The following is a 60,948-nucleotide window of genomic DNA, read 5'->3' as shown; positions in this document are numbered from 1 at the left end:
GTCAGCTTTCCTGCTCTTCTGATGTTGCTTGGCCTGCTGTGTTTGTCCAGCTCTACACCTTGTTATCTGTAGTAGTTGGGGTTTGGGTATTGGAGTGCAGTGGAGAAAAGATGTTGGCAGTTCAGATTAAGTGATTGGAATGTGCAAATGGCAGAACATGGTATGTCTACCTGCTAGATATGAAAGGACAGACAGTCTCACTAGTGTTGGGGGGAGGATGGAAAAGACATGGTGACGGAGAATGTAACAAGTAAAACTAAAAGAAAATGAAGGAATGGGAGTGGTTTCACAATTTGAAGGTGAAAACCAAAAGAATTGCTTATGGTGTAAATCAGAAACAAAAGCAGAAGTTGCTGGAAAAGCTGCACAGGTCTGGCAGCATCTGTGAAAAGAAATAATTATCTCCATGGAAAGAAATCAGGATTAACAAAGTGTGGAGCTGGATGAACACAGCAGGCCAAGCAGCATCTCAGGAGCACAAAAGCTGACGTTTCGGGCCGAGACCCTTCCCTGAAACATCAGCTTTATTGCTCCTTAAATGCTGCTTGGCCTGCTGTGTTTATCCAGCCCCACACTTTGTTATCTCAGATTCTCCAGTATCTGCAGTTCCCATTATCTTTCATGTTTCGGGTTCTGTTCTGAGAAAGGGTCACGAGGCCTGAAATGTTAACTCTGTGCACAATTTGAAGATATTGAACTCAATATTAAGCCCAGAAGGTTGTAATGAGAAACATTAGCTTGCTCTCTCTCCATGGCGACTGCCTGGCCCACTGTGATCTCCAGCATTTGTTGTTTTCAGTCAAACCAAAAACATTACTAGAGTGAGTTAATAGCGCATGTTGAAGAAATGGGAATTTATTGCAGCTAATCATCAGAATTGACATTAACCTAAAATACTTTGGACCTTTTTGTGAAGAATTTATAAAGATGTGAATGTATTTCCCAAGCAGATCAGAAAAAAAAAGCTAAAAGAAAGATGATTTGGAAAAGGAGCTTGCTCACTATAGTTAAGGAAAATGTTTTCTTTTCAAATTGCAAGATGATGCAAAAGTGATGCAGGGTTGTTTTGGGGAATGTTTTGTTCTTCCCCTCAGAGAATCAATTGAATAGAAACTATTTTTTTCTGCTGACAGGTTGCAATTTCACTGTCTCTGTCAATGACACATTCTGCCTCGAGCAGAATTAACCTTTTAACTCATTTCACTCAGGGGTATAACAAAATACTCTGCAATTTTAAAGAAATATAGCAAAAACTAAATCGCCGGAGGCCAGTGACCAGCAGTGTGTTGGATCGGTGCTGGGTCCACTGCGTCTCGTCATTAACATAAATGATTTGGATGCGAACATTGGAGGTCTGGTTAGTAAATTTACAGGTGACACCAAAATTGGAGGTGTAGTGGACAGCAAAGAAGGTTGCCTCAGAGTACAAAAGGACCTTGATCAGATGGGCCAATGGGCCGAGGAGCGGCAGATGAAGTTTAACATAGATAAATGTGAGGTGCTGCATTTTGGAAAGGAAAATCACAGCAAGACTAATACACTTAATGGGAAGGTCCTAGGGGGTGTTCCTGAATAAAGAGACCTTAAAGTGCAGGTTTATTGGCCCTTGAAATCATGTAGACAAGGTAGTGAAGAAGGCATTTGGTATGCTTGCGTTTATTGGTCAGTGCATTGAGTATCGGAGTTGGAGGTCACGTTGTGGCTTTACAGCACATAGGTTGGGCGACTTTGGAATACTGTGCTCAGTTCCGGTCTCCCTGCTATAGGAAAGACATTGTGAAACTTGGATGGGTTCAGAAGATTTACAAGAATGTTGCTAGGGTTGGAGGGTTTGAGCTGTAGGGAGAGGCTGAAAAGTCCGAGCCTATTTTCCCTAGCGCATTGGAGTCTGAGGGCTGACCTTATAGATGTGTATAAAAACATAAAGGGCATGGAGAGGGTGAATAGACAAGGTCTTTTCCCTTGGGTGAGAGAATTCAAAACCAGACAACATAGGTCTAAGATGAGGGGGAAAGATTTAAAAGGGACCTTAGGGGCAACTTTTTCATGGAGAAGACAATGGTTGCATGGAACAAGCTGCCAGAGGAAGTGGTGGAGGCTGGTACAATAGCAACATTTAAAAGGCATCCGGATGGCTAAGTGAATAGGAAGTGTTGAGAGGGATATGGGCCAAATGTTGGTAAATTGGACTAGATTAGTTTAGGATATCTGGTTAGCGTGGACGAATTGGACTGAAGGGTCAGTTTCCATGCTGCTCCATGATTCTATAACCCTAAATAAGGAATTCACACTGATTAACTAAGTTAAAATCACTTCAGTTTAAAAAGGTTTTATGGAAACAATAAAAAAGATGCCACACAGTCCTGAGGGGTTCAGCAGATATTGAAATAGAAAATAAAGTTCCTTTTGAAGTGTAACAAGTTAAACACTAAGGAATGCAACGGCTGTTACTTATATTATCAAACAAAATAATTTTGTCAAAATTCAAAGAAGGAATGTAAAAATAAAATGTGCAAATGCCTGGAACCTCAGGAAGTATTTGGTTTCTTTTTAGAAATTATTTTTCTGGTGGGCAATAAACTTTCTCCAGTACTCCTGACTTGAATAGAATTGTAATTAACAGGAATCCCCACTTAATATGAGGATTAAGACAATCTTCAGTGAAGTTCAATTGAATTTATCAACTTGGTCTTGATGTAAAAGTCACTACAGTCCTAGTTGACCAAAGGGTTTCTCCTTCAATAGAGAGAGACGACTAGTGGTGGTCTAACCGAAGGGCCTCTACACCTCAAACAAGGAGTGAGGCTGAGAAGGAGAGTCCCTCTTGCTGTGGGAAAAGCTGTTGGCGTTACTCTGCATTGTAAACCAGCTGTCTAATCAGCTGGGATCCAAAGCTGCACACAGTACTCCAGCTGTAGCTTAACCAATGTCCAACACAACTCCATTATAACCTCCCAACTCTTCTTAACAATGCACCACTTAATAAAGGCCAGAATCCCACATGCCTTCTTGACCACCCTGTACGCATATTATGTTGCCTTCAAGGACCAGTGTACCTACACACCAAGATCCCGCTGATTCTCAGCACTACCCTTGCTTTGCTAGTTCAACCCCAAATGCATAATTTGATGTATGGGTCATGTATGGTTCCTGGTTGATGGAACAAGCATGTGAAAATATGAGGCACATTGAAGGGTATGTGTTCTTGTGGGTTTTTAAGTTTGGAAACATTGACTTATAATTGTAAAGACCACTGTTAGATCAACCCTCAGCCTTCTTCCTTCAAGACAGGAGACCCACCCTTGTCAATCTTTTCCTGATACATTTTCTAGGATGCACTAACCCTTATGTTCAGAGCAGCTCCATAAGATGTTTACCCAGAAGCAGTGTTTCTACCTTCAGTCTAGACTTGCAGGAGATAGTAGGAACTGCTGATGCTGGAGTCTGAGATAACAAAGTGTGGAGGTGGATGAACACAGCAGGCCAAGCAGCATCAAAGTAGCAGGAAGGCTGAAGAAGGGTCTAGGCCCGAAATGTCAGCTTTCCTGCTCCTCCGATGCTGCTTGGCCTGCTGTGTTCATCCAGCTCTACACCTTGTTACCTCAGGAAAGCTGATGTTTCAGATCTGGACCCCACTTCAGAAGTGACCCAGAATGTCAGCTTTCCTGTTCCTCTGATGCTGCCTGACCAGACTTTCAGGAGATTGTGTGCCTGAGACAGTCATTTCCTGTCCTCTTTTGTGCTGAATTTATTATGGCAGTTTTAAGAGCAGCATGCAAAATTGCCTGCAGAGTTGATCAGCATCTTGATGGCTGGACAAAACAAAATGAAATGGCAGTCCATTTTACACCCAAACAGTTTCTTTTCCATTGATGACCAGACTGAGAGTAAAATGAACCAACTACTTACTACACTCCGTTCCCAAAGCTTTCATACCCTACAACATGATTATGGATGACAGAAGCTATTTGATCAAACTACAAAGATAAAAAAGACCTTTACTTTGTGGACTAAGGGTTAACTGTGCCTTTACTATATTAATAATAGGGGTGGCATGGTGGCTCTGTGATTAGCACTGCTGCCTTACAGTGCCAGGGACCTGGGTTCGATTCCACCCTCGGACGAATGTCTCCCCATGCCGGTGTGGGTTTCCACCAGTTTCCACTCACGGCCCAAAGATTTGCGGGTTAGGTGGTTTGGCCATGCTAAGTTGCCCATAGCACCCAGGGATGTTTAGGTTAGGTGGGTTAGATTAGGGGAATGGGTCTGGGTGGGATGCTCTTCAGAGGGCAATGTGGACTTGTTGGGCCAAATGGCCTGTTTTCGCACTATAGAGATTCTATTCTATGAATAACCGCTCGCTATTGGTAAAAGGAGCTATATCATCATGACGTCAGATTCCATGGTGTGTGTATGTAAGAGCTCCAATGAGAGCTGGATGAACACAGCAGGCCAAGCAGCATCCGAGGACCTATCCACAAACCTGACTGCCCTGGTTGACCCATTGTCTCCACCTGCTCCTGCCCCACCGAACTTATCTCCACTTATAAGCCTTCCTGTTCCTCTGATGCTGCTTGGCCTGCTGTGTTCATCCAGTTCTACATTTTGTTGTCTCAGATTCTCCAGCATCTGCAGTTCCTATTATCTCAGAAACAATTTTTACCCCTCTCTGTTACTGGTTTGAGGAATTCTCACTTCCCCTGCAATCAATGCAGGTAAAGCTACTAAACAGAAAGAGTAGTAAGGACATTATGGGAAACCACAGCACAGGCGGGACTGTCAGAGTTTTTGACAAGCTGCTTGCAATTTTGCCAGTTGGCGTTAGCGGGGCTAAGTTTTCAATTTGCCAAAGTGGGGAAAAATAACCCCAGTGTAGAAACCATTCCATCTTCTTTCTCACTGTTTAGGACCAGGTGGCAAACTGAAAACACAATGTTTACAATGGACAACCAAGAGTATGGACAATAAAATGTAACATCTGGACCCATTAAATTAAGGCCAAAAATTGCAATTTACCCAAGTTGATTGGCTGAAGGAGCTGTTATTTTCACTGGCATTTAACACAGTCCACATTTAATGCAGAAACCATGCTACGATTAATGAAGCATACTTAGATAATGCCTCACCAAGACATAAAGTAGCATCAAACACACGAGACACACAGAGAATTAGGGTTGACCACTTGTTCGATACAGGTAAACAGAGGTCAAACGTTTTTTTATGAGAAAATTCATTTTGTATTTAAGAGATGTGAAATGAATATCCATAAATGTCAGCAGTTTAGATTATAAGCAATATTTATTTAACAATACTGCTTACAAAAAATACATTATATCAGAAAAATATCTCTTTTTAGTTGCATGTTTGTTTTCAATAAAGCATGTTATAATTACTTCTCTGAATTATCGGTATTACATTAAAAAATGGCACATTTTCATCACTCTTAATAGTGCTTCAAACAGTAAGAATAAGTGAAAGTCACCACAAATATATTTTCCTTCAGAGCTGATCCCTTTGTAAAAAGCCTTTTTTTTTGCATTGCTTTCTCTGTAAATTTCATTCATGTTAATAGAGGAATGCTAGTTAGTCAATAGTTCACATATTAAAATGTTTAGTCTGATTTAGTCCAGGCTTGTAAAAAAGCAGTAGATGTTGTGACAATGCAATATCGTCACAATTTATTGCAGATCACATTACTTTTCTCAAAATTCTAAGGAGGTACACATTCACAAAGGTCTTTTCATACTGCTGCGGCGTTTGCCTCCCAAAGAAGCAGATTGGACCACTGTGCTCCGATCTAGATTTTATCAGTGGCTAGATTTCTGAGGACAAGCACTACTGATGACAGTATGACAAGGGTTGCGTGTTTGGAAGTTGTCAAGCAGATGTCCCACCGAACATGAGCTACACTCAGCAAAGTTAATTCTAGCTGGCTGTTTCCAGTTCAACTGGTTTTCAACTGCTGTGACCAATTTTATTGAGACTGGGAGGGGAGTCGTTTTGCTAAAGTTCAGAGTTTGTGCAACTGAAATCATTACTGAGTCTCAAATATCTCAGTCACCAAACCTACTTGAATTTTGTCAATGTGTATACCAGAAGATGAGGACTTAATGTGAATTTTGTAACCAGAAACAAGTAGTGTTTTCCAGAAATACATGCAAGCTTAGATTTCCAGGACAGCCCTGAGTACACAGATTTCAAATGAAGACAGCTTTCCATGATCAATACATGTAATGAATTGGAATGACATACCCTGTCTGATCTGAAACACATTTCCACTGATACCTATATGCCCATTTCCCACATCAAAATTAACATTCTCATCCCTGAATGGCCACTGGTCTTGATAGTTTTACAGTGGCTCAAAAATAATACATACAAATACAAACAAAAAAAAAATTCTTAAATATCAAAGACAGGAAGTAAGTACAAAACACAATGCAATCTGCCTTAGACTTTGGAACATCCTTTTGTTGCAAAGTGACAGCACTGAACATTGAGTGTGCCTCATATCATTGGCATACACATGTGGAACACTGGGGTCTCGCAGCTGAAATGGAGCTCAGCGATTGACTGAAGTTCTGAGTTTCATGGTTAAAGCAACTGACGGCCGCACAGAGAAGACAATCCCAGATGTGTGCGTTCAGCATCTCAATCCCTGATTTCTTCACAACAATGGCTGATGCTACACATCGGGCCAGGAGGCATTTTTGTAAATAATTCTCAGGCCTCTCCACCCCATCGACCCTGCTCACTGAAAAGTTACAATAAAACCTGTGACGTTGCATGTAAAGGTTGGCTGTCTTCACAAGTATCTAAGCAGAGTGCAGGGAAAAATGAGCACATTCTTTGGGACTGTCACAGCCATGATCACCAAATCCACCTCTTCACAAAAGTCTTGGCTCAAACAATCTCTCTGAGGGAGGCCATTTCTGGTGCTTTAGCTTTCTACTGTGTGCCTTGTGGTAATTAAATAAAAATGCCTGGGTACATTGGGATAACATAACAGCAGTGTCATGTGCAAATATACATTTTCAGAGTATTAGGGTTGGTTTACACTTCATCTGTCCTTTTGCTGAAATTGTGTTGGGAGGATACAGGGTAACCTGTGACACAGAGCCACTCATTTTTCAGTGAAAGCGTGGATCTTTTTATTCCTAACACTCCCAAAGACCGCAGTTTGGAAATCATCTGCAAATGAGGGAGGGCTGTACCTCTCATGGACACCCACACACTCAACGTCCTCATTGCATATTGGTGCTTGTAACTACAAGCCATAGATTTATCTTCTACTGCTGTACTCTTCCCATTAGCACCTTAAACTCAGCCAGTGAGCCACCCAGCACATTACTCATTGGCCTCCAGTGACTTTGTTACAGTGCTACACAAAAAGGAACTCTTTATAAATACAACTTCACCGAGTGAGAGTTACCTTTACCTATATTAATAACATAACAGCTGAGGTGAATTAAAGCCTCACAAATACAAAGTCAGGCTTCTGTTTACACTGACTCCACTTTTGGCCACAGAAACACAAAGGAGGTAATTATTCACTAAGAGGGAGGAGTGGGGATAGTGGGTGGAGGGGGAACCTTAAAGAACAAACTCACATTTTAATATTCAAGACAAAACTACCAACACGAAGAGATATCGAATTGGCAGGCTCTGCTCATACATCCTCATAAAACATATGCTTTCCACCACTTGTGGTGAAGGTGTTCACTGATAACCTGAGAAACCACCTACTTCGAGAAGGCAGTCATTTTAAGGGTAATTCAGGAGCAGCACAAGGGTTTGGCAGTTCATGTGTGGCATTAATTTGGGCAAGTCCGTGAGATAATCATTGTTATCGACAGCCTTCATATGTGTTCTTCATTATCCATGCCTGTTAACTTCTCTCGACGCAAAGTTCATGTTGTTTCTCTCCTTGATATCCCATCGTCATTGGAAGGTGTACGATTGACCCTAACGTGAGACAAATGAATCTATGTTACAACCCATGTGCAGTTCTGGTTTCCACTTTCTATCAGAGGACACAGTCGCGCTGGAGAGGGCACAGCGGATGCTGCCCGGGATGAGAAGTCTCAGTTATGCTGGGATAGGCTGGGTTCATTTTCCCTGGAGCACAGGAGGCTGAGGGTGGATCCAATTGAGCAACACAGATCGCGAGAATCTTTTCCCCATGTAAGACCAGAGGTCTGACATTTTAAGGCAGGGTGTGAATGGTTTAAAAGAAATGTCTTTTTTACCCAGAGGGTGGCAAAAATGTGAGAGGTACCACCTGAGACGGTGGTAAAAGCAGGCATAGGCGCAATGTTTACGAATTGTCCAGATGAGCACTACAATGCCAGGGCATCATAGGCAATGGACCAACTGCAAGTAAATGGGACTATCGTTATTTACTGTTTGTTGCCCAGCACACACATGGTGGGCTGAAGAGCCTGTTTCTGTGGTGTATGACTCTACATTGAAGTCATAAGCTACAGATTGGCAGTCAACAGTTTCTCCACACATTAGTAGGATCGATCTAGACAGCTGAGAGAGACCAAGTTCATTCTGAAGGCAAGGAGACGGGGCCAGAGGTTACTAATGCCCCCCACTTTTGGTTATAACTGGGGTGGAGGATTGATATCTACAAGCATGCCCTCTATCACAGAAACTTTCAACACAGGAGGCCATTCAACCTGTCCTGCCTATGCTAGTTTTTTGACGGTGAAATCTACTCCCCTGCTCTTTTGCTGTTATCCTGTAATTTTATCTCTGTCAAGTATTTCAAAAGTTATGATCAAGTCTGCTTCTACCCCCCAACCAAGTGACTTTCACAGACTGAGTTTGTATTTTCTTTCATTCATCGATAAATATTCCCAAAATGTGTGCGCAATCTCTTTGCTGCATGGCCCCAACAATATGGACTGGAATTGAGTTCAAACATCATTTTAATCAATAAGTTTTTGGAAAGCATTGATGCTTAAAGCTGAGCAACAGATGGGATTCCCCAAGTTGGCTCCCATCTACACAATAGGAAGCAGCAATCCTTACAGAAAAATTCGCAATCCCGCCTTAAGGCATAACCAGAAGGTTTGAGCTAGAGTTGACACTTACACCAAACATTGGAAGTTTCATATCCAAATCATCAGGCGCTTCCAGTCTGAATGCATTTGCCACTTTGGAACAAAATCCAGTCTTAACAAACTATAAGAGACAAATAGAAGACTTGGTCAAATCTGATGCTCTTCACTGTAGTAGCTGCCATGATAACTACTTGCATCTTGAGATCAATGGCCTGAGAAAACGATTTTATGGACTTACCAGAACAATGAGGAATGGGATTGCAATGATAGCCAACAGGCACATAACAATGATTGCAATAGCAAATCCTGGGAATGGTCTATCAGCAGGTGGCTGGTTCGCTGTGGGGGTGGTGGTCGATGCTGACGTGGTAGTGGGTGCAGTGGTGATGGAAGCTGTGAACAGAAAGAGTTACATTCAATACACCTGAGAGGTGTGACAGATTCTGATCTCTCAGATTCATGCATGCAGCTTCTAACGGTACAAGTAGTACTGGCTGCTTTGCAAATTCCCTCAAAAAGCCATTTAAAGCATGTCACCAAGATGCCTCCAAATAAGCTGCTTCCCCTTTTAGCAATAACTGAGGCTTATTCATTAACAATTCAAGGGATAGACAGCAACTATCATATTCTTCAGTCTGAATGTCTGCCAATAATTGGTTAGGAGATAGGAAACAGTGGGTTGGCACAGATGGGCGTTTTTCAGCTGAATTGGCTTCTGATTAAACAATTTCTTGAGTTTAGAATTCTCATCTTGTTTACAAATCCCTTCATTGCTTCACTGTTTCCAAAGTCTGGGATTCTCTCATGATTTAGCACCTCTCTCTCTCTCTCTCTCACTTTCCTCCTTTAGGAGAAAAGGAACAGGAGTAGGCCATTCAGCCCATCCATCTAGATCATGGCTGGTCAACTTCTCCATGTCATATTTCCACTGTATCTCAAAATCTACCAGCTTCTGCTCATCATACCACTACAGGTAACTTGGTGTCATTTTTGCTTTATATTGCTCCTTTCAGACACATTCACTAATGTTAAAGGCGCTATACAAATACAATTCCTTTTCTGACATATTCTACAACAGGCTTAACATGTTCAAGACCATTGGCCTGACCCACTTCTCAGGCTTTCTCCTGTTGCAAACAGAATGAAAGCAAAATTGCCTGGATCATGAGAGAGAAACAAACTGACCCTAGTACCGGGTTTGACCAAGGCACGGGGCGCAGTCTGCCTTGAGCGTACACCTTCAACTCATTGAGGGCCTGCCCCACGCCATGGATCTGCGAGTGCCTATACACGTGCGCACCCAAACATGTCCCTGGTATTTCTGCCCCGTAAACAGCATGAGAGAAGGCAGTTAATCCCTGTTTTCTGACCGCAAAGATTACCAGTTAAATGCTAGTTACAAAGAGAAGAAGATGGCATCTTCACAGGTAACCTACCGAGAAGGAGATCGGTGTCCAAGGCTAAACCAGAATTGTTGAATAATGCTGCATTATTGACAAGACTCTGGACAATTTCAGACCTCTGAGTTGAATTAGCTCTGAATGTCATTTCTGTCTCAGCCACAACAGATCCATTTCTACATAGTCATAAAGAGAAAGAAAACTGTTAACAGTGTGGTGAAACACAAGATACAAGATAAACAGTTAGATGCAAAACACTGTTTTGCTCCCTTTAATCTGCTTGCTCGGCTTTCTCATAGAACCCTTACAATTTGGAAGCAGGCCATTTGGCCCATAGAGTCCATGCCAACTCAGACCCACACACCCACCCTATCACCCTGCAGGCCCCATGGCAAATCCATCTTGCCTGCGCAACTTAAGGCCATGGGAGCAAACTGGAGCGAACCCCATTCAGACACAAAGTGTGCTGACTCCACACAGACAGTCACCTGAGGGTGGCATCAAACCCTGTGAGGCAGCAGGTACTAATTACCGAGCCACAGTGCTATCTCTTGGCCAAGAGTGAAAACACACAAACTTCCTTCATCTGTGCAATGGCTGAGAAAAGTAATAACATCAATAGTGTCGTTTTAGCCTGAAAATGCAGATGGATCAAATCCATTGAATGCACCAGTTGGTTCTGGCAGATGCAGATAATATCAACAACAAGAAGAGGACCTTATCCTCTTCCAAATCACAGAGATATATTCAGCATTTTCTTTCTTTACAAGTGATTGGTACATACCTAAATCTATTGACTCTAACTTTGATGAAGTTCAGATCATTTCTAAACGTACTGTTCACCTAAAGCACAAGAAAACAGGATTAAGTATGTTTAAAGGGGGCAATGCAGATGTCTGTACAGGTCTCTGTGTCAGACTCTAGGGACATGAATCCCTCCCTGCATACCCAATGAAATCTATCGTTCCAGATGGACAGCTCTGGAAGAGGGGAGAGCACATTAGCAGTAGGAATCATGATACTTGCTGAGTGAATTTCACTGATAGTAAACACACACAGGGCTCACAGTGGAACGTGCCAACTCTTGTGAAGGAATTCAGAAGCACATCAAGAACTCCAGCCTCCATGGTGCCCACTTAATCCCATTCCAGTGATCCATTCCCACATGATCCATGAATGAAGAAACCAGAACACTGCTCACACTGGGCAGAGGACATCAGGCCTGGCTGCTGTAATCCTGAGCTTTGTACGTGCCCCGGCCTGAATTGCTGGTGTGTGCCCCTGCTGCTTCAAGCTTTACACGGAGAAACCTCGCATAGCTGAACTCATGGAGTGGAGTTGGGTGGCGGGGGGGGGGGGGGGGGGGGGGGGGGGCGGAGCTGCTGTTGGCAGAGGGGGTGGGGGGGGGGTGGCTGCTATCTCTCTGTTGAGCCAGAAGCTGGTGTCACCACACTTACAGGCCATGATAAGAGAGTGCAGTGTTGTCCCTGTCGACACTGATGAAGTCACATTGCCTCCCCCACTATTTTCGACCTTGTTGGAAACGGCAAGGTGCATGTTCAGAATGCCTGATGGTTGCTTTTGGTGTTGTGGATCCAATGGGAGGAGGCAACTGGCTCTTAACAGGTCAAGTTGCAATTGCAGTTTTTAAAATGCAGTGTGAGCAAACAACAAATTACATGTGAACAGTGTAATACATAAAAATCCTGACTATCTCAACACAGTGCCTGGTTGAGGACTAAATGTAAACCAGCTTTCGGATCGCATTTGTCAATCAACAAATCTTTCCTTTGTCCATGTATATCTGGGAGGGTAACAGGAAAAGGCTAGTGATTAGCACTCAAGCAGGGCTAGTTAATAAAGTCAGTGGAGGCACCATAATAATTCTCTGACTGTGCAACACTGTAATAAACTGACATAATTAATCTCTATGCCAAAACATAGCTAGAAAAGCGTCAAAATTATTACTGTTCAATACCAAATAACTTTTGAAACTCCATTTCATCTTCATAGCATCCTGGTCTGAAGTGATAACTTACCGCACGTTTCACCTGGTTGGAGAGCATTATGAACTGAGGACTTGATCTGTTGGTCAGAGCAGCTGTGAAGTCTTGGTTTATAAACCGAAGCTCCACTAGGAAAGTTTCAATTGGAATCGCCTGACCTGATGAAAGGAAGATTACAGTACATCAAGCTGACCAACATACTTCCAAGTCAACCTCTTTCCAGAGAAAAATGGTCTTTAATATTTGCAAAATTCGATTGTTTAACGCAAACAGGAAAAGTGTTTCAGTGTATGGAAATCATCATGACAGAAGGACGATGATTAACCATTCACATTCCGCAAAGAAGGGTTAAATGGGTGCAGAAACACTATGTTCTGTTCTACACTACTCCGAAAGGGGACTATGAACCTGTAACTAACTCGCCTGTCTTCTGCAAATTAAATCATCTTATACAGGCTGGTAAATAATCTGTAATATGTTTTCAGAAAGTATGATGGACAGAGGTACATAAGAGAATATTCAGAGACATACGCCCCGGCACTACCTTAAGACCAGAAACTGCACCCCTACATCTTGACTATTGACACGGCAGATCGACTAGGCCTTGTTGATACAGCAATCTACATTGGTAGGACATTAACAGAAAAACGCAACCAAAGACTGGGACAAGACAAAGTGTGTAAAGGAAATGCATGCTAGTTTTAATATATCTTCACATTGATCTTGTTCGAATCAAAGCTTCATTTTTTCGTGTTAAAAGGTTACTTGGGTGACAATTGTGCAGTAAGATGTCAGTTCAAAGGTTGAATATGTCTGTGTGAATTTGAATGGGCTATATTTTATTGGGGAAGGCAACACACTCAGTATAAAGGAGTTTCATTGGAATATAGCAATCACATGTAAGTAATCTCATCTACCATGATTCCACCACAATCTTGGTTCCTTCTGAAAGGCCATTAATTGGGCATGCAATCTCAAAGGGCTATTAACAATATGCTGCAATTTCCTATATTACAAAATCAGCCACACTTCAAAACAGCTTAATTGGCTGTTTAATTCTTTAAAACAACCCAGGGTTATTAAAGATGCTGTTTAAGTGCAAGTTTAGTTTTCTTTCACAACATCCAGAAATTTAAGCAGTGAACAATTTTCTTTTTGACAGAAAATGATTTAGAGAATGGGAATGTGTTTTGCACATGATTTCTATGAAATCACAAATATAAAAACTGTCACACACCACTCCAATTTCTTCCTTTTACTCACCTGAAGTCGATGCTTGTGTTGTATTGGCAACTGTAGTCGATGCTTGTGTTGTATTGGCAACTGTAGTCAATGCTTGTGTTGCATTGGCAACTGTAGTCGATGCTTGTGTTGTATTGGCAACTGTAGTCGATGCTTGTGTTGTATTGGCAACTGTCGTCGATGCTTGTGTTGCATTGGCAACTGTAGTCGATGCTTGTGTTGTATTGGCAACTGTAGTTGATGCTTGTGTTACATTGGCTGTAGTTGGTGCTTGTGTTACATTGGCTGTTGTAGCTAATGCTTGTGTTACATTGGCTGTAGTCGATGCTTGTGTTACATTGGCCGTTGTAGCTAATGCTTGTGTTGCATTGGCTGTAGTTGTCGATGCTTGTGTTACATTGGCTGTAGTTGTCGATGCTTGTGTTACATTGGCTGTAGTTGGTGCTTGTGTTACATTGGCTGTAGTTGATGTTTGTGTTACATTGGCTGTAGTTGATTCTTGTGTTACATTGGCCGTTGTTGTTGGTGCTTGTGTTACATTGGCTGTTGTAGCTAATGCTTGTGTTACATTGGCTGTAGTCGATGCTTGTGTTACATTGGCCGTTGTAGCTAATGCTTGTGTTGCATTGGCTGTAGTTGTCGATGCTTGTGTTACATTGGCTGTAGTTGGTGCTTGTGTTACATTGGCTGTGGTTGATGCTTGTGTTACATTGGCCGTTGTAGCTAATGCTTGTGTTACATTGGCCGTTGTAGCTAATGCTTGTGTTACATTGGCTGTAGTTGTCGATGCTTGTGTTACATTGGTTGTAGTTGATGCTTGTGTTACATTGGCTGTGGTTGATGCTTGTGTTACATTGGCCGTTGTAGCTAATGCTTGTGTTACATTGGCCGTTGTAGCTAATGCTTGTGTTACATTGGCTTTAGTTGTCGATGCTTGTGTTCCATTGGCTGTAGTCGATGCTTGTGTTACATTGGCCGTTGTAGCTAATGCTTGTGTTGCATTGGCTGTAGTTGTCGATGCTTGTGTTACATTGGCTGTAGTTGGTGCTTGTGTTACATTGGCTGTGGTCGATGCTTGTGTTACATTGGCTGTAGTTGTCGATGCTTGTGTTGCATTGGCCGTTGTAGCTAATGCTTGTGTTGCATTGGCCGTTGTTGTCGATGCTTGTGTTACATTGGCCGTTGTTGTTGGTGCTTGTGTTACATTGGCTGTTGTAGCTAATGCTTGTGTTACATTGGCTGTAGTCGATGCTTGTGTTACATTGGCCGTTGTAGCTAATACTTGTGTTGCATTGGCTGTAGTTGTCGATGCTTGTGTTACATTGGCTGTAGTTGGTGCTTGTGTTACATTGGCTGTAGTTGATGCTTGTGTTACATTGGCTGTAGTTGATGCTTGTGTTAAATTGGCTGTAGTTGGTGCTTGTGTTACATTGGCTGTAGTTGATGCTTGTGTTAAATTGGCTGTGGTTGATGCTTGTGTTACATTGGCCGTTGTAGCTAATGCTTGTGTTACATTGGCTGTAGTTGATGCTTGTGTTACATTGGCTGTAGTTGGTGCTTGTGTTACATTGGCTGTAGTTGATGCTTGTGTTACATTGGCTGTAGTTGATGCTTGTGTTACATTGGCTGTAGTTGATGCTTGTGTTACATTGGCTGTAGTTGGTGCTTGTGTTACATTGGCTGTAGTTGGTGCTTGTGTTACATTGGCTGTAGTTGATGCTTGTGTTACATTGGCTGTAGTTGGTGCTTGTGTTACATTGGCTGTAGTTGATGCTTGTGTTACATTGGCTGTAGTTGATGCTTGTGTTACATTGGCTGTAGTTGGTGCTTGTGTTACATTGGCTGTAGTTGATGCTTGTGTTACATTGGCCGTTGTTGTTGATTCAGATGTAGATGACACTGTGGTTACGGCTGTGGGTGTTGACATTCTAGTGGTGGTCATGGCAGGGGTTGTGGTCGCTGAAAATGGAAAGCAAAATGTTCATTTTCCTAAGCAATTTTAATTTTTTCAGTTCTCTCAGACTAATAGAGTTGAGATCTGATAGCTCAGAAAAATATATTAACAATTGTGCATTTTCCACAAATTTGATTTAAAATATGTGACTAGGATGTCACAGAGTCAGTTGCATTCACCTTTTAATGAAGTCTGAGGCCCATTCACTGTCCATTTGATGAACATGCTATAACATGCAAAACAGCCAACCTGAACGTGAGGCTTTAAATGAATAGGGTAATTATTCCTCTGTGCCATTAAATTGAACAAAGTAACGTGAATTATTTTATTATCTAAAGTGTGCAGTGCTCTTTATGCAGAAACAGTAAAAGATACATTGTATGTCGTAACATGCAATATTTTGATAATGTTGCCAATATTCTGACCACCCTTCTGGTCCAAAGCACTGAGAACATCTGATTTCAAATGTTCATATGTGAATTATGGAATTAAAACAAAAATCTCAGAATGGTAGAGAAGTTGAAGATACCAAGGAGAAATGCAGGATTGTCACATTTCTGACCACGCCTGGCACCACCAGCTGAAATAATGTACACATTATTATGATAATGGAATTATTTTACAGAGACCCTTAACTTTGTCTAGCTTAATTAACATTAAGCTTAGCTAAGCTCCTGTCTATCTCTTCAGATGGAAGATCAGGCAGCATTACTTTGAAGGACACTGGGATAGTTTTCAATGACAGTTCTGGCCAATATTCATCCTTCAACCAACACCTGAAGTGAATTATTCAGCTATAAATCTCCTCGTTTGTATCGTTCAGTATCACAGTTATGGCTCATTGACCAAATGGTGCACAGTTAATCAACCCTTTTGCTTTGGAATTCTCGCCCTCATTTTCGAATCCAATCAGGGTTCCCCTTCCCCACGGACACAGACCCTTCAGTATTTCTTGTCCATACCGACCAGATATCCCAAATTAACCTAGTCCCATTTGCCACCATTTGGTCTATATCCCTTTAAATTCTTCCTATCCATGTGCCCATCCAGATGCCTTTTAAATGTTGTAATTGTATCAGCCGCCGCCACTTCTTCTGGCAGCTTATTCCATACACACACCACCCTCTGCGTGAAAAAGCTGCCCCTCAAGTTCCTTTTAAATCTTTCCCCTCTCACCTTAAACCTATGCCCCTCTAGTTTTGGACCCCCTACCCAGGGGGAAGGACCTTGGAAATTCACCCTTTCCATGCCCCTCATGATGTTATAAACCTCATAAGGTCCCCTGTCAGCCTTTGACGCTCTGGGGAAAATAGCCCCAGCCTATTCAGCCTCTCCCTATAACTCAAGCCTGCCAACTCTGACAACATCTCTTGTAATTCTTCTCTGAATCCCTTAAAATGTCACAATATCCTTCCTACAGCAGGGAGACCAGAATTGCATGCAATATTCCAAAAGTGGCCTCACGACTGTACTGTTGCAACATTACCTCCCAACGCCCGTACTTAATGAACTGACCAATAAAGGCAAGCATACCAAACACCTTCTTCACTATTCTATCTACCTGTGACTCCACTTTCAAGAAACTATGAACTTGGACTCCAAGGTCTTTTTGCTCAGCAACACTCCCAAGAGCCTTATCACATCAAGAAACTGCAGGTGCAAGGTTGTGTGTGTGTGCGTGTGTGCGTATGTGTGTGTGGGTGCGTGCGTGCATGTGTGTTTGTGTGTGTATGTTTTGTGTGTGTTTGCATGTGTGTCTGCTTGTGTGTACGTGTGCGTATATGTGTATTTGTGTGTGTGTGTGTGTGTTTGTGTGTGTGTGCCTGTGTAAGTGTGTGTTTGTGTGTGTATGTGTGTGTGTTTGTGTGTGTGTATGTGTGTTTGTGTGTGTGTGCACGTGTGCATGTGTAATTGTGTATGTGTGTGCATGTGTGTTTGTGTGTATGTACGCGTGTGTGCATTTGTGTGTGTGAGAGGGAACATGTGTGTGTGAGAGAGTGTGAATGTATGTGTGTGTGTGTGTGTGTGTGTGTGTGTGTGTGTGTGTGCACGCGCGCGCGTGTGGGGTGGGGGGTGTGTGTGTGTGTTTGCATGTGTGCCTGCTTGTGTGTGCGTGTGCATGTATGTGTATGTTTGCATGTGTGTTTGTGTGTGCACGTGTGTGTGTGCACGTGTGTGCGCGTGCGCGCACGCATGTGTGTAAGGCTGGTGCATGGGTGAAAGGTTAACAAGCTGTACCCACCATCTTGGCTGAAGATGGCTGTGACTTCAAGAGCAGTTTGTTTATTCACCATAAAGATTCACTGTTAAGCACTACACACAAAGAGGTGTAACATTTATGGATAACATACTTGCGCCTGTAAGGAAGTTGATGTCCAAACTGAAATCGGCATTTGTGAATGTGTCATTGTTATTGACGATGGTTTGGATAACAGTCGATTTGTTTGTTGTTCCATTACTGAATACCGCTGTTACATCGCCAATAACAGATCCATTCCTAGGTGTTATAGAAAGAAACAAAAAGGAAGTCATAACAAGATTAATTTTAGTGGACGCACTGTGGCCTCAAAATGCAGATAGATCAAATCCGTTGAATGCGCCAATTGGTTCTGGTAGATGCAGATAATATCAACAACAAGAAAAGGACCTTATCCTCATCCAAATCACAGAGATATATTCAGCATTTTCTTTCTTTACAAGTGATTGGTACATACCTAAATCCATTGATTATGACTTCGATGAAGTTCACATCATTTCTGAAGATACTGTTCATCTAAAGCACAAGAAGACAGGATTAAGTGTGTTTAAAGGGGGCAATGCAGATATCTGTACAGGTCTCTGTGTCAGACTCTAGGGACATGAATCCCTCCCTGCATACCCAATGAAATCTATCGTTCCAGATGGACAGCTCTGGAAGAGGGGAGAGCACATTAGCAGTAGAAATCATGATACTTGCTGCGTGAATTTCACTGATAGTAAACACACACAGGGCTCACAGTGGAACGTGTCAACTCTTGTGGAGGAATTCAGAAGCACATCAAGAACTCCAGCCTCCATGGCACCCACTTAATCCCAATCCAGTGATCCATTCCCACATGATCCATGAATAAAGGAGCAGGAGCATTTGGCAGAGGCCATCAGGCCCTAGAGGCCATCAGCTGTAATCCTGAGCCCCGGCCTGAATTGCTGGTGTGTGCCCCCTGCTGCTTTAAGAGTTACACACAGAGACCTCACCTAGCTGAACTCACACAATTTGCAGGGCCATCTCTCACTGGTAGCGCCAAGGCAATGCTCATGTAATTACAGACTGCAATGAATCTTTCAGAGCCTCCATGCCTGCCAATGACACACACACACACACCAAGTCACCTCTCATTAACATGTAAAGCTGTTTCCTACCGCTTCCCACCCAATTATTTTCATGTGCCAAGAACTGCTTGGAGTGTTCTCACTAAGATGCTTACACTGAATAAGTTTCTGATAGGTCCTGGTAACTGCCCCTAACAGAATATCACGATTACAATAACTGTAATGCATGAGGACAAACAGCAAATAGTGTTGCTCAATTTAACTTTTTCAAGCTTCTAATTATGTCAGCACTGTCTCTGTCTGATTGAGAGCTCAAGTTTTAGTACTGCATCTGTCAATCAATAATCTTTGTGTCCTTCCTTTCAACTATGTGAGGGTAGCTCGGTGGTTAGCACTGTTGCCTCACAGGGTCAGGGCCCTCGGTTTGATTCCAACTTCAGGTGACTGTCCGTGTGGTGATTGCACGTTCTCTCGTGTCTGCATGGGTTTCCTCCGGGTGCTCCGGTTTCTTCTCACACTCCATAGATGTGCAGATTAGATGGATTGGCTGTGGGAAATTGCCCCTTGAGTATTCAGGGATGTTCAGGCTAAGCAGGTTAGCCTTGGGAAATGCAGGGTTACAGGGATAGGATGGAGGAATGGGTTTGGGTGGGATGCTCTTTGGAAGTTTGGTGTTGGGCCGAATAGCCTGCTTCCACACTGTAAGGATTCTATGAATAAGCTGCCATAATCAAACACAGCTGCAAAACATGGCTGGAAATGTGGCAATAGCATTGTTGGCAGTTGTAGAAAATTCATTTCATATTCACACACCAGCCAAGTCTGTGTTGAAAACTTACCACATTTGTCACTCTGGAACTGAGTTGTTTGAACTGAGGACTCGATCTATTGTTCAGATCAATTGTGAACACAGTAGTTTCGAACCTTAGTGCCACTTGAATAGGGTCGACTTCAAGACCCTGACCTGAGGAAAGAAAGACCACAATATATCAGGTCTAAAAGTTCATTTAAACATAGAGGTGTACAGTACAGGAGTGGGCCCTTCAGCCCACAATGTTATACCGAACATGTTGCCAAATTAATCTAATCCCTTCTGCCTGCCTCTGGTCCATATCCCTCCATTCCTTGCACATTCATGTGTTTATCTAAAAGTCCCTTAAATTCCCCCATCATTTCTACCTCCACCACCACCCCAGGCAGCCCACTGAACACTCCTGCCACTCTCTATGTAAAATGTTGCCCATCACACCTCCTTTGAATTTCCCCCTCTCACCTTAAATACATGCCCCCTAGTATTAGACAGCTCAACTCAGGAAAAAGATTTTCCCTGTTAACCTTATCTAAGCATCTCATAATTTTATAGACTTCTACAAAGTCTCCCCTCAGACTCCAACTGTCCAGAAAAAACAACCCAAGTTTTTCTTGCCTCTCCCTTATAGCTCCTACCCACTAATCCAGGCAGCATTCTGGTAAACCTCTTCTGCACCTTCTCCAATGCCTCCACATCCTTCTGTCATGTGGCAATCAAAACTGAATGCAACACTCTAAGGGTGGCTGAACCAAAGTCTTATAAAGCTACTTTTAAATCTCAACTTCTTTTCAAATGGCACACCATCACTCATGGTGTTTTAAATGGAGTGCATGTTCCCAACACAGACGGAAGAGCAGCACTATTAAAAGTTGGAACCTTAAGCATTGCAGATGCACTCACTACATTATTCTTGTAATGCAGTGTGACACAAAGAGTGTAGACTCAATTCCTATAGTGACTGAAGTTATTGTGAATGGCTCTCCTTATCAACCTTGCTCCTTGCCTGAGCTGTGATGACCCTCACGTTAAACTCACTACTGTTGTCTCTATCTCTCTCTCTAATGAGAGATCAGTCCTATGTTCTTCTGGGACTATGATGACTACACTGGAAGATTTGGGATCAAATTCATTAATTAAACAATGGGGCACAAAGAGATCTGTCAACGCGACATGTTTATCAAATAAAGTCCACAATTTAACCCTTCTCCGTTCTTTCTTGGAATAGTCAACTAACTCCTCCAATCGTTGCTGCAGGCCAGATTGCAAACTGCTCCCAAATGTACTAAACACAGCCAGTGTCATTTTTGTTGCAAAAGTGATGCAGATCCCATCATTTTGGCCACTTTTGCCTATCTCCAGTGCAGTCCAATTGCAGCACTGCCACTCGGGGATTCTCCGTCATCCACAATTACCGCGAGGCCTGCTGGGTAGTCTGGACTGTGAGCCAGTTTATCTTTTTTGCACATTGAGACGTTTCTGAGCTGCATTATAACATGCTAGTCATCAAGACAAAACACATTTACACAAACAGGCACTTACCATTTACCCGAACAGAGGATCTGATGATATCAAAACCCGAAATGTTAACATTGTTAATGATCAGATCTCGCAGGAACAGTCGGTTTTCTAATCTGGTTGTGTTGATCTGGATGTGTGCAACCACCTGCACCTTTGAGGAAGCATTACTGGAATACAAACAGAAACACGATAGGCTGCTTTGTTGCTGGCCGGATTCCCACTCACGAAGTCGCTCAGCATCCCTCCTCCAGTGTGGCTCTCTACTATGTTTCATTCAGTTGGTGCCTGGCTCAGATACCTGTTAAACATTGATCCAGGGCTAGGATGCCATTGACCGTACAATGCTTCAGTCAGACATCAGCTCGTCCCTGTCCTATCAAAGTAACCACTGATTCATTGGAAAGATCACTGGTGACCAAGTTTACTTGCCAAAATATTAATAGACAACAATCATGAACCAGTGTAGAGATAGATTCCCAAGTTAGACTTTTGTTACCTGAGACCAGATTTGACAGGAAATACTAAAGAAAGGTGACTTTATAGTCAGGAAAAGAATTAACTGAGAGCTCATCATACATGCAAGATGAATGCTGATATGGAAAAAATAAGCCATGAGAGCTGGACAATTGGTTCAAACAACTGTAAAGAAAATTAATAAGAGGAACGTATTCTTCATGTGGATGGGTGTATTTTAACTTCTGATGGCACTGGGAGATGGAAGAAATTGGATCTGTCATACCCCTCACACGTTTCTCCATTATCCTGGCAAACACTGCGGCCAAGTGTTAAAATTATTCCAAAATGAGCGACCAACACACAGACCGACCTTTCAGTGAGAGGTCACTGGGTAAATGTCACTGGACAATGTTTTAACATCCAGTGGTCTTGTAAATTTCTATCCAATGTGAGCCTCTCTTCCACTCTGTTAATATAGGGTTACTCTAAGGCAAATTCAGTTGCCGCATTGGATTTACTTCTCTGTGTGGAGGCATGAAGGTGGGGTGAATGTGTAAACTGTCTTACAACCTGCGAGGAATCAGTGGGTACAGGGATAGGATAGCCAAGCACTTCTAAGGGAAGGATCAACTGTTATCTCTCATGATCTTGTATTCAATTGGAGCAATTTCCATTCCTAATTTGGAAGTTCTGAGGACAATTGTCAACTTTGACTCAAATTTGTACATTTAAACACTTTCAGGAGATTGTACTGAGCCTGAGGATGTGTTTTAGGCTGCTGTGTGTCAATGGGCATTGAATAAAAAGGCTCAAATATTCACTGTAACATTAGCCTCAAACAGCCACAAGACACCGAGAGATACATCTTTGGCAGCCTCCGAAATCCTGAAGAAAAAAATCAGGATGAGATCGGACATACCTGAAGACAATGTTGGAACCAGGCAGCACGTTTGGGGAAAATCCTGAACTGAGAACATTTTCAAGCTGTTTGATTGAAAGAGAAATTCCGTCAGACTAATTGCATGGTTAATCTCAGCTGTTTGAGATCTCCAAATGAGCCAGAGAAATTGTATTTACAATTTGTTACTACATACCCAGGGAATGATTGCATTTCGCAGGTTTGTAAAGGCACTGGAAGCATTGTTGGTGAGCATTTCAGTGAAAGTCTCATTTTCTATCACAAAGGAAATATTCAGAGAAACTGGCTGCAAATTGTTGATGGTGATACCTGAGAAAAACATAATTGGTTTGAAAACACAGTCAGCTGACAGAATAGATTGTGGAACACTACAGTTTCTTTATTCCTGGCGGAGTGTCTGGGAATTCTGTAGACAGCAATCTGCAGATGCCAGTTTTCCAGCTACGGATTTTTAAATGCACGATGTTTCTTAGATAATGTGGCAGTGATGTCTTAACATGTAACCTCCAATTTGGAGACCCGTCTCTGCAGTGTGCTTTTATTAATTCAACCCTTCTACTCTCATTAACTCCATGGCTTTCAGTGGGCTGGTATTGGGTTTAGAGATTGGCACATGCTGGTGAGCAAGGTGGTTGGGTCGTTAGAACAAATTCTGTCCCAGAGGACAAAACGCAACAACAGAGCTGCACATTGAGGTTTTGATAAGATTCAGCTGACTTCCAGATGGGGCAAGGTGAAATAAGGAGGTGATAGTTGTTGAAGCATGTGTAAGAATACAACGTGCTGTACATACACAATGTTGCAACTCCGCCTGACAAGCCTGCTTTGTGACTACAAACTGCTGTAAAATGAAATTGAATGTTCTTAAGGCAGAGATAGATAGATTTTTGAACAGTAAAGGAACTAAGGGTTATGGTGAGCGGGAGGGTAAGTGGAGCTGAGACCATGATAAAGATCAGCCATGATCTTATTGAATGGCAGAGCAGGCTCACTGAGCCAGATGCCCAACTCCTGCTCTTGTTTCTTATGTTCTTATGTGTGTGGCTTGGAAAAGACAATGCAGATGGCATCAAGCTTTGCAAGTACCACTTGAGGCATGTCCTACAATATGAAATATCATACATTTTTCACAGCATCCAAGACTTACTTTCGGACTGGATGGATTCTGGAATGATTGACAGGCTGTCTACAGCTGTGCTATTAGTCAACACTTCATTCACCAACACTTTTACTGTTTCTGAAGGAGACAGCGGTTCAGTGCTTTCTTCATAAATCAAGCTACTGTTTACAACAATGGATCCTGGCCTGAAAAGAAATAAATTAAACACACCGCGTTATTAGATTCATTGACATTAGCCTTTTGATTTCACATTTTGGAATATTTTATGGACTGTGTTGTTGCATTAGAGAGAAGACCTTAAACAGCAAGGCCGAATCCAAATTTGAATCACCCATCTTGTTCACATCAATGTTTAAACCAACCATCTCCCACTATAACCCTAATTATATATGATCCACCTCTGATATGTTTAATGAAGATATTGAAAAAGGTTGATGAGTAAAATAGGCTAATAAACTGAGCAATTAGAGAATCAGTACTTCATCAGTGATTATGCGCACTGGACATTATATTGCTGTGGTTCGCAGTCCATCTTCCAATTTTAAGAATTTACCATTTCAACATTGCATTTTTGGACTATCCTTTGTTACTTAGATTTAAGGAGAAATAAATGTATAACATCACTAGAATGGCACATCGGCACTGCTGCCTCACAGCGCCAGGGATCTGAGTTTGATTCCACCCTCTGTGTGGAGTTTGCACATTCTCCCTGTGTCTGCGTGGGTTTCCTCTGGGTACTCCGGTTTCCTCCCACAGTCCAAAGATGTGCAGGTTAGGGTGGATTGGCCTTGCTAAATTGCCCCTGTAACGCGTGGAGACTAGATGGGATAACTGTGATAAATGTGAGTTTACAGGGATAGGGTGGGATTGCATTTTGGAGGGTTGCTGCTGACTTGATGTGCCTAATGGCCTCTATCTGAGCTACATCACGTTCCTGACAATCAATAATCCATCTGTGAATGTATTTTAAGATGCGCAAGTTGCAATGTTGGATGCGTGTTAATGTATTTTTAACACAAAAGGAGCACATTTCCTTTCCACATGCTTTGCCTCTGCAGTCACAATTTTTGTGTTCATTTGATCTTTTGTGGCCAAACTTTCTAACAGGCCAGCAATCCCTGCTCAATTTTATGTTGCCAATGTTTCAGACCATGCAACTGCACGTGAGCTCTGCACTTCCCAAAATCCCATCATTAATTTGTAGGTAAATGAGCTGAGATGTTGATATGAGTTCTGCGATGTTTGATCAATCACGCTTCAAAAGTGAAGAAATTTGAGCTCTAGGATAACAAGGTGTGGAGCTGGATGAACACAGAAGGCCAAGCAACATCTTAGGAGTACAAAAGCTCTATCTTGTTTAATTCTGCAGGCTGCATGAAGGTGCACCCAGATCCAATTGCACCAAGCAAATTTTTATTGGCCCCTTTTACACATGACATGCTTATCCAAGTCTTGCTGTTCAATGGTCTCCTGTTAAATCATGCAATAACTTTAGTTCCAAGCTGTAATATTAAACGCTGTACATGTACACATATAGCATAAGGGGAGAGGTACTCGTCAATTAACTATGACTGAGGATGTTAAATTGAGGTCATTGCCTACCTGAAACCGTTGACCTTCGATTCTCTAAAATTAGGCAGAGCTCTTCTGTATAACATATTGAGCTTTAAAGGAAAGAAATATATTAAGAACTGGTTGGAATTGCTTTATAATGCTTCAGTAAAATTAACATCTTTAATGATTGTTTATATACACTCCAGATTGGATGTTGCTGTCCTGTTCTCAGTGCTTTATTCTAGACAGATAATCTACACTTTGAAGTCTTAGTTGAGCAATAAATGCTGTCTGGGATGCAGGGAAAATTCTCCTTTCCTCTTTTTCTTCCTCAGGATCCATTTTTAGATGTCAGTGGTGGGACCAGATGCAGCTTAACATCTCACCCAATACCACCTACAACACAGCACCACTTCTGCAGTATTACTCTGAAATGTCAAACTGTATTATGGACTCAAAAGGTCACAGAAAAAGAACAGAGTGTTGGGAATATTGAATGGGCATGACAGCATCTGTGAAGAGAGCAGCCGAGTTAATCTTTCAGGCGAATAGCCATTCATCAGGTTCTGGTAGGACAGAAGTGCTAAACTTCTTCAAAGGGGCTATGATTGAGATAATAGAGGGTAATACAGGCTTGAGACAGCAAGGGTGCTAGAAAACTGTAACCAAAATAAAACTGATGGAAAAACTCAGCGGGCCCGGTAGTTTTTGGGAAGAAAGACTAATGCGGTCATCGACATAGAAAATTAAGAATATTGTTCTTGATATCGGGCGTGGTGCAGCTTGGAAATTCTTCCCTCTATGTCCTTTCTCCCGTCAATTACCCGACCCCCAGCTTTCTGCCAAGTAGCTTGTTAAATTCAAGAAAAATCAACTAAGGTCATTGTTTAGAAGCTGCCTGGACTGCTCCTGTGACAATTAGTGTTTCATGACCATATAAGCACTTGACCTAATGAGTCACAAAGCACCAGCCATACAAAAGAGATAGTAGGAACTGCAGATGCTGGAGAATCTGCAGTAACAAGGTGTAGAGCTGGATGAACACAGCAGGCCAAGCAGCATCAGAGGAGCAGGAAAGCCGATGTTTTGGGCAGAAGGGTCTAGACCTGAAACGTCGGCTTTCCTGCTCCTTTGATGCTGCTTGGCCTGCTGTGTTCATTCAGCTCTACACCTTGTTATGTCGGCCATACAAAAAAGATTGTTTAATACATTGTGGGTTCACTTATTAAGTCTCAGCCACATTGGAATAGTCTTACATTGTTGTAGAACTTTGGAAAATCACTTCAGGGATGTGGTGTGCTCAGCTGCGTACAGGAGTGTCAAACTAAGGCAGGACCAGATAAAGCAAACATCAGTCCCTTTCTAGTGATGGAGACAAAGGGAGCACATGTGGTACAGTGTGCAGTGTCCTGGCTCTCAGCCTAAAGCTCTAACTCCCAATCTATGACTTGATGGCGTTTTTTTCTGAAATTGCAGATCAAATTCCAATGTTTGTTTTCATGTGTAAAGTCTGGACAGAACTGCTTTAGTAATTGTATATGTACAGAACGATTTTTTAAATGGATAAAGTATATTTATGCAATAATAAAAAAAATTAGCAGTGCTGTGTCAAGTCAAGACAAAAGTTGACATATATCAGCAAAATGTTACAAACAGACACCACACCAAGAGGTTAAAGCACACCTCCACATCATGACAAGCAAGAATGGCCATTTTTAATGTCCAATGTGTGAAAAATGTTGGGACAGAGAACTCACTGCAGTAGAACTGATCAAGCTGATTCAGGGACACAGGAGAGTTATAAAATGAGTCTCCTATCTGTAAACACAAGCAGTGGCATAAGCATGGCAATACAACAAAACCCAAAAGAAATGTGGATGCTATAGATCAGGAACAAAAACAGATGTTGCCGGAAAAGCTCAGCAGGTCTGGCAGCTCCTGTGAAGTGAAACTATCAGAGTTAAAGTTTTGGGTCCGGTGACCCTTCCGGACCCGGCAATATAACAATTTCAGTTGCAACAGCGACAGGATTTTGCAAGCTGCAATTCACCACTTGAGAAATCTAAGATACAATACATGAAAATCATTGACTATATAGTAGTTTGGTGAGGGATACAGAAAGTTAAATTGAACACCCAACATCAAAAAAGGTTTACACAGATCAAGACTCACCACAATTTCCAATTCGGACACGGTACGCTTAAACTCAGGTGAGTTAGCATCATTTAACGCAGGTATAAAAGTTTGGTTTAATCGGAACTCCAATGGAGTTGTGGGAAGGATTACCGGTGCCATTGTACTCATGAAATCAGTTGTCAAGGAAGTAGTTGCAGAGATTGTTGATTCTGATGTTGTTCCAGTGGTAACTGTAGTTGATTCTGATGTTGCTGTTGTTCCAGTGGTAACTGTTGTTGATTCTGGTGTTGCTGTTGTTCCAGTGGTAACTGTTGTTGATTCTGTTGTTGCTGTTGTTCCAGTGGTAACTGTTGTTGCTTCTGATGTTGCTGCTGTTCCAGTGGTAACTGTTGTTGATTCTGATGTTGCTGTTGTTCCAGTGGTAACTGTTGTTGATTCTGATGTTGCTGTTGTTCCAGTGGTAACTGTAGTTGATTCTGATGTTGCTGTTGTTCCAGTGGTAACTGTAGTTGATTCTGATGTTGCTGTTGTTCCAGTGGTAACTGTTGTTGCTTCTGGTGTTGCTGTTGTTCCAGTGGTAACTGTTGTTGATTCTGATGTTGCTGTTGTTCCAGTGGTAACTGTTGTTGCTTCTGATGTTGCTGCTGTTCCAGTGGTAACTGTTGTTGATTCTGATGTTGCTGTTGTTCCAGTGGTAACTGTTGTTGATTCTGATGTTGTTCCAGTGGTAACTGTAGTTGATTCTGATGTTGCTGTTGTTCCAGTGGTAACTGTTGTTGATTCTGGTGTTGCTGTTGTTCCAGTGGTAACTGTTGTTGATTCTGATGTTGCTGTTGTTCCAGTGGTAACTGTAGTTGATTCTGATGTTGCTGTTGTTCCAGTGGTAACTGTTGTTGCTTCTGGTGTTGCTGTTGTTCCAGTGGTAACTGTTGTTGCTTCTGATGTTGCTGCTGTTCCAGTGGTAACTGTTGTTGATTCTGATGTTGCTGTTGTTCCAGTGGTAACTGTTGTTGATTCTGATGTTGCTGTTGTTCCAGTGGTAACTGTAGTTGATTCTGGTGTTGCTGTTGTTCCAGTGGTAACTGTAGTTGATTCTGATGTTGCTGTTGTTCCAGTGGTAACTGTTGTTGCTTCTGGTGTTGCTGTTGTTCCAGTGGTAACTGTAGTTGATTCTGATGTTGCTGTTGTTCCAGTGGTAACTGTAGTTGATTCTGGTGTTGCTGTTGTTCCAGTGGTAACTGTTGTTGATTCTGATGTTGTTGCTGTTCCAGTGGTAACTGTTGTTGATTCTGGTGTTGCTGTTGTTCCAGTGGTAACTGTTGTTGATTCTGATGTTGCTGTTGTTCCAGTGGTAACTGTTGTTGATTCTGATGTTGCTGTTGTTCCAGTGGTAACTGTTGTTGATTCTGATGTTGTTGCTGTTCCAGTGGTAACTGTTGTTGATTCTGGTGTTGCTGTTGTTCCAGTGGTAACTGTTGTTGATTCTGATGTTGCTGTTGTTCCAGTGGTAACTGTTGTTGATTCTGGTGTTGCTGTTGTTCCAGTGGTAACTGTTGTTGATTCTGGTGTTGCTGTTGTTCCAGTGGTAACTGTTGTTGCTTCTGGTGTTGCTGTTGTTCCAGTGGTAACTGTTGTTGATTCTGATGTTGTTGCTGTTCCAGTGGTAACTGTTGTTGATTCTGGTGTTGTTGCTGTTCCAGTGGTAACTGTAGTTGATTCTGATGTTGCTGTTGTTCCAGTGGTAACTGTTGTTGATTCTGGTGTTGTTGCTGTTCCAGTGGTAACTGTTGTTGCTTCTGATGTTGCTGTTGTTCCAGTGGTAACTGTTGTTGATTCTGATGTTGCTGTTGTTCCAGTGGTAACTGTTGTTGATTCTGGTGTTGTTCCAGTGGTAACTGTTGTTGATTCTGACGTTGCTGTTGTTCCAGTGGTAACTGTTGTTGATTCTGGTGTTGCTGTTGTTCCAGTGGTAACTGTTGTTGATTCTGACGTTGCTGTTGTTCCAGTGGTAACTGTTGTTGATTCTGACGTTGCTGTTGTTCCAGTGGTAACTGTTGTTGCTTCTGGTGTTGCTGTTATTCCAGTGGTAACTGTTGTTGATTCTGATGTTGCTGTTGTTCCAGTGGTAACTGTTGTTGCTTCTGGTGTTGCTGTTGTTCCAGTGGTAACTGTTGTTGATTCTGATGTTGCTGTTGTTCCAGTGGTAACTGTTGTTGATTCTGGTGTTGCTGTTCCAGTGGTAACTGTAGTTGATTCTGATGTTGCTGTTCCAGTGGTAACTGTTGTTGATTCTGGTGTTGCTGTTGTTCCCGTGGTAACTGTTGTTGATTCTGATGTTGCTGTTGTTCCAGTGGTAACTGTAGTTGATTCTGATGTTGCTGTTGTTCCAGTGGTAACTGTTGTTGATTCTGGTGTTGCTGTTGTTCCAGTGGTAACTGTTGTTGATTCTGGTGTTGCTGTTGTTCCAGTGGTAACTGTTGTTGATTCTGATGTTGCTGTTGTTCCAGTGGTAACTGTTGTTGCTTCTGGTGTTGCTGTTGTTCCAGTGGTAACTGTTGTTGATTCTGACGTTGCTGTTGTTCCAGTGGTAACTGTTGTTGCTTCTGATGTTGCTGTTGTTCCAGTGGTAACTGTAGTTGATTCTGATGTTGCTGTTGTTCCAGTGGTAACTGTTGTTGATTCTGACGTTGCTGTTGTTCCAGTGGTAACTGTTGTTGATTCTGATGTTGCTGTTGTTCCAGTGGTAACTGTTGTTGATTCTGATGTTGCTGTTGTTCCAGTGGTAACTGTAGTTGATTCTGATGTTGCTGTTGTTCCAGTGGTAACTGTTGTTGATTCTGATGTTGCTGTTGTTCCAGTGGTAACTGTTGTTGATTCTGGTGTTGCTGTTGTTCCAGTGGTAACTGTTGTTGCTTCTGGTGTTGTTCCAGTGGTAACTGTTGTTGATTCTGACGTTGCTGTTGTTCCAGTGGTAACTGTTGTTGATTCTGACGTTGCTGTTGTTCCAGTGGTAACTGTTGTTGATTCTGATGTTGCTGTTGTTCCAGTGGTAACTGTTGTTGATTCTGGTGTTGTTCCAGTGGTAACTGTTGTTGATTCTGACGTTGCTGTTGTTCCAGTGGTAACTGTTGTTGATTCTGACGTTGCTGTTGTTCCAGTGGTAACTGTTGTTGCTTCTGGTGTTGCTGTTGTTCCAGTGGTAACTGTTGTTGATTCTGTTGTTGCTGTTGTTCCAGTGGTAACTGTTGTTGATTCTGACGTTGCTGTTGTTCCAGTGGTAACTGTTGTTGATTCTGATGTTGCTGCTGTTCCAGTGGTAAATGTTGTTGCTTCTGGTGTTGCTGTTGTTCCAGTGGTAACTGTTGTTGATTCTGACGTTGCTGTTGTTCCAGTGGTAACTGTAGTTGATTCTGGTGTTGCTGTTGTTCCAGTGGTAACTGTTGTTGATTCTGATGTTGCTGTTGTTCCAGTGGTAACTGTTGTTGATTCTGACGTTGCTGTTGTTCCAGTGGTAACTGTAGTTGATTCTGATGTTGCTGTTGTTCCAGTGGTAACTGTTGTTGCTTCTGGTGTTGCTGTTCCAGTGGTAACTGTTGTTGATTCTGGTGTTGCTGTTGTTCCAGTGGTAACTGTTGTTGCTTCTGGTGTTGCTGTTCCAGTGGTAACTGTTGTTGATTCTGGTGTTGCTGTTCCAGTGGTAACTGTTGTTGATTCTGGTGTTGCTGTTGTTCCAGTGGTAACTGTTGTTGCTTCTGGTGTTGCTGTTCCAGTGGTAACTGTTGTTGATTCTGGTGTTGCTGTTGTTCCAGTGGTAACTGTTGTTGCTTCTGATGTTGCTGTTGTTCCAGTGGTAACTGTTGTTGATTCTGGTGTTGCTGTTGTTCCAGTGGTAACTGTAGTTGATTCTGATGTTGCTGTTGTTCCCGTGGTAACTGTTGTTGATTCTGATGTTGCTGTTGTTCCAGTGGTAACTGTAGTTGCTTCTGGTGTTGCTGTTGTTCCAGTGGTAACTGTTGTTGATTCTGGTGTTGCTGTTGTTCCAGTGGTAACTGTAGTTGATTCTGATGTTGCTGTTGTTCCCGTGGTAACTGTTGTTGATTCTGATGTTGCTGTTGTTCCAGTGGTAACTGTTGTTGCTTCTGGTGTTGCTGTTGTTCCAGTGGTAACTGTTGTTGATTCTGGTGTTGCTGTTGTTCCAGTGGTAACTGTAGTTGATTCTGATGTTGCTGTTGTTCCCGTGGTAACTGTAGTTGATTCTGATGTTGCTGTTGTTCCAGTGGTAACTGTTGTTGATTCTGGTGTTGCTGTTGTTCCAGTGGTAACTGTAGTTGATTCTGATGTTGCTGTTGTTCCCGTGGTAACTGTTGTTGATTCTGATGTTGCTGTTGTTCCAGTGGTAACTGTTGTTGCTTCTGGTGTTGCTGTTGTTCCAGTGGTAACTGTTGTTGATTCTGGTGTTGCTGTTGTTCCAGTGGTAACTGTTGTTGATTCTGACGTTGTTGCTGTTCCAGTGGTAACTGTTGTTGCTTCTGATGTTGCTGTTGTTCCAGTGGTAACTGTTGTTGATTCTGATGTTGCTGTTGTTCCAGTGGTAACTGTTGTTGATTCTGATGTTGTTCCAGTGGTAACTGTTGTTGATTCTGATGTTGTTCCAGTGGTAACTGTTGTTGCTTCTGGTGTTGCTGTTGTTCCAGTGGTAACTGTTGTTGATTCTGATGTTGCTGTTGTTCCAGTGGTAACTGTTGTTGATTCTGATGTTGCTGTTGTTCCAGTGGTAACTGTTGTTGATTCTGATGTTGCTGTTGTTCCAGTGGTAACTGTTGTTGATTCTGATGTTGCTGTTGTTCCAGTGGTAACTGTTGTTGATTCTGATGTTGCTGTTGTTCCAGTGGTAACTGTTGTTGATTCTGATGTTGTTCCAGTGGTAACTGTTGTTGCTTCTGGTGTTGCTGTTGTTCCAGTGGTAACTGTTGTTGATTCTGATGTTGCTGTTGTTCCAGTGGTAACTGTTGTTGATTCTGATGTTGCTGTTGTTCCAGTGGTAACTGTAGTTGATTCTGGTGTTGCTGTTGTTCCAGTGGTAACTGTTGTTGATTCTGATGTTGCTGTTGTTCCAGTGGTAACTGTTGTTGCTTCTGATGTTGTTGCTGTTCCAGTCGTAACTGTTGTTGATTCTGATGTTGCTGTTGTTCCAGTGGTAACTGTTGTTGATTCTGGTGTTGCTGTTGTTCCAGTGGTAACTGTTGTTGCTTCTGGTGTTGTTGCTGTTCCAGTGGTAACTGTTGTTGCTTCTGGTGTTGCTGTTGTTCCAGTGGTAACTGTAGTTGATTCTGATGTTGCTGTTGTTCCAGTGGTAACTGTTGTTGATTCTGATGTTGCTGTTCCAGTGGTAACTGTTGTTGCTTCTGATGTTGCTGTTGTTCCAGTGGTAACTGTTGTTGATTCTGATGTTGCTGTTGTTCCAGTGGTAACTGTTGTTGCTTCTGGTGTTGCTGTTGTTCCAGTGGTAACTGTTGTTGATTCTGATGTTGCTGTTGTTCCAGTGGTAACTGTTGTTGATTCTGGTGTTGCTGTTGTTCCAGTGGTAACTGTTGTTGATTCTGATGTTGTTGCTGTTCCAGTGGTAACTGTAGTTGATTCTGATGTTGCTGTTGTTCCAGTGGTAACTGTTGTTGATTCTGATGTTGCTGTTGTTCCAGTGGTAACTGTTGTTGCTTCTGGTGTTGCTGTTGTTCCAGTGGTAACTGTTGTTGATTCTGATGTTGCTGTTGTTCCAGTGGTAACTGTTGTTGCTTCTGGTGTTGCTGTTGTTCCAGTGGTAACTGTTGTTGATTCTGATGTTGCTGTTGTTCCAGTGGTAACTGTAGTTGATTCTGATGTTGCTGTTGTTCCAGTGGTAACTGTTGTTGATTCTGGTGTTGCTGTTGTTCCAGTGGTAACTGTTGTTGATTCTGATGTTGTTGCTGTTCCAGTGGTAACTGTTGTTGCTTCTGGTGTTGCTGTTGTTCCAGTGGTAACTGTTGTTGATTCTGGTGTTGCTGTTGTTCCAGTGGTAACTGTTGTTGATTCTGACGTTGTTGCTGTTCCAGTGGTAACTGTTGTTGATTCTGGTGTTGCTGTTGTTCCAGTGGTAACTGTTGTTGATTCTGATGTTGCTGTTGTTCCAGTGGTAACTGTAGTTGATTCTGATGTTGCTGTTGTTCCAGTGGTAACTGTAGTTGATTCTGATGTTGCTGTTGTTCCCGTGGTAACTGTAGTTGATTCTGATGTTGCTGTTGTTCCCGTGGTAACTGTTGTTGATTCTGATGTTGCTGTTGTTCCCGTGGTAACTGTAGTTGATTCTGATGTTGCTGTTGTTCCCGTGGTAACTGTTGTTGATTCTGACTGGGCATTTTTAAATATGGCACCTGTTGGAAAACAGTTTTTCACACATCATTAATTCTGCCATGCCTGACTGTATGATTATTGTTTTTGAAACATTTCCGTTATCTGCTGTCATTTTGATTCTTACAGACAGCCAAAGGGCCAATGTGCTTCCTCCACAAAATGCTCCAGGCCTGTAATTAAAGATGTCTGCCATCACATGTTAGATATTTTGTTGACCTTTGAAATGACCTCTACTGCCAAATTCTGGGTTGTCTAGTAAGGACGGAAGGACGTTGGTATGAAAGTAGCTTGTAGGTTTACAGACATCCTGTTGAAAATATCGAATTTTGAGTCAGCGTATGTTGATGTCAACAGGATTGCATGACGTTGGATTTAGGGACCTCAAATTTTAAGGTGCCTGTTTAGTGTGGACAGGTACACAATGCAGGCAGACATCTTAATAATTGGGATAATCCTGAGGGATGGGCAAATGCTGCTAGATGGCAATTGTTCAATAAGAGGAAGAGTTTGGCGGATTTCTGAGACTGACTGCCTCAACCAGAATACTGCCTGATATTTTGAGGGAAATTAGGGAGATATTCAAACATCCGACATCGGGCATAAAGTGACCTTAAAATAATTTGGCCTAATATTGCTCCGGTGTGGCAGATGATGAAATATGGACTCCGTAAAAAAAGTTCTAAAACGAAAGTAATGGCAACCACTGTCAATTCAAAGAATCACTACAGTGTGGAAATAGGCCATTCATCCCAACAAGTCCACACCTACTCTCTGAAGAGTATCCCAAACAGACACACACCCCACGATCCATCCTTGCACTTCCCATGGTCAATCAATCTAGCCTGCAAATCTTTGGACTGTGGGAGAAAACCAAAGTACCCAGAGGAAACCCACAGGGAGAAGGTGCAAACTCCATACAGAAAGCTCCACAAGGCTGGAATCTAACCCGGGGCTCTGGCACTGTGAGGCAGCAGTGCTAACCACTGAGCCACCGAGCCAATTGCTGCAAACATCCATCTGGTTCTCTTATGTCCTTCAGGGCAGGAGATCTAGCCTACATTTAACTCCAGGCTCATGGCAATGTGTTGGCTCTAAACTGCCCTCTGGAAAATTCAGGATGGGGCAATAAATGCTAGCCCATCCAACGAATGAAAAATAACTCTGCATTTCAGCACAGCGTGCATTATTCTGCATGCAGGCTTACAGCCTGAGGGACAGATTTGGACGTGTTTCACTGCGAAACCATAGCCCTCAGGAGAAGCTCCAACTGAGGAGCAACATCTACCTCTTCCCCAAACCCGTTCTCCTCTGTGTTTCCACCCACCTGTAATGGTTCTCAGCACTGGACCTCACTGCCCTTTATGTTGGTGTTCATGCTAGGAATGAGGTGTCTTTCTGATCCTACATGCTTGCGCAATTCTTGTGACACTTGATCCCCCTTTCACCTGAATCCACCCACAACGCAGTCTCTGTGACAACTGTCCCCTGCGTGAGAGTGGATTTGTGCAGACTTACACCACACTGTGCGAGGAAACTCTACCCTCCCGCCACTCCCCCCAAGTTCTGGACTCGAAACGTTAGCTCTGCTTTCTCCTTCCACGGGTGCCGAGTGTCTCCAGCATTTCTGTTTTGGCCTCTCTTCCGACTTTCTTCCATGCTCTGCCTCTGAATTGGGTCTGACCCACAGCACCGTCATCGCCAGCCCTGGGAGCATAAGGCTGTGACTTGGGTTCAGGATCCAGCCTGATGTGTATCAAGCCTAGTGCTGCTGGCACAAACCTGGTCTACAGCCTGCCAATCCCCACCCCCCCACACCCCCCAACCCTCCACCAGTCCCTGTTGCTGTGGCAACATAGGCGCTTACACATATGTTGTAGCCCTGAATGGTGGACAATGGTGGCAGGGGCTTCAATTTCGTTCAACCAAGCAATTGACCAGGAATCTCTCCCACTCTCAGTGCCGGCATGTGTTGGAAAGCTTGGCAAGGGTGATGCCCAACTGTTTCGCTGTGCGATGAACTCACACTCCTTGGCCAGAAAATGCTGGCAGTGGGTCTTTAGCCCAGCGCTCTGGCCCAGAGGCAGGGACAATACCCACTGCAGCACAAGACCACCCCCGCTCCCGCTCGTCCTGTCCTAAAACTGTTGGTTTCCAAGTCCTGCCTGAAATAGAGGTGGAAGCAGACTCAACATTGAAAAGGGAAACATTTGTAGCCCTCTGAGGCAGTAGAGAGTATACTCAAAGAAACATTGGGCCAAATAAACTTTTTTTAATTAACTGTGCTGCATCCTTCTATGATCAATACACAAAAGTAAATTTGTCAAAAATATTCAAGGTACTTAAATAAACTACTGAATCTAATCTGATTAGCAAATTATAAACATGTCTGTTAAATTAATAAATCAATAAATTAATAAATAGTGCGCTCACGTTAGGTCCTAGTGAAAAGATTGCAATTTGGTCAAAGATTATCATTATTCATTCACTAAAAGTTCCTATATATACATCTTCCAACATATAGGAGTCTTTATTTACACAGATGTCACAGATCACAGAGTCCACTTGTTTTGTATTAGTATATATTTTCAACAGATGACATAGAACAGTTTCCTTACTTGTGGCAAGTACCAGGAGGAATGGTTTCAGCAGACCCATGATTGAGTCCTTGGGCGACAGGTAGAAACTCTAAAGTAGAACAAAAAAAACACAATTTTAATTTCTGCACATCGATATCATCCATTAAATTCACCCTATTGTTAGTTACGGAGCGAGGACTCACAGTCAAGGAGTCAGCTGGTTAGAGTCAAGTGGGTTTGGAATCACACATGGGCCAGTCCAGGTAAGGATGGCAGACTTCCTTCCTGAAATGGTATCAGTGAAAAGGGGCATTTTTACAAATACAGTTTTCTTGTGACTGAGACTGGCTTTTGATTTCAGGTTTTCTGGCTACAATTCAAATTCCACTGTTGGGATTTGAACCCAGGTCTCTACAGCATTAGCCTAAGCCAATTGATGTTGCCACTATCTATTTGAGATACTGTTAAGGTTGACGCCCAGCATCAGAGGACTGATCTCTAGAAGAAATAAAGAAGCTTGCCCCTTCCAGCCCAACATGGAGCTAAAAGATGGCCTCATAAAGCTATATACAATTGGAAGGGATACCCCGCAACTAAATTACAGCAGTTGATCCTTTGAATCTGCTCTACCATTCAGTTAAATTGTAGCTAGACCTCAATTAGCTTTTGCTTGACATCTCTTGATGCCAGCTAGACACAGAAGTGAACAGCAAAGGTGGCGAACAAGTCAGGGTGCTTTCTACCAATGTTTCGACATAAGACCCTGGACATCACTCAAAGGGACATCACCCCCAAATGAAGAGCTGCCACACCAGACTCCTAAGAGGCACTTACAGCTATGTGACGTGGCTATGACTGAGACTGACAGGTACTTTTCTCCCTGGATCTTCCTGCAAGCAGCAGAGAAATGGAAACCGATAAATGGGGCAAGAAGACTCTACAGTGTGGAAGCAGGCCATTCAAGCCATCAAGTCCATACTGACCTTCTGAAGAACATCCCACACCCTTATCCTATCCCTGTAACTCTGCATTTCCCATGGCCAATCCACTCTAACCTGCATATCCCTGGACACTATGGGGAATTTAGCTCAGCCAATCCACTCTAACCTGCACATCCCTGGACACTATAGGCAATTTAGCATGGCCAACCCACCCTAACCTGCACATCCCTGGCTGCTACTGGCTGGCCAAAGAAAAGTTGGTGGGACTTTAAGGAGGGCCTTAAGAATTGGAGACAACGTGGCTGGAGAGAATGAGATTGTGATGGACCAGAGATGGTGGTGATGTTTTGCAGTCCATTGTACCTCCCATAGTGCATGGGCTAAAACCTGATACACTTACTAAATAAGAATCTGTCCATCTCAAAATCGAATATTACATTTAACAGAGCGACCACAACCTTTGGGAATTTGCCTTTAGGATTTCCATTCTCTTTAGCATGAAAGAAGTTAAGGATTCCTTAAAGGCCCAGATGGAAATTTCAGTGTATGTCCACTTGTCTGGATTATCTTGCCAAAGGTTTCCCTGAGTCTAAAGAATTTGATTCCTTTTTTCAGATTCCCTTTCAACAAACAAACAGTGAACTTTCCCGTAAAAGTGGGGGCAAGGGGAAGTGTGTGGGGGGGGGGCGTCCTGCTTTACTTGACTTGGAAACAAAGTTTATTCATGTTGGTTTGTGATTACAGCACCCAAATGGTACTGAGTTTCTTCACTCCCAAGGATAAGCACTGAATAGAGGTCAGACTGTTCACTCTAGACAAACTGTCGCTCACTCCCGCAGGGTAGAGACCATACAAACAAGTCGATGCAGAATGATGCCTGAAAGGTCCTGTAAATTTCTCACAAAAATGTCCTTTGCTGCACATTCAGGAATCAACACATGCCAACTGTATCAAATTCCATGGATTGTAATTTCTCTCCACACTGTTTCGAATTTTAGTTAGACCATGAGGGCAGCACGGTGGCTCAGTGGTTAGCACTGCTGCCTCACAGTGCCAGGGGCCTGAGATCATTTCCAGCATTGAGTGACTGTCTGTGTGGAGTTTGCGCATTCTTCCCCCGTATCTGCGCAAGTTTCCTCCGGGTGCTCCGGATTCCTCCCACAGTCCATAGAAGTGCAGTTGGGTGGATTGGTCATGCTAAATTGACCTTGGGACGTATGGATTAGCCATGGGAAATATAGGGTGACTGTGACAGGGATGGGGTGTGGGTCTGGGTGAGATGCTCTTTAGAGGGTTGGTGTGGACTTGATGGGCAGAATAGCCTGCTTTCACACTGTAGGAATTCTATGATTCAGCACCTAACAAAAACTGAACAGGAGGGAAGAACACTGTTCAGCTCAACTCTTTCATCCCAGAAGATTCTGCACAGTCCAACTTGAACAATTATATTTGTAAAATATGGTTTCGCAACGCAGATACTGAGCTTCAATTCCAATGATGGTGGGGAAATGGCAAGGTTAAGGTGTTAACTGCATCAGAATTACACAGAAATTGATGAATTTACAAATTGAACCCTTGTAAAACTCTTTTTTTCTTTGTGTCAACAACAAATGAGGAGCTCGTGCCAATCGTTCATTTCATTACCATAACCCGAAAGTAACACCCCAGATTTCAAAACGAGCGAAATCTCAATGTGCTAATTGTTCTGGCTTGTCAAGCAGATTTATCACTGTCCATAAGTGCTTGAGCCAAGGCAAACAGGAGATGGTTACAAAAATAATAGAAAAATGCTGGAGATAGTCAACAGGCCCAGCAAAACCTGTGGGGACAAACAGAATGCTTGCTCTGCTTTTAGTTTGGGTTTTTAGGATCCGCAGTGGATTATATTTGTAAGAATTGGTTAGACATAAATTCTTGCTTCTGTTGTACTCTTTTTTTGCCAAATACAGTGAATGGTTTCTTTCAGCTTTATCCTGGATTACACCCTGCTGGAGTGAGTGACAGTTTCCATGTCAGCTTTCCTTCGTCTCCGACAGTGAACAGCCTGACCTCTGTCACAGTTTCTCCCTTGAGACTGTGCCTGACTACAGGAACGCAATGCTACTTGAGGCTTTGCACTCAAAATCCAACACAGCTCCACTCGTGCTGGTGTTCGTCCAATGCCCCCATGCTTGGTGACACACCCTTGCTGCCCATCCAGGAATGGTGTGGAGTCATGAGGACATGCAGCACAGGCAGAGACCCTTCAGCCCAACGCATCCATGCTGACCAGGTTTCCTGTACTTAACTAGTCCCGTTCGCTGTCACTTGGCCTATATCCCCCTAAATCTTCCCCATTTGTGTAAGCATTTTAGTGATACTCATCTCTACCACTTCCTCTGGTGGCTCATTCCGTATGCACATTACCCACTGTGTGAAAAAGTTGCCCCTCTTCCCCACTCACCTTAAACCTATATCCTCTAGTTTTGGACTCCCCTACCCTGGGGAAAAGACCTTCATTATTCACCCTATCCCCTCATGATTTTATCAGCCACTATATGGTCCCCCCCTCAGCCTCCTATGCTCCAGGAAAGAAGTCCCAGCCAATCCAGCTTCTCCTTATAACTGAAACCCTCCAACCTTGGTACAATCCTTGTAAATCTTTTTTGCACCCTTTCCAGTTTCATAAACTTGTGACACTCTTGTTCTTGCTTTCAACTCCCTCCAAGGGACTTCCCCTCACTATTTCTACAATTTCCTGCAGGTTTACAGTCATCCAAGGTAGAATCACAGAGCTACACAAGAGACCCTTCAGCCCATTGAGTTTGCTGATCTACACTAATCCTACATTCCAGCAAGTGGCCCACAGACTCGCGTTTTGAGGTCTCTGCACCACTTCATTCCTGGCCTCTTGTGTATCAGGAATATCCAAATCACCACAGCAATTAATGTGTACAGGCTGCCTGGACCCTCAGTCCTGGAATTCACTCTCTATAAGCCTCTTTCCCTCATAAAGCTGTAAGTAATAAGTGCAGAATTAGGCCATTCGGCCCGTCGAGGCCACTCTGCATTCAATCACGGTTGATATGTTTCTTAAAGACAATACAGTGCGGAGCTGCAGGAACACAGCAGGCTACGCAGCATCAGAAATGCAAGAAAGTTGACATTTCGGATTGGGACCTTTCTTTAGAAAAAAGGGTCCCAATCCGAAATGTCAACTTTCCTGCTCCTCTGATGCTGCCTGGCCTGCTGGTTGCCTCCAGCTCCACACTGTGTCGTCTCTGACAGCTCTTGCTATCTCTGATATGTTTCTCGACATTGTCCTGTCTTCTCTCTAAAACCCCTGATCCCCTTATTTATCTGTGTCTTAAAGACACCTAATGACTTGGCCTCTATAGCCTTCTGCAGCAATGAGTTCCCCAGGGTCGCGACTCACTGAATTCCTCCTTATGTCTGTTCTAAAGGGCTGTCCCTTCACTCCCAGGCTGCACCTTTGGGTCTTAGTCTCTCCTCTACTAGTGGAAACTTCATCTTTACATCCAGTCTATTCAAGCCTCTCAATATCCTGTAAACCTCACTGAGATTTCCCCTCATCTTTGTAAACTCCATCATCTACATGTCTTTCTCTTTAAAGCACTTCCTGGAATCTACATCTTTGAACAAACTCACTAATGTGGCTCAACAAAGATATAAATAACAGATTGATGCTCTGATCCACTACACCAGTTTTATTGCCTGCATGAGATTTGCTTGAGCCCACATGAAGTGCATCTATATTTTAGTGAAAGGGGCTGTTAAACTGACACTTTCCCCTATTTAGCACTGGACGCCTCTTCCCAACCTTTTACATAAACACCAAGGAGTAGCTGATAGCTGCTGGGCTGCCTCCTTAAACATACCACCAGCTACAGGTAAGGCAGGATACTCCTCCAAAGGCCAATAGACCTGAGGCATAATGAAGAATGATAACAGCTATTTCAGGGAACTTGCAAAAAAAATCATAAAACCCCTACAGTGTGGAAGCAAGCCATTCAGCCCATCGAGCCTACACCAAACCTCAGAAGAGCATCGCACACCATCCCTGTAACTCAGCATTTCCTATGGCTAATCCGCCAAGCCTAGATGTCCCTGGACACTTGGGTGCTTTAGCATGTCCAATTCACCTACCCTGCACTCCTTTGGATTGCAGGAGGAGACTGGTGCACCTGGAAGGATCCCTCACAGACATGGGGAACAGGCAGACTCCACAGAGACACTTGCCCAAGGGTGGAATTGAACCCGGATCCCTGGCGCTGTGAGGCAGCAGTGCTAACCACTGAGCCACCGTGATATACAGCCTTGAGGCACTGCCAACAGTGTTTTGTTGACTTGTTTGAATCTCAAATGTGTTAACTTTGTGGAAGCCAATTTGGGAGAGTCGTGCCTATCTCTTGCTGTTGAGGAAGTGTGCAAGGAATATTTTTAATCTGGTATGTATTCAGCGAACTGAGAAATTTGGCTCTCTGATTATCCGTGAATGTATCTCGTGGATTATGCGGAATTTTTAGTGGAGCAACACCTTGTTGACTGCATTGAGCCTTAAAATGAAGGATGAGTTGGGCTGAAGGGCCTCATTCCATGCTGTTGATTCTATGAATTGATCTCCACCTCACTGACTGTGTCTGGGTCCTGTCATTCCCAGAATCTGAGGGAGGTTGATTGGAAGATGAGGTGATCTCCTACCTGGTTCCCATGGAGCCCAAGGGCTGTAGACTGGTACATGTAATGAAACAGTGTTCTCAGGAGGTTTACAGATCTCTGCTGATGCACAGATCTCCCAACATTAATGAAAGAGACCGGACTGGTTAGCACTATATTCGCTGGAGCTTTGAAGAATCAGTGGATTTCTAGAAATCGACAAAAGTCTAACAGGATAAATGCAGAAAGGATGTTCCCGATAACTTGGGAATCAGATCCAGGGGTCATAGGATATAATGTATGCCATTTAGGACTGAGATGAGGAGATATTCCTTCACCCAAAGAGGGGTAAGTCTGTGGAATTCTCTGCGACAAAAAGCAGATGAGATCCACATATTTACAAGAATGATTGCTGAAAATTGAAAGAACTGAGAATGCTGTAAATAAGAAACAAAAGCAGAAATTGCTGGAAAAGCTCAGCAGATCTGGCATCAAATGTGGAGCTGTGGGGAAGGGTCACTCGACCCGAAACATGAAGTGATTTCTCTCCACCGATGCTGCCAGACCTACTGAGCTTTTCCAGCAACTTCTTGATTGATTGATTTATTGTTGCCACATAGAACATAGAACACAGAACAGCTCATCCAATGACGACTTAAAGGTACCTAAAGTTGGCGAATCTACAACCGTTGCAGGCAAAGAGTTCCATTCCCTTACTACTCTCTGAGTAAAGAAACTACCTCTGACATCTGTCCTATATCTTTCACCCCTCAATTTAAAGCTATGCCCCCTCCTGCTCGCCATCATCATCCTAGGAAAAAGGCTCTCCCTATCCACCCTATCTAACCCTCTGACATGTACTGACATACAGTGAAAAGTGTTGTTTTGTGTGTTATAGAGGACAATCGCACTGTTCAAAGCGCAGCAGGGTAGCAGGACAGAGTGAAAAGTACAGTGTTACAGTGGCAGAGAAGGTGCAGCGAGAGAGAGAAATCAGAATTAACATTTTGGGAGGTCTGTTCAAAAGTCAAGTAACCAGAGGGATGTGATTCTCTTACTGCTGGAGTTCTCTGTTGATAGAATTGCTGCCATGTTTTTTATAGTGCAACAGGAACACTTACAGAAAAAAAACATTTAATTGACATAATAACACTTTAAAGACCTCCTAAAATCCTGACTAGGTGCAAGTTTTTCTATTAAAGCCAGTACTAACGTCAAGTAGTTACAACACCGTAGGAGCTAATTACTGCAGATCCTGGAATCTCCACTTGCTTAGCCTTGCTTTTTATTTGAACATTGCATGTAATTTTCACTCCAAAAGGTCATTCACCTGCCATTTCCCCATAACAAAATTGTGCGCAAAATGTTCTCATTTTCTATCTATAGGAATAGCAATTCTTTTTCCCCCTGTAAACTGAATGCTTAACTTATTTTCAGAATCACCCGAGTCCCCAGTCATGTAGTGTGAATGAATGGATTGACAAGTTACAAGGAGACAGAGAGTTTCTAGAAGTCTTATCTCTCCTCATTGATGCCGACAAAACCAATCTATAGCAATCTGATGTGGGATCTTCCAGACCACACAGGTTAAGTGATAAAGAGGGAGTTGGCACCTTTTAGCCTCAAGGTCATTGGAACATTGCTGCTCTGTCGATCTCTCAGTATAGCTGAGAAAACAGCATTTAAGTAAGGTGAGGCATTTTTCTCCTGAAATTCATATAGTGAGTCTAAATGTTTAGCCATGGCAATATTTCCTCATATCTGCAGAAATCCTGATTATTTTGGAAACAGGTCATTCAGTGGAATGTCTTCATTAATTACTTATCTCTTTTTTGCTTACTGCAGTGTGATGCACTTGTGCAATGTAGGATTTGTCTGGTTATCACACAAGATAATACTTTTTCAGTTTATGACACAAAATAACACTTTTCCACTGTATTCCAGCCTTTAAGTTACCACATCAAGAACACAATGACAAATCAACTGCAGACAACACAGACTTAATACACAGAATTAAATTCTAATAATCAATCATTATATTGGACATTCATCCTGAGGGTAAGCAAAACGATTCTAAGAATTGGTTGGCTATTAATCAGGGTTTATTTCAATTTATCCATTGAAAAAGAAACTTTTTAGAAAATAACTTTTTCTTTAAAAATATCAGTGAAGAAATGAACAAAAAATGCCTCTTACCTAAATCAGTTTAATTCTTTCTAGCAGTCTGATTCTGGCTAGTGAAAACCAACTTAGACAAGTCAGGAGTGAAGCTCCACAGCTATCTCTCCAAATGATACCTGTTCCCGCTGCAGAGATGGGTTATTATTTGCTGTGGGCTGTCTAACAAACAAGTCTTTTATGTGAGGATTGTTGGTGTCATGTTACAAGTTTCATGACGTTCTCCTTTTTGTCTTTCTCTTTTGGGCCTTGTAGGCACAGTGCTTAAGTAAGAGCGATGGAATGCTTGTGAAACTGGTCCCACTACTTGATGTTGACTGATTGCATTTTTCTGGACTGTTCATTCCCTTCTAAAAAAAAGTCTTTTGTCCTGTTGCTTTACGCACATCTCCACCAGAGTGCAGAGATAACAAGGTGTAGAGCTGGATGTACATAGCAGGCCAAGCAGCGTCAGAGGAGCCGGAGATAACAAGGTGTAGAGCTGGATGAGCACAGCAGGCCAGGCAGCATCGGAGGAGCAAGACCCCTTTCTAAGGGTCTAGGCCCGAAACATCAGCCCTCCTGCTCCTCTGATGCTTCTTGGCCTGCTGTGTTCATCCAGCTCTACACCTTGTTATCTCCAGCACCTGCAGTTCCTACTATCTCCACCAGAGCGCAGGTGGCTTCTCAAGCTACATTTAGCTCAGCCCCTGGAGGATGTACAGATCACTTAATAACATTCCAATAGCTTATCTCTCCACTCAAGGCCATTGAAATACTACCTAATATTGCATTTGTGCCCCTGATACCTTGTTTGTTAGATTATTTCCAAATACAAAGCGCTTAATCCAACAATAAAAAGCAGCAAGTGTGAGAAACATTCAAGTCATGATGGTGGAGAAAGTTGGGCTAACATTTTCTTTGATTTAATTGAGCTTTCATGACAAACTTATCAACGAGATAAATAACTCCTGCAACCACAGTTTGGCTGCTTAACCTGGCATTTTGTGTTAGCACATCAGATTGGCGGCATGTTGCTTTTTTTACAACGTGACTTGTTAACAGAAAGAAAATAACAGCCACTTCGCTCACTACATACTCCCAATAACATTGAGGTGACAAGGGTAATATTAAGGTTCCAATATTAAGCAGATTGACAATATTAAGGCAATTCTGAGGAAGGGTCACTGGACCTAAAACGTTAACTCTGTTTTTCCCTTCACACAGATGCTGCCAGCCCTGCTGAGCTTCTCCAGCATCTTTGTTTTCGTCTCCAAGACATACTGTTCTACCTTGGATTCTGAGAGAGGATTTGGGAAAGATCACATCGAAAAGCATGGTCTTGAATTTAAATTACTAACTATGCACACAGCTTGCAACTTCAGCCCTACCACTAGCTGCTGGGCAGAAACATCTCCAAGTAGCCATGATCTTATATTCATTCCGAATATTAATGTAGATGTGATAATCCAAGTATTATTATCTACCCTTTATCAATGGCTAGTTCATCTGTTTTAATGATGTTGGTTGAAGGATAAATTGTGGGGGACTCTCGGGAGGACTTCCCTTCTTGTCTTGAAACAGTGCCATGCATTTTACAGAACTAACAATGTCTCAGTTTTATTTGAAAGAGGCTGTCTCTGACAGTACTGCATTGGAGTGTCAGCCTGAAGTTTGGCCTCATGTCCGATGGAATGACACTTGACCTTAGGTTCTTTGGATTTAGCAGGCACAAGTCTATCCACTGAGACACTCTCACATTCAAAGCAGCTAATCAGAAACACCTCGATGAATACACAATTCGGACTGAGGCTGGTGAAGTTTGATGCTGGCTATAAATGGGGTCAAACTAAACAAACTTATAAATGAGGAACAAGAGTAGATCTTTCACCCTTTCAGCTGCTTTGAAACTTTATAAGATCATCTATCACAATGCTACATTCCCACTTTCTACCTTTATCCCATGATACCGCTAACATACATTCATAGAGTCATTCAGCAGGGAAACAGACCCTTCGGTCCAACCAGTCCACGCCGAACATAATCCCAAACTAAACCAGTCCCACCTAACCACTCCTGGCCCATGTCCCTCCAAGCCTCTGGCAGAACAGCAAGCTACAGCAAATACTTTGTCCCATACTCCAGAGGCAATACCTGAAAAAGGGGATGTAAAATTATTGAAGAAATGGAGACAATAGCAACCCCAATTCTACCAGGTACAAGTTAACAAGTGAGTTAAATTGGAGATGTCCAGAAGATGAAGGCTGATGAAGAGTATGCTCCTGCCAGATAATACTGTGTCGAACAACGGCCGGAATAAGTGCAAAAAGATCCCACTGTCAGGCAGTACAATGAACAGAGAAATCATCTCACCAAAGTGGAAGAATTTCCTCACCTAAGACACTCAAAGCCCTGAGATCTGATGGACAGCAACAATTGCACAAAGAACATCTTGGTATCATCAAATATTGAGACAAAATGTTTAGCAACCAGCTCTGTCGCCTCACGTTCTGAATTACCATTCAATTCCACCACTGGCTTCACTCACTGGGGGAAGGTGATTATGGGGTTTACAATGGTGATTACACTATTCTTGTGGCTGTGGTGATATGAATGGGTTAATGAGTGTAACACTTCTCTGCTGTTCTCTGTGGAGAGTCTGAGGCATTCAGGCCAGAATGCAAATTACAGCTCTTTATTCAATCAGTCCCGATCTCCAGGTCTTCCCCATAACCCCGTGACTAATGGGGAAAAGTTGGAATTAACTGAAAGGTGAACTTCTGGGAGCTATCTAAAAGTTAAGAGGACGGATAAGGTAACTGAAGCAGTATTTTGCATCAAATTCCAAGAGTTGGGAGAGCGGTACAAAGACAAGTAAAAGCGAAGTCAGTATAGCCCAACTCTCTCATTAGACAGAGATGACCAGTGGTATGTTTAATCTAAGGGCCACCACACCTCGGGTGAGGAGCAAATTAAGAAGGTGGGATCCTTATGGTAATCTCAGCCAGTCTGGGAACTGAACATTCACCGCCCAGCGAAGCTGCCATCCAGTCAACCGAGCTAAGTATACAGGTAAAAATAAAAGATGCATTTTAGATTGACTGCGGGAAGTTATTTTTCTCACAAAGTGCAGGAAAGGGGAAAACCCAAGAAAAGATTGGTAATGAAACAGGGAACTTTTGGAAAAGGTGAAGAATAATGACCTTCCTTATCTGTAACTACCTCAGGCTGAACATTTTTTTGATCTGTGTATAAGCTTGGCAAGCTGTCATTAGAAATCAGCATTATGATTTGGAGTGATTATTTCACCCTTGTTTGAAGCTGTTCCTGTTCTGCTGGTCTCCATGCCCTTTCAAATCCAGAGTCACATGTTAGGATAACCATCAATGTGATTCACAAAACAAATTTGTACTGCGGTTCACTGAGGGAGTCTGAGTTTCTGTGGCAATGTGCCCATTTTTACCCCCATGGATAGGGTAAATAGACAAGGTCTTTTCCTGGCAGTGGGGCTGTCCAAAACTAGAGGGCGTGGGTTTAAGGAGACAGGGGCAAGATTTAAAAGGGACCTAAGGGGCAACATTTTCAGACAGAGAGTGGTGTGTGTATGGAATGAGCTGCCAGACCCAGAGGAAGTGGTGGAGGCTGGTACAGTTACAACATTTAAAAGGCATCTGATTGGGTACATGATTAGGAAGGGTTTAGAGGGGTATGGGCCAAAAGCTGGCAAACGGGCTAGATTAATTTAGAATATATGGTCGGCATGGATGAGTTGAGGGAAGGATCTGTTTCGGCGTTGTACATGTCTGTACATATGACTCTATTTTGCAGCTTAGATCTGTTGGTAGTGAAGATAGGGGCTTCAAACTTCTTTCCATCACATAACTCACACAGCATGCCATTGGCATGGTCTGCCATTTGATACTCATAACAGTTTGCCCATGTAACGAATGCACCTTCCTCAGCCATTAAGGTGGGACTCAAACCCAGAGCTTCTAGCTCAGTGGCAGCGGCACTACCAGCTGAGTGAAAATACCTCCTCGTGCACTGGGTACAATAGATCAAACACTAACAAAGGGTAGTAGCAATAATCATAAATATTAATACATCTTTTGAGATGCTAGTAGGTGGAACTGTATTCTAATCTGATTGCAGTTTACATTGTAAATTGAACCTGAATGCCCTGTTTGCTAATCCACTTATCCTGACACTATTGTTATTATAAGTGCCGTGCCCATAGACAAAGGTATGTCTATTATTTATCCAATAATTAAATATTTTCAGTAGTTCAGTTTACATAAGTCACTACCAGCTGCTTTCAGGGCATGCCAAACTCATGTCTTACAAAACTATTCCTCAATTAGTTATCTTCTTAAGACGAGTCCACATAGTTATCAGCCCGGCACAGCAGCTTCTGAACATGAGGATTTCCAGCTGCAAACTAGAAGCAAGACTGCTACGATACTCTGAGAGCACTGATTCTCTGAATCAACCCTCATTTTCCAGAGGGGATACCACTTGTTTGCCAACAGATTTCACGTTATTTGCAACTCAGGATATCAAACACCAGCAACCTGAAACACCCTACCTAGTAGCATTGTGGGTCAACCCACAGCATGTGGCCTGCAGCAGTTCAAGAAGGCAGCTCACCACCACCTTCTCAAGGGCGACTAGGGACGGGCAAGAAATGCTGAGCCAGACACCGACGCCCACGTCCCACAAAATGAATTTAAAAAACACTTGTGCCTTCAATATTGCAAAACACCTTGAGGAGCACTGTGTGGGTGTTAGCACTGAGTGACAAACGTTCACTCAGGAAAGGTACGCCCTGAGGAAAGGGGAGAGAGAGAGAGAGAGAGAGATGGGTAGACAGAGAGGGAGAGTGGTCAAGGCATTTTGGCGAGGGATTTTCAGGGCTTAAGGCTAACTCAGGTCTGGGAATGATGGTGGGAAGTTAATCAGGGAAATCCAGAGGCAAGCTATGGAGGAGTCCCGAAATCTCACTGGGTTCTCCGAATGAAGGCAGTCACAGAGCTAGGGAGGGACGAGACAACAAAATGGCCTAAATGAAAAGTAAAGAATTGACGAACCAGGGGGCTGTATTGGTTATCAAGCATATGGATGTGGTGATGGTCAAAAATATGCCAAAAGACTTTGCAGGATTCTTGACTTTCGTTGATGACAATAACTTGTTCTTGCATAAACAGAGAACTAACCGAGAGACAGCACTGCAGAAATTAGGAATCATGGTCAAAAAGACTTGTAGGACAGAAGATGCAATCCATCTGGTCTGAACTAAGAATATACAAAGCAGGAGGAGGAGTTAGCCATCCGGCCTCTCGAGCCTGCCCCGCCATTCAATAAGATCATGCTAATGTTTATTGTGGTCTCAGCTCTACTCACCCTCCCGCTCAACCTAACTCTTAATTCCTTCACTGTTCAAAAATCTACCTGTCTTTGTCTTAAAAACATTGAGCGAGGTAGTATCAACTGCTTCACTGGACAGGGAATTCCACAGATTCACAACCCTTTGGGTGAAGAAGTTCCTCCTCAACTAACTCTTAAGTCTGCTCCCCCTTATTTTGAGGTTACTTCCCCTAGTTCCAGTTTCACCTTTCAGTGGAAACAACCTTCCTGCTTCTATCTTGTCTATTCCCTTCATAACTTTATATGTTTCTATGAGATTCCCTGTCATTCTTCTAAATTCCAATTCTACTCAATTCTCCATATAAGCCAACTCTCTCAACTCTAGAATCAACCTAGTGAACCTCCTCTGCAGCCCTTCCAGTGCCAGTACATCCTTCTTCAATTAAGGAGACTACAACTGCACACAGTACTCCAGGTGTGTCCTCACCCACACCCTAAACAGCTGCAGCAGAACCTCCCTGCTTTTAGACTCCAACCCTCTAGCAATGAAGGACGATATTCCCTGAAGCTTTGTAATCAGAGCCAATGGTCATATGGTGAAGATATTTGTGGGAAAGAATTCTGTTGTATGCAACAGCACAGGACAGTGGAATTCAGTATTTCAGTATTGCTCTCAATGTATTACCTCTCTCTGTTCTACAAACTTCCATGGCTGGGGTTAAACTCTTAAAGATCCATTCTCACTGTTAGTATAGACTGAGCAGAGAAAATATAACAGCTAAATTAAGGAGCAAATGATGCTATTTAGATTAAGAAGCTAGAGAAGGTTGCTTAAACAGGAGGGGACCATTCAGTGAGGAATTGGAAGGTGAAGGGAAATGACCTTAAATTAGACCATAAGACCCAGGAGCAGAAGGTGGCCATTCAGCTCAACTCTGCATTTCAATTAGATCATGGCTGATCTGATAATGCTCAGCTACACTTTCCTGCCGTTTTCTCCGTCAATAATCCTCGATCCCCTCACAAATTAAAAATCCTTCTGGCTGTGTAATTTTACAATTTAATGGCCCTGACTCATTACGGCAAAGGGAGAATCGAGGGAGGGCGGAGCTGATGATTCAGTTGGTCCGAATCTGAGGGCTGTGGGTTCAAATACCAGCTCTGGAATGTGAAGATAGGTAGATGGTTGCTTACTGAAAAGTTATCACAGCAACAGACACTAAGATGCGATAATTGAAACAAATCAAAATCATTGTAATTATAATTCAAACCAATGACAAAGAATTAGGATAAATTACAAGGCAATTGCATATGTATGAATGCTTAAGTATACAATTTGCACAATAAAAATGAAGGTCTATTGTGCCTAGCACTAACATTCTGTCCAGTGCCACATTGTCACGGGTGCCAGAGTTCACATGAGGCTCTGTCTGCCCTTTATGTTAAACAAGATTCCTTCATATTCAAACAAGATCTGGGACTCCTCCCTTGTGTCCTGGCTATTACTTACCCCTCAAATTGTGTTACTAAAAGCAGACAATGCAATCACAGTGTCATAGAGGTGTACAGCATGGAAACAGACCTTTTGGACCACCTCTGCCATGCTGACCAGACATCCACAGAATGTACACTTCAAAATTACTTTATAGTCTGTAAACTAAGAGGTGCAAGAGATTGTAAAAGATGCCACGTAAGTGCAACTTTCTTTTCATGTTCGGGATGCAGGATTTTGTGACAGGATAGGGCCAACTGGAGGTAAAGGAATCTCAATGATTGATTGGACCATACAACAAAAGCTCAACAAAAGATTCAACTGGATAGGAATACTGCAACCCATCAGGCTTAACTGGCAGGGTTCAGACTGGGGTGAAGTGGACACTGTCAAAGACTGATAGCTGACAATGGCTAGGTGTAGCTGTGCCAGCACTGCTCGAACCAGTCGCTGAGTGTAGCCAATGCCAACTGCAAGATGGGAGGTCAAAATGGACAACATCCATGGGCACGTGGAAGGTGGTCCTGCCCTTATGAAGGTTTGACTGGGGGAACATGTTAGTACTACAAATGAGGCAAACTCTGGTCTACTCAGGCATGAAAGAACTTTAGTTCTTATCAGACAGTGAGACATAAGATAACCCTCCCCATGGCCAATCATTGCAAGGCAAAGACTGGTCCCATTGGGATTCAAATTGTTAATGGCGTTTGCCAAGCTGGTATATTAAAGGAACACCAAGTTTGCCTTGCCCAACTTAATGCCCTAGTACCAGCGGACCAGAGGGATGCTCTCTCATTAAAGCGACAGAGCCAACTTCTCATGAGTTTAACCCGACGGTCAATGCAATACAGTGAAATTAAACAGCAGCTAATGCTAGTTAGACCTGAGGGTAAGTTACAGGTTACTGCGAGGCAGAGTGGAAGACCCAGCAAGCCAGAACTCTATTTCATGGCAATAACATGTTTTTCAGTAATTGACTGCAAATTAATTGTTTTCTATCAGCAGTTTCTCACCATCGCTCAGTGCTATAACATGGACGTTAAGCCATTCATGTTTAAAGAATAAAGGCAGCAATACACTTTCATAGCGTGGGCTGGATAGCCCAGGACAGGACTATGGCAGTGGTAAAGCAATGAAGAAGTTAAGTTGGGATCTCTTTAAGATACCCTTATTTTATTTTACAAATAATGCTTATGTACAAGTGATGGAGCACACCTTTCATTGCAGTTTATTTTGAATGTATGTGACGATAAATTATATTCAAAGGATATTCAAATCAAACAATAGAATTTATTTACATAGGATTCACATAGCACCTTCCATGAGGGTGGTTTCCCCTCTAACAACAGGAGAGTGAGGTTCAAAGTGAAGACATTTTTAAACAAACTGTTAAGAACAGAAACCCATCACTAATTAAAAATCTATCAATCTCCTCCTTAAGTTACCCTAAGTCCCAGCATTGACTGCACTCTGGGGTTGTGAATTCCACAGCTTGAAGACCCTTTGAAAGAAGTAATTTCTCCTCATCGCTGTTTGAAACCTCCTATTAACTTTTCACTGTGCTCATTTGAGTGCATGTGACAATAAAGGTAAAGCAACACCCCCTATTCTAAAAGGGCAAGCACTCGTTCCAAATTTCTCCGCATGAGAAAATGCCCCTTTCTATATCGACTTCAGTATATTATAGACCTTAACATTCAGCTGTATGACCAGGGAAGGTGGGACTTGAACCCACGCTTCCTCGCCCACGGGTAAGGCATTGTCTCCACTAACCCTTCACAGCGCCTAAACTCTGCACTTTCAGTGTAATTTTTTTTTCAGTCAAGTTAACGAGCGCTCTTAAAGTTCACCCTTCGTTCAGTAAGAATGCCAGGCAAACAAGCTAATCAGACATTTCCCAAACATCTACCTGCCTTCTAACGCACCTGTTTGCTGCTACACTGTGTCACAATTTTAAAGCCGTTTTTATCAGTAAATCTCGCTCTCTCAATGCCTGTAATCGCATCCCGCGTACACCCCATCACGAATAGGCGACACCATTTATAGCAAATTAAATGTTTTGACTGGTTTACGCAGCTTACATATAACCGCGTTCAACTCCCACCTGCTCCAATAATAATATTTCTGCGCAGGTTTGATTGAAAACATCTATATGTATAGATATCTATATGTAACAGATTAATTCAGTTTACAATTTACACAAGATTACTCGTTAAAATAAAAACTAAATCTCTATGTGTATCACTATCGATATTGCAAATACAGTGAAATACAATACCTATCCACACAAAGTTCAGTCCTTTCTCCTGTGTGCGAGACTGAGTTGATTGATCTAAAGCCAATATTTGAATGCTATCCTGTGTGTTTCAGTCAGGGTGTTTGGAGTGTCATATTTCACATGACGTATATTTGTTCACTAATCTGTGGTCATGATTTGTTTGAATTGTGTCAGAAATTTTTACAATGCATTTTGTATCAATTCTTCTCTCCACCTTTCGTCATCTTGTGCAATTTCATTTATTAATCCAGTTTTTCATGCGATCCTTAAAGCACAATTTCAAACTCTTTCTCTGGTGAAACAAACTTATCTCCTTGCATGCTTAAAGCCTATATCCATTCTTAGGGAACGTGTGCTGGCGACGAATAGCAATTTTCGAGGCGTTGTCTGCGCGAAGGAACAATATGCGTTAAGGTATGCTGTTAAACTGGAAAGCATTGCTTCAGTCCTCGCTCAGTCATCTATCAGTCCTCCCAAATATCTACATCTATGCATACATTCCTGGAAACAACGCAGGTATACACTTTTTCTTAACTGAAGTTTCGTCGTCCATCAGTGCGTAGACACAGGAAAAGAATGTGCAAAATTGCCAAGTGCGGTTGGTTACGTACAACACTTGCTTAGCTACGGAGACAAAAATTCTGAGGCTAAACACATTTGTTTTGCCAATGATGAAGACTTTAAGCAGAGAGATTTTATCAGCCATAGTCATTGAGTGTTGGCGCTGGCTCGAAGGGCCGAATGGACTACTGCTGCAGCTCTTTTCTGTGTTTTCTATGTTTCTAAGCAGAGGCTCTTAGATGGACAGAGAAGATCTCATGGCGCTAAAAATGTTTGGGAATTCTCCTGGATATAGGACGGGTATTGGATAGTTCCCATGCTGTGTGACTCTATAACCAAATACCTCTCTCTAATGATAGAGAAAAACCCATTGATGCATCTTGGACCTTGTCTTAAATCTTGTTCAAACTCAAAACAAACATAAATCAGTGTAAATAAACAAAACCTTTGGAAAAACAGCATGTATGTTATTTAACTGGAGAGGAGGCAGACTTCTCCACCTATCTTCTCCTCTATCCATCTTTTATCCACCTCCCTCTCTCTCTCCCTATTTATTTCAGAGCCCCTTTCCCCTCCTCCATTTCTGAAGAAGGGTCTAGGCCCGAAACATCAGCCTTCCTGCTCCTCTGATGCTGCTTGGCCTGTTGTGTTCCTCCAGCTCTACACCTTGTTGTCTCAGATTCTCCAGCATCTGCAGTTCCTACTATCTCGAATACATTTGGAGAGTTCCTTTGTATATTTGCCTTTTAAAATTTTTATTTCGTTGCATAATGATAAATCAGGCTACTGTTGAAGCACTTTCTTGATTACAGGCTCTTAACCACTCTGCACTGGATATGGTTGGACATGGGTTCGATGTGTTAACTAAGATATAACAGTGTGGAGCTGGAGGAACACAGCAGGCCAGGCAGCATTAGAGGAGCAGGAAAGCTGACATTTCGGATTGGGACCCTTCTTCAGAACTAAAGGAAGGGTCTGAGGAAGGGTCGCTTGACCCGAAATGTTAACTCTGATTTCTCTGCACAGATGTGACCAGACCTGCTGAGCTTTTCCAGTAATTCCTATCTTTGTTTCTGATTTACAGCATCCACAGTTCTTTCCTTTGGTTTTTACAAATGTTTGTAGTGTTTGGCTAGCTGTCAAAGGCACTATATAAATACAGGTTGGTATTGGTTAGTGCTGAACTTCAAAACCATAAAGCTTAAATCTAACATGAAAGGACCTTTGCAACCATTAGTGGGAGAACAGATACATACAAGATTCTTAGAGGAGTAGACAGAGTAGTTGTGGAAAGATGTGTTCCCTTGTGGGACAGTCTAGGATCAGAGGGTATAATCTCAAAGTCATTAAGGCAAAGATGAGGATAAATTTATTTTCTCAGAGGACACAAATATATGGCATTCTTTATCGGAGCAGGCCACAGAAACTGGATCATTGGCCGTCTTTAAAGCTGAGCCTGGCATATTTTTAATCATTAAGGGAATCGGGTGTTAAGGGGAAAGGCAGGAAAGTGGAGTTGAGGATCATCAGATTAGCCAAGATGTCATTGTGTGACAGAACAGACTCGATGAGCTGAAAGGCCTGTTTCAGATCCTATTTTTTCTGGCTTTGTGAAGAACGGATACAGTAAATTGAAGAAGCAAGTCAAAAAAAATCAAAAGGTGCAAGTGAGACCACGAGAAAAGCCAACCACAGATCAGAAGATAAACACAACACAGAAAAAAAATACTTTTTGCTGATACAACAGTGAAGGAGGAGTCAGGGAAGAAACAAAACTATAAGAACTGGAAATGAAAGTAGTGATGAAGTCCCTCAATTAATGTTCTGAATGATTAGAATTAGAATTAAATTTTATTGTCACATGTGCTCAAGTACAGGGAGACAAGAGTGTAATGAAAAGTGTACAATGTCACCATTCACAGCGCCATCTCCTAGGTCCAAAATCTTTGGTAAAAATAAAGAAATAAGTCAGATGTTCAACATTACAATTCCTGTCAGCGTAAAGTAGTAAATAAGAGAAAAAGTTAAAAGCTTCAAATTACAGCCCTTCTTTAGCCACAGGCCTGCAATTACTGCATGTTGGGCTTTCCTCATACGGGCTCAACCTTTCTCCCCACGCTCGATCTCCCAATGCCCATGCCTCCCTGCTGCCAACTCACTGCCAGCTGCCATCCAGGCTCACCTGATTTCCAGCATCTGCAGTTCTTTTGGTCGCTGGAAATCAAAAACTCAACAGGCCCGGCAGCAATGGTGGAGAGAAAGCAGAATTAACATTTCAGGTTCAGTGGCCCTTCTCAAGGTCACAGGATCCAAAACATTAATTCTGTTTTCTGTCCACAGATACTGCGAGACCTAGAAACCCATAGTAAAGATAGAGGCCATTTGGCCCATCAAGTCTGTACCATTCCTCCAAAGAGCATTCTACCCTCTCCCAGACCCAGTTTAACACCTCAAAGCATCAGCTCTGGCTTGTGTTAAGCACAAGGAGAGGCACTCATCTTACTCCTCAGAATACATTGTCTGTCAAAGACCTGCACTTAGCACTCACTTTGCATTTTCTTGGTTGCTGGATTCACCTCTACCCTGTCTTACCTTTTAGCACAAAAGGATAGGCACAAGTTTGTCTCATTTGGCAGAAAAGAGGTGGCATGATGGCTCAGTGGTTAGCCCTGCTGCCTCACAGCAACAGGGACCCAGGTTCGATTCCACCCTCGGGCGACTGTCTGTGTGGAGTTTGCACATTCTCTCCGTGTCTGTTTGGGTTTCCTCCGGGCACTCCGCTTTCCTCCCACAGTCCAAAGATGTGCAGGTTAGGGTGGATTGGCTGTACTAAATTTCTGGTAGTGTTCAGGGATGTGCAGACGAGGTGGATTAGCCATGGGAAATGCAGGATTATAGGGATAGGGTGGATCTGGGTTGGGTGCTCTTTGGAGGGCTGGATGGACTGAATGGACTGTTTCCACACGTTAGAGATTCTATGAAATGGAACAAGCTACCAGAGGATGAGGTAGAGGTGAGTACAGTTACATCAATTGTTGTAACTGTACTCACCTCTACCTCATCTATTAGGACAGATACACAGATAGGAAAGGTTCAGAAGGATTTGGGCCAAACAGGACAAATTCAGCTCAGGATACCTGGTCAGTATCGACACGTTAGGCCAAAGGGCCTGTTTCTGTGCTCCATGGCAAGTTCCTTCGAGGAGCACAGAAGGTCATTAACTTTCTTGTGGCATATTCGTCTAGGCCATGGGACCCAACAATGACCAGGTAGCTACTTCAGTCTAGGCTGGCAGTGTGCGACATAACGTGCAGCTTTTGTTTACATAGGGTGCCCACAGCCTGAGCTTTGGAAAGTGCTGGCACTGGTGAGCGTTCCACTACTGCTGAACACCGGCTAGCATGAGAACATTGCCATGGAGATGGGATACCTATTAAAGGAGCCATAGAGTCATAGAGTTTACAGTACAGAAACAGACCCTTTGGTCCAACTCATCCATGCCAACCAGATATCCTAAATTAATGCAGTCCCATTTGCCAGCATTTGGCCCATATCCCTCTAAAGCCCTGCTATTCACGTACCCATCCAGATGGCTTTTAAATATTGTATTTGTACCAGCCTCCACCACTTCCTCTGGCAGCTCATTCCATACACGCACCACCCTCTGCGTGAAAAAGTTGTCTCTCAGGCCCCTTTTATATCTAAGTATAAATATCAATTGTAGCTACATAAGGTGATATTAAACAGTTCAAATCTTTATCCAAGAGGTGGCTTTTAAGGACTGGTCTAAAGCAAGGGACAGGGAGGTTTAGTAAAGATCTTCCAGAGTTTAGAGTGTCACAGATGGAAACATGACCACTAATGGTGGAGTGATAAAGACGAGAGATGCATCAGAGGCCAGAACTGAAAGAAGGCTGCACGGACAAAGCCGAAACAATGAGTTCTAAATGACAGTGAGAATTTTGAAATAAGGATGTTGTTTCCAGACTTCAGTGAATACAGGCTTAGTTGACCCAATCTCTTCTAGTATAGCAAACATCATCCCAATCAGTCTGGGAAATCTTCACTACATTTTCTCTATAGCAGGTATGTCTTTTCCTAAGTAAGGAAACCAAAACTGCACTCAGTTCGGTGCGGTCCCTCCAATGGGCCTGCACAGCACCAATAAGACTTCCATGCTCCTGTATTCAAACTTTCTTACAATGAAGGCCAAGATACCATTTACCGTCTTAAAACTTGCTGCCCCTGCACACTTCCTTTCAATGATCTGTGCACAAGGACACCCAGGTCACTTTGTATATCACTATTTTGTAATTACTAGTTAAATAGTATGCTTCCATTCTGTTTTTACAAATAAGTTCAAACTTATCTGCATTATACTGTATCTGCCACATATTTGCACACTCATAGACCATTTCTAAATTGCTTTGAAACCACTCAACTAGAACTTCAGTTCCCCATCTTGAGAATGTATTGGCTTCTTATTGGAACCTTCATTCAATGAAGTCAACATTCACAGTTTCTTATAAATCCTTCAAGATTTTAACCTGTCCTGGGACTATAAAAGTAAATTCCTTACACTGAGGTAACCTATTTCTTAGCAATTCTAAATGATCTTCCTTTCTCAGGAGCTGTTGTTTTACACAGTCAGCTTCAACCACAACTTCTGTAAAATCTCCCAAACTGAAAATAAAAGGCTTTTTTTTAACCAAATTGTGAGGACCTTCCCTCTAATTAAAAGAAAAATAAGTCAATCTCTCACCTTCCAAATGGAAAGCTAAATGCATAAATGTATCTTTGTCCACTGGTAAACTCTCCCAATGAGAAAGATCCCGTTACATACCAGGAACTGTCTCTCTCTCATGCTGCTTTTAAAATGAATCACCATGGCTACATAACATACTAACAAGCTAGTAATGGAATTCCTTCAGATACAGAGACAAAAACCCAGATGTTAAGGAGGAGGTGATTGCTAAGTGGTATTATAACTGGACTGTTAGCCCAGAGATACAGGCAATATTTTGGGCACCTGAATTTGAATCCCACCATTGCAAGTGGTGGGATTTGAATTCAGTAAATATCTGGAATTTAGAGTCATACAGCTGTACAGCATGGAAGCAGACCCATCAGTCCAACTCATCTATGCCAACCAGATATCCTAAATTAATCTATTCCCATTTGGCCCACACCCCTCTAACCTCTTCCTATTCATATATCCAACCAGATGCCTTTTAAAATGTTGTAATTGTACCCACCTCCACCACTTCTCTGGCAGCTCATTCCATTCATCCACCACACGCTGTGTGAAAACATTGCCCCTTAGGTCCCTTTTAAATCTTTCCCCTTTCACCATAAACCTGTGCCTTCTAGTTTTGCACTCCACTATCCTGGGAAAAGACCTTGTCTATTTACCCTATCCATGCCCCTCATGATTTTATAAACTTCTATAAGGTCACCCCTCAGCCTCCGATGCTCCAGGGAAAACAGCTACACCCTATTCAGCCTCTCCCTATAGCTCAAATCCTGCAACCCTGGTAACATGATGACCATGAATCAATGGTTGAAAAAGCCCATCTGGTTCACTAATGCCCTGTTGGGAAGGAAACTGCCATCCTTACCTGGTCTGGCCAACATGTGAATATGGACCCACTGATTCTTAACTGTCCTCTTGGCAATTAGAGATGAGCAATAATTGCTCAGTAACCCCCACATCCCATGAATGAATAAAAAATATTCTCAAAATGATGTAGAGCCATCTCATTGTTTCCTTTTCCAATGTAGAATATTTTTTGCTGTTGTGTTTCATTGAAAAATAACTGATTGGCTATTCAATCCCCCTCACATCATCATACAGTGAAACAGCCCCAGTACAAAGTTGCTGGCATCAACAGGCTTTCTGAACAGATTTACATCAGTCAGCAAGATTGAAACAGATACAATTGTCAGCAGAACTTTCATGCTTTGAAAGACACTTCTACATTCTTTTGTCAATTCTTATTTTCTACCTGTTTTCAACAATTTATTGAATGTGCAACCGCCGTGCCAAACTTGCAACAGAATCTAGTCATCCTGATATAATATATATTTCATGTTTCATCCTAGGTATGGAAAATCTAATAGAGTCTGTACTTGCACATCTTTGGGTCCCTGTTCCACAGTGTGGTGCAAATAAATCATCTTTGCATTGAAGAATTCACTGTTAACCAGATTTATAACCACATTGACTTTTAGTAGCCTGTTCGGTCAAATGGTGTAAATGTTCTTCCCAGGTTTGGCTAAAACCAACCAATCATCAGTTACAGAGTCAGTCCTGCAATGATTTTCTTAGATAATCATTGAGATATGCATTTCTCATTCCAAACAGCATGACTTTCCACTGATAAAGCCCATCCAGTATTACAAAACCAATACTACTTCATCTCAATCAGTCAACAGAACTTGTCAATACTTTTTTTAGCATGTTGGTTTTTATGACAAATTATGCGATTCAATCAATGCCGTCTTTCAGTCTTGGATTGGAGCTGAACTTCACTTTGGTTTCTGTATGGATGCTGCCACAATCAATGCAGAAACGTTGTGAGTCATTTGGTTTCTGGCCTGTTACAATGTGTAAATTCCAGCTTCGATGATTCCATTCAATAATGTATTGTCCATTATCCCTTAATCCCTTCCCTGCTGGTGAATTTAATCTCTCCAGATTGAGGCAGTTAAAGGTGTTACCTCCCTCTCATTACTACCACGAACAGCCAAAACTATTTCACCAGCCTATCGCTGCACATTGATTTACAATTCTGTAAGCCTATCTAAAGCCTATGTAAAGGATAATGCTATCCAACCTTTTAAGCTCCTTTGTGGTTTCTAATCCATTTATTGGATGGTCAATTTTCAGTTTCTGGTTCATTCCCTGATTGATCTGATATTTCTAGCTCATGCCTTACTGTAGTCAGTAAGTGTCCTTTCTCTTCTGTCTCTTATCGTTGCCATTACATCTTTTCAACATGGCATTTTAGCTCTTTCTTCTGTTTGGAGTGCTCACTACA

At 42.6% G+C, this 60,948-nt stretch overlaps 1 protein-coding gene across 1 annotated transcript; it reads right to left on the bottom strand.

The window, feature by feature from the left end:
- Nucleotides 1–5,332: 5,332 nt before the first annotated feature.
- On the bottom strand, nucleotides 5,333–27,887 carry LOC125446921 (mucin-22-like). Its single transcript, XM_048520932.2, has 16 exons — nucleotides 27,533–27,887; nucleotides 25,409–25,470; nucleotides 23,834–23,991; nucleotides 22,862–22,995; nucleotides 22,687–22,751; nucleotides 21,333–21,478; nucleotides 19,822–19,946; nucleotides 18,388–18,446; nucleotides 18,025–18,170; nucleotides 13,741–15,678; nucleotides 12,511–12,635; nucleotides 11,256–11,314; nucleotides 10,508–10,647; nucleotides 9,310–9,464; nucleotides 9,103–9,192; nucleotides 5,333–7,965 (listed from the first exon to the last, which is right to left on the bottom strand). Exons 1-16 carry the CDS (start codon nucleotides 27,662–27,664, stop codon nucleotides 7,942–7,944), a joined length of 3,558 nt encoding a protein of 1,185 aa, XP_048376889.2. The 5' UTR covers nucleotides 27,665–27,887; the 3' UTR covers nucleotides 5,333–7,941.
- Between the last annotated feature and the right edge of the window lie 33,061 nt (nucleotides 27,888–60,948).

Source organism: Stegostoma tigrinum, chromosome 36, assembly GCF_030684315.1.
Source record: "Stegostoma tigrinum isolate sSteTig4 chromosome 36, sSteTig4.hap1, whole genome shotgun sequence".
In the NCBI taxonomy this organism is placed as follows: domain Eukaryota; kingdom Metazoa; phylum Chordata; class Chondrichthyes; order Orectolobiformes; family Stegostomatidae; genus Stegostoma; species Stegostoma tigrinum.
The sequence above is the reverse complement of the archived record's forward strand: the minus strand, read 5'-3'. Positions and strand labels throughout refer to the sequence as shown.

What these genes read in the sequence shown, in the direction of transcription:
- LOC125446921 (XM_048520932.2), bottom strand. Translation starts at nt 27,664, where the DNA reads ATGAGTACAATGGCACCGGTAATCCTTCCCACAACTCCATTGGAGTTC. An exon ending in CAACTTCCTTACAGGCGCAA is followed by an intron (nt 15,679 to 18,024) that starts GTATGTTATCCA and finishes TTCCATTTTCAG; the next exon opens with CGACCACAACCCCTGCCATG. An exon ending in CCAACCAGGTGAAACGTGCG is followed by an intron (nt 11,315 to 12,510) that starts GTAAGTTATCAC and finishes CTTGTGCTTTAG; the next exon opens with GTGAACAGTACGTTTAGAAA.